Source organism: Toxorhynchites rutilus, chromosome 3, assembly GCF_029784135.1.
Source record: "Toxorhynchites rutilus septentrionalis strain SRP chromosome 3, ASM2978413v1, whole genome shotgun sequence".
Taxonomy (NCBI): domain Eukaryota; kingdom Metazoa; phylum Arthropoda; class Insecta; order Diptera; family Culicidae; genus Toxorhynchites; species Toxorhynchites rutilus.
The window spans coordinates 265,817,753-265,889,841 of NC_073746.1; the positions used below are offsets into that span (position 1 = coordinate 265,817,753).

General features: G+C 38.9%; 4 protein-coding genes across 5 annotated transcripts; 2 read left to right on the forward strand and 2 right to left on the reverse strand.

Moving 5' to 3' along the window:
- Positions 1-9,411: 9,411 nt before the first annotated feature.
- On the forward strand, positions 9,412-25,675 carry LOC129778439 (8-oxo-dGDP phosphatase NUDT18). Of its 2 annotated transcripts, XM_055785331.1 has the most exons (3): positions 9,412-9,652; positions 15,074-15,106; positions 23,498-25,675. In XM_055785331.1, exon 3 carries the CDS (start codon positions 24,112-24,114, stop codon positions 25,120-25,122), a length of 1,011 nt encoding a protein of 336 aa, XP_055641306.1. In that variant the 5' UTR covers positions 9,412-9,652; positions 15,074-15,106; positions 23,498-24,111; the 3' UTR covers positions 25,123-25,675. The 2 variants fall into 2 exon arrangements, with proteins under 2 accessions (XP_055641306.1, XP_055641305.1); XM_055785330.1 differs by lacking the exon at positions 15,074-15,106.
- A 7,360-nt stretch (positions 25,676-33,035) lies between these two features.
- On the forward strand, positions 33,036-44,439 carry LOC129776971 (cullin-5). The gene is made up of 6 exons (XM_055782963.1): positions 33,036-33,528; positions 38,442-38,774; positions 38,834-39,870; positions 43,063-43,183; positions 43,250-43,933; positions 44,002-44,439. Exons 1-6 carry the CDS (start codon positions 33,520-33,522, stop codon positions 44,137-44,139), a joined length of 2,322 nt encoding a protein of 773 aa, XP_055638938.1. The 5' UTR covers positions 33,036-33,519; the 3' UTR covers positions 44,140-44,439.
- On the reverse strand, positions 44,425-45,274 carry LOC129776972 (uncharacterized). The gene is made up of 2 exons (XM_055782964.1): positions 45,105-45,274; positions 44,425-45,055 (listed from the first exon to the last, which is right to left on the reverse strand). The coding sequence occupies exons 1-2, from the start codon at positions 45,197-45,199 to the stop codon at positions 44,449-44,451; spliced, it is 702 nt and encodes a 233-aa protein (XP_055638939.1). The 5' UTR covers positions 45,200-45,274; the 3' UTR covers positions 44,425-44,448.
- A 9,369-nt stretch (positions 45,275-54,643) lies between these two features.
- LOC129778942 (hypoxia up-regulated protein 1) lies at positions 54,644-58,637 on the reverse strand. The gene is made up of 3 exons (XM_055786132.1): positions 58,444-58,637; positions 57,933-58,278; positions 54,644-57,541 (listed from the first exon to the last, which is right to left on the reverse strand). The coding sequence occupies exons 2-3, from the start codon at positions 58,274-58,276 to the stop codon at positions 55,099-55,101; spliced, it is 2,787 nt and encodes a 928-aa protein (XP_055642107.1). The 5' UTR covers positions 58,277-58,278; positions 58,444-58,637; the 3' UTR covers positions 54,644-55,098.
- Between the last annotated feature and the right edge of the window lie 13,452 nt (positions 58,638-72,089).

Sequence of the window (72,089 nt, forward strand, 5' to 3'; positions counted from 1 at the left end):
CGTAATCCGAATTTGTCATTCCGAATGCCAGAAGCTATTTTAGACATGAAAAAAAATAAGAAGAATTACAAGTCCTTCTAGGTGATTCTAGGCTAGCTTTTTTGCTAGATTATGATTAAGGCATATTTGAAGACCTCCAAAACTTATTGAGTACATACACGTGAATTTTCAGTTAGTATCCATCTTTCCCACCCCAAGTGTCCATCTTTCCCGAATTAATCTTATTTTTTCAAAGATGCCGGATACATTCATTTTTCAAAATTTCTGGCTCACATACAAATTTTATTATAAAAAGAGACCTAGACTATCAATTTGTGGTGAGACAACTATACACCCATACTTCGCTTTACGGCCTAGATACGTTCCTCAAAACTCGGCCGCAAAGCGAAAAGCCGTATAAAGAATCAATCACTTTTCGAAAAACTTTTTTTTTCGATTTACTAAAAACTCAAACCTTGACGGCTGTGCGACACAAGTAAATGAAGTCCAATTAAGCTGATATTTTGCATATGGTAGTTTTTCGTTAGAATCAACATTTTTAAGAAAGTTCCGTTTGAAAATTCGAGATGACCATTTTCTTTGGCACTCTAATATAAAGCTACCTAGATATATCGACATCGAAAAGTTTTTTTGCCGTTATCAGCAATTCCAAATGAAATCGTCCTAAAAATGCAGATTTTAGAAAACTTGTATTTTTGATTCCAATGAAAGTGTGTATTCCGTTTGGGTTGGAGAAAATATGAGTTTTCCACAGCAATTGGGAATTTTTTGACTCAAGCGTAACTTTTGAAAAGGGCGTATCGATTTTAGTAAGAGAAATCTTTGATAATTTGTATCTCAAAAACTATGAATCGTACCGAAAAAGTGTCTTAGAAAGAGTTATAGAGTATTGATGGTTGAATATGAAAAAAATGTACACAGAGAAAAAAAATTAGTACTCTTTTTTTATTTACAAAATAAAAATTCAATTTGCAATATCCAAAATACATATTTTTTAATTTTTTTTAATTTTTTCATACAAAATAGAAATTTAAAAAATGGGCCCAAGATGGTAAAACTATTTTTGACGAACTTTGTGGAACATCGAATTTTTAGGAATTTTCGAAACTTCGAATTTTTGTATGTTAACAATCTTTTTCAGCCACAAATTATGAATCCTGATGTGATTTAAAACAAAAAAGGTTATTATCAATCTCCTTCTAAATGTAGCCATTCTCGAAATATTTAAAAAAATATTTCTAATTTATTGTCTTTTTTATAGTATGTATATTGTTTGTCGTGTTATACCGTCATGTTCATGAAATTGTATGAATTTGCTTATAATTTCCAACAACTTTTACAAATACATCATCATGGTTCTTTTTTGACTCAAGCGTAACTTTTGAAAAGGGCGTATCGATTTGAGTAAGAGAAATCTTTGATAATTTATACCTCAAAAAATATGAGTCGTACTGAAATAGTGTGTTAGAAAGAGTTATAGAGTATTGTTGGTTTAATTAAAAAAAAAATATAAATTAAAAAAATTAAAAAATATGTATTTTGGATATTGCAAATTGAATTTTTATTTTGTAAATAAAAAAAGAGTACTAATTTTTTTTCCCAGTGTACATTTCTTCATTTTTAACCATCAATACTCTATAACTCTTTCTAAGACACTATTTCGGCACGACTCATAGTGTTTGAGATATAAATTATCAAAGATTTCTTTTACTCAAATCGATACGCCCTTTTCAAAAGTTACGCTTGAGTCAAAAAATTCCCAATTGCTGTGGAAAACTCATATTTCCTCTAACGCAAACGGAATACACACTTTCATTCGAATCAAAAATACTCATGTTTTGTCATTTGTCGATTTCATTTGGAATTGCTCTTATAGAGAAACATTTTCAGTTGTAAATCGAAAACGTGCCTCAATTGAAGAGGGCCGTTGTAGCGAAATGCCGTATAAATAGCGGCCGTATAGAGAGGTATGGGTGTATATTGACGTAGGACTACGTCTTTCATTTCTATACCGGGGTGTAAAATCAAAGTTTCGAAAACGAAAGCGTTACGCCGGAGACCGAGATTTTGAGTGTTAATAGCTCCTAAACAACTGAACGAAATGGTATGATAAACACTTCATTCGAAAGATAAAATGTCTACGCGTTCTATACTTGTTACTTTCTGATCCAAAAACTTGTTTCAATAGTCTTAAATTTGCTTTCAAAATAGGCTATTGAAATCACCAATCGGTATATAAGCGAGCGCCGCTCGGAAATCCACTCAGTTCTAATTGAACAGCGATTGGAGCATGTTGTCGCTGTTGTGGTGAAGCTCTTCATTTATCATGAAAGCGCGGATGAACGGTGTCACCAAGAGCCTGTTTGTGCACATTAGGCCAGAAGGGAATCCATCAGGAGGAGAGTGATGCTACAAACGGTTCCCCGGGAAGATCTCGAAGCAGCCGCTACACACACACACATACACGCACGGAATTCTTTCCGTTTGGATCGAGAAAGATCCGGAAAATAATCTGCCAGTTCCTCTAGGAATTTAAAAATACATTCATGTGAAAGAGTTTATTTGAATGTTTTCTATCCATGTAACACTGTGACCAAATATGATTCAATCAAGTGCTATTAACAGATGGTTATCGAGTTAGCATTAACCACTGGTGGGCTTCCAGTATCGAGGAAAATGTGGAAATATCTAATCGTTACTGAAAATAATCTGCCAGTTCCTCTGGGAATTTAAAATTACATTCATATGAAAGAGTTTATTTTAATGTTTTCTATCCATGTAACACTGTGACCAAATACATTAGGTTTTGTGATTTTTCAATCAATCACAATCAACAGGATAGCTTCTGAAGATTATTCTTCCCCATCAGTAGGATATTTCCGTATCCAATATTGGATGCATAAAACCTTGTGCCTCCAACGTAACGCTCTCGTTTTCGAAGTTCTCCAAATATTCATTCATTCAGAATGAATTCAGATTCAACTTCATACAAATGATCTCTAAATCAACGATAGTCCTACGTCACCCTTGCGGTTATACCATAGATATAACCCACTTCCTGTTTTTTTGTGAAATTTACGCAAAAAAATCAACTTTTTATTAAGGTATTCGTCTTTACGACCCTTTCCCTAAATCGCATTGAAAGTTTCTTAGTAAGATATGTGAGATAAGAAATATGTCACCATTTTTTGATTGGCAGACTTATCTCACTTCTTAACTAGGCGAACCTAGCCAGAATTTTCACCTGCCCCCGGGCTTCTGAATGCCAAAGGGGGACTAGGCTCTGCGGAATGCACGTATCTGCATGCTCGTGCTGTTTTAGTCCTGACCGAGGAATTGTCGGACAATCGCGCAGGTGCTAAGGATGACCGACTTTTGGATGCCGGCCAATTCCTTCTCGATGTTCAACACCTTTAGCGCTTCCAGAAGTGTCTTCGGGATAATTCCAGTTCCAGAGAGAACGACTGGAACAATTCTTGGGACCTCCCTTAGCCCCCACAGTTCCTTGAGCTCCACGGCCAATGGTCGGTACTTGCAGATTTTGCGACCGTGGGTCTCCTCCAGATTCTGGTTCAGTGGAATAGCGACATCGATGATGGTGACTTTGCGGTCGCTCTTGTCGTAAACCATTATATCTGGGCGGTTGTGGTGGATCGAGAGGTCGGTCAGAACAGTGCGATCCCAGTACAGCTTGAAACGGTCATTTTCCAGGACAGGTGCAGGCAGGTACCGGTAGTTTGGTACGTTGTCTTCCAGTAGAGCACATTGGAGCGCCAGTTGTCGATGAACAATACGGGCCACGTTGTTGTGGCGCTCGGTGTAGGCTGCGTTGGCCAAAACGGGACAGCCTCCCATAATGTGCTCTATGTTTTCACCTGGTTGATGGCACATCCGGCAAATGTCATCAACGTCTTGATGCCAGACGTACCGCCTGCAGTTTCTCGTCGGCATTATCCTGTCCTGGATGGCTATCATGTCGGCTTCTACTACTGAAGAGAGTTCACCACGCGTTAGCCACAGATTAGATGCGGCCTTGTCGACGTGTGGCCGGTCCAGTTGATGGGGGTGGGCACCATGCACTGCCTTCTGCTTCCAAGCTGCAATCTTCTCCTCCACTGTCTGCAGATTGCAGTTGAGTTGGTACTCCGCTTGCGCCAAGTGCAGAGCGCTGTATCCTCTGTCGGCGGCGCAGACAGCCCGGTATAGCGCGTTTTGGTTGGCGCGTTCTGCGAAGTACTCGCGCAGTTGTCGTACCTGGGCAACACACAGTGCAGAAATGTCGACGATTCCAAGTCCCCCTTCTTTGCGTGGTAGTGAAACTCTCTCCAGTGCCGATTGAGGATGGTGCATTCCGGCCTCTTTGAATGCTTTCCTCATCCTCCTCTCAAGGTCCTCTAGGTTAGTTTTGCTCCATTTGACTACACCAAAACTGAAGGTCAGCAGGGGAACCGCGAATGTGTTGATCGCGCGTACCTTGTTCCCCGCGTTGAGGAAAGTCCTCAGGACACAGTTCACTCGACTCAAGAACTTGTCTCGCAGCTCCGTCTTGATGTCGGAGTGGCGAATCCCGGTGAGCTGTCGGAATCCAAGATATTTATAGGATTCGCCACGAACCATGTCTCTTATAAACTCGCCGTCATAGACCTCGTAGCCTCCGGATTCGGTAAGTTGTCCTTTCAGCAGGTGGACACAGCGACACTTGTCGAGGCCGAACTCCATACAGATGTCCCTGCTTATGTCTTCGACAACCCGGATAGCTACACCTAGACGCTGACGTGAATCAGCGTAGACCTTGAGATCGTCCATGTAAAAGGTATGGGTCACTTCTTCGTGGGCGCCGTCGCCATACCTTATTTTATAGCCATGACCGTTTCTATTGAGCGTCCTACTGAGGGGGTTCAGTGCCAGACAAAACCAAAGCGGGCTGAAAGAGTCGCCTTGGAATATCCCCCTCTTTATCTGCAGCGTTCTAGACTGCAACACATTTTCCCCATCACTGAGGTGCAGAGACGTACTCCACTGCCTCATCGCATGCTGCAGGAACCTAACGACGACGGGATCAATTTTGTAGAGCTCCAATACCCGGACGAGAAACGAGTGAGGTATGGAGTCATAAGCCTTCCTGTAATCGATGTAGGCCATACTTAGGTTCCGCTGGTTATATACCGCCTGGCCGACTATGGCTGCGTCGATGATGGCCTGGTCTTTGCAGCCATGCGTATTTTTCCTGCATCCTTTCTGCTCTTCTGCGATGATGTGATGCTGTTCGCAGTGAGCAGAAACTTTGGCGGTAATTATGCTGCTCAGTATTTTGTACAGACTCGATAGGCACGTTATCGGTCTGTACTTTGATGGGTTCAATGTCACCATTTTTTTTTTTTTTTTTTTTATTAAATCGTTTATTTTTACAGGCTCAGTTACATAAGTTTAAAGGAGCCAAACTCCTATCTGTATTGTTACAAGTATATATAAACATTTTTCATTAATTCTAGTGTTAATGAATAGAGAACCGATTACTCGCGGTTTGCTCGAGTTTAGAAGGGTGACATTTTTTTCAGGAAAAGGAAGGGATATAAGGATATGTTGACAATGTTCACACTCACATTCGCACTCACATTCATCATACTCAATTCTTAAGCCTATCTTATATCTAATACGTATTTACATTTCACCTTATTCTATTGTTAGTAAGAAGGGATTTGCTTTCTCGCGAAGGAAAAGGAAAAGGAGAATATAAGGATATAAGGACAATCACACACGAAGATCGATAACTTTTAGGAAGACATATATTTGGGACATGTAATCAAGGTCTAACCGAGCCAACACATCTCTCACCGGCACATTGGGCTGTCTTCCTCTGGCCCGAAGAGAGTTTTCTAAATTCGATCTGGCAACAAGATACACCTCGCACGACCAAACAACGTGTTCGATGTCGTGGTAACCTTGGCCACAAGCACAGATATTGCCATCGGCAAGATTAAAACGAAAGAGTAACGCGTCTAACGAACAGTGATTGGACATGAGTCGAGAGAAGGTGCGAATAAAGTCCCGACTCAAGTCCACACTTTTGAACCATGGTTTGAGGCTAACCTTAGGGATAATCGAGTGAAGCCACCGACCCAATTCATTTTCGTTCCACTTACGTTGCCAGTTAGCGATGGTATTTTTACGGACTAAAGAATAAAATTCATTGAAGGCGATTTGACGCTGATAAATATCGCCTTCAATTGCACCTACCTTTGCCAATGAGTCAGCCCTCTCATTACCCGGAATTGAGCAATGTGAAGGGACCCAGACAAAGGTAATGACATAACAGCGTCTGGTTAAAGCACTCAAAATTTCACGTATTCTCTCAAGGAAGTACGGCGAGTGCTTTTCCGGCCTCACTGAACGGATAGCTTCGACAGAGCTAAGACTATCCGTTACAATGTAATAGTGTTCAACAGGTCGTGAGGCGACGCTGTCCAGCGCCCAGTGTATTGCTGCCAATTCAGCAATATACACTGAGCAAGGATTCTGAAGACTGTGGGAGGTGCTAAAAAATTCGTTGAACACTCCAAATCCTGTGGACTCATTCATAGAGGACCCATCAGTAAAGTACATATTATCACAATTGATACGCCCATACTTTGCATTGAAGATCGTAGGAACGATCCCTGATCGATGATAATCTGGAATTCCATGGATTTTCTCCTTCATGAACAGATCAAAATGTACAGAGGAATTGATGTAGTCAGGAAAACAAACACGGTTGGGAATATACGAAGAAGGATCAACCTGCATGGAGATGAATTCATGATATGAGCTCATGAATCCAGAATGAAAATTAACCCGATCAGCTGCTCAAAATTTCCGATCACCAATGGGTTCATAACCTTACACCGAATGAAGAACCGAAGAGATAATAAATTGAAGCGATCTTTTAGTGGGAGTACGCCTGCCAAAATCTCGAGACTCATGGTATGCGTTGAGGGCATACATCCCAACGCAATACGGAGACAAAGATACTGAATTCGCTCGAGTTTAATGAGATGTGTTTTGGCAGCTGATTGAAAACAGAAACTGCCATACTCCATCACTGAGAGAATAGTTGTTCGATACAACATTATAAGATCTTCGGAATGGGCTCCCCACCAGGTGCCGGTAATTGTACGGAGAAAGTTTATTCTTTGTTGGCATTTTTTACTCAGATACCTAATATGGGCCCCCCAAGTACATTTGGAGTCGAACCATACCCCAAGATACTTGAATGACATAGCATGAGTGATCGGTTTACCCAAAAGTTGAAGCTTTGGTTTTGCTGGTCTATGCTTCCTAGGAAAAACCACCATCTCTGTTTTCTCCGTGGAGAATTCGATCCCTAGCCCAATGGCCCAGGTTGAAAAATTGTTCAAAGTATCTTGTAAGGGTTCTTGCAGGTCGGATTCGTTTGATCCTACGACAGACACTACTCCATCATCTGCAAGTTGTCTTAAGCTGCAATTTTGTGTAAGGCAATTGTCAATGTCGCTTACATAGAAGTTGTACAAAAGGGGGCTTAAACAAGAGCCCTGAGGGAGGCCCATGTAAGAGACCCGACTCACTGCCGAATCTCCGTGAGAAAAATTCAAATGTTTCTCACAAAGCAAGTTATATAACATATTATTCAATAGAGGCGGTAGACCCCGATAGTGTAATTTGTCTGACAAAACCTCTATTGAAACAGAATCAAAGGCCCCCTTTATGTCCAAGAATACTGAAGCCATTTGTTTTTTTTCGGCGTAAGCCATTTGAATTTCTGAAGAAAGCAACGCAAGACAATCATTCGTCCCCTTGCCCCTGCGGAACCCATATTGTGTATCTGAGAGTAGGCCATTCGTTTCAACCCATCGATCAAGGCGAAACAAGATCATTTTCTCCAACAATTTCCGTATACAAGACAGCATTGCTATTGGGCGGTACGAATTGAAGTCGGACGCGGGTTTTCCGGGTTTTTGAATAGCTGTAATTCTCACTTGTCTCCAATCATCTGGAACAATATTATGCTCCAGAAACCGATTGAATAAATTCAACAAGCGATGTTTCGCCACATCAGGGAGGTGTTTCAACAAGTTGAACTTAATTCTATCCGTTCCTGGAGCCGAATTGTTACAAGAAAGAAGAGCAAGAGAGAATTCTACCATCGAAAACTCGGAATCAAGATCGCACCTATCTTGTGGTATATCTCGAACAATTTTTTGCACAGGAACGGAATCGGGACAAACCTTCCCTGCAAAATTAAAAATCCATCGATGTGAATATTCTTCGCTTTCATTCGATGAAGAGCGATTTCTCATGTTTCGAGCCACTTTCCATAATTTTTTCATTGACGTTTCTCGTGACAAACCTCCCACGAAATTTCGCCAATAAGCACGTTTTTTCCCTTTGATCAAGTTTTTAAATTGATTTTCAAGGTCCAAATACGTTTGAAAATTCTCAATGGTTCCACGTTTTCGAAAAGCTTTAAATGCGTTCGATTTATCCTGATAAAGCTTGGAACATTGGCTATCCCACCATAGATTGGGAGGCCTTCGACGAATAGTGGAACCTGGGATGGGTTTCGTTTGAGCGCGAACCGCGCTGTCATAGATCAAACGAGAAAGGAAGTTATACTCCTCCAATGGAGGCAAACCATCTCTGGAATTGATGGCTAGAGCAATCGCGTCCGCATATTTTTTCCAGTCAATGTGTCTTGTGAGGTCATATGCCATGTTTATAGATTCAGAAGAATTCGACCCAATGGTGATGGAAATTTTGATTGGCAAGTGATCACTACCGTTGGGGTCCTGGATTACATTCCACTTGCAATCTAACGATAGTGAATTCGAGCAAAGCGAGAGGTCAAGAGCACTTGGGTTAGCAGGAGGTTTAGGTACACGTGTTGTTTCCCCAGTATTCAAAACGGTCATATTGAAGCTGTTACAAAGGTCATATATCAACGATGAACGATTGTCGTCGTACTGTTCCCCCCAGGCAGTTCCGTGAGAGTTGAAGTCTCCCAAGATCAATCGTGGCTCAGGAAGGAGTGAGCACATGTCAACAAGTTGTTTGCGGCTAACCGCAGCTCTCGGAGGCCAATACAAGCTGACAATACAGAGGTCTTTGCCTCTTAAATATGTCACCATAACGCTCATAAAATTGGCCGTACAGATTTACTTATTCAATGGAATAATTATTTTACCATCTCACGGTGAAAAATGAAAAAAGAAACAAAGACGTATTACCTTCTACAGATCGGGTCATTTTGTACCAGTGTGGGTTTGCGTGGAAGCGCTTTTTACAATCCACGCTTTGCGGGGGTTGTACTTGTATACGTGTGAATACGCTATGTTTTGATAAAGCATGAATGGAACATTCCGCAAAATACGATAGTGTCCGTGTCAACATTGCTTTCAAGTAATTTTCATTCATTTCAGTGCCAAAAGTGTTTTTGTTTTCCTACTTAGATGTCATAGATTTATCACAGTTGGACTCGTTCATGTCTTTGAATTACTGATAGTGCTTTTAGTGCAAATTATTGAACATATTCGCGGATCATTTAGTTAACTGTATTTTCAATAACATCGGAATCTGGATAAACTTTTTGGTAGAGATTTTTTAGCAATAGTTCCAACAAAAACCAGATATAGCCTTGGTAAGTGTGTCAATTTGTTTTTACTACAGCAGCAATAGTAGTTGAGTAATGCGTATACCTACGAGAGCTAACAGAATGCACAAAAGTGTAATTACTCCTATAAAGTGTTCCAATGGAGCATAAATTGCAAATGCATTCACGGGGTATCGATTTTCATTTTCGTTTACACACTTGACTGGCACTATGCTATAATACGATCAGTTCCTGGTTTTGTGCAGCTCATGGAATAATACTGCATCATTTACAACGCATGTGTGTATAGAAGGGTGACATTCTGCAACGAGTGCTTGTCTAACTTCATAGTTTAGAATTCTACTTTATTCTCAAAATCACAATAATTGTTAAAAAAAATTCAACATAAAATAGAAGTATGAAATTCATCAAACAATTATTCGTGAAAATATGACTTCACTCAAGGTGCACACATTACTCCAATGGGTCATGGCATAGTCGGTTTGTTTTCCTCCTGGTTTTGTATTACGATACGTAGAATTAAAATCGGAAAGCCATTTATCTGCCGTGTGATCTCCAGTAATACTATCAATTTGAAGCCGAAATGCTGAGCTAATGTTACCGATGAAATTGACTTTCACTAAAAGCTGGAATGCGTTAATTTCTTCATGCAATTTCGACCGAAAAGCTATGATCTAGCGTGGTGAGAAATGAAAACAATAAATTAACGGATCGAATCAATATAACGGCTAATAAAAACATCGCTAACGGATGAAACGGTGAAACTCAATCGTGGAAACAAAGCCTATTAGCATAAAACAGATAAGAATCATAGCGATCGTGTGATTGGAATCTCAAGGTGACTCTGGAGTGTTTGTTTTGAATCTCAATGAACAAATTGGGAACAGGTTTTCTCCTACTACTCCAACACACAAACACAGAATCAGTTTCTGAGCGAAAAGTTGCTGTTATTCCGCCACTGGCAGATGGAAAGCATTACCCGAAAAAAATTGAGAAATGTTTAAAATCTAATCAAAGTCGCCAATCATCTTACACGGTTCCTCATTGAGGAGTGAAATGAAAATGTTTAACACGGTATCAACAGTAGCTACGATGATGTAAGCTGAGTCGAGTGGATCGATGGATAGATTACATAAATATGTTTTGCTAAGCAAAAGCCCGTTCAAATGACAACCGGTCTCGTGGAGCCGCCCTTCTCCCTCCATTGCTCACCGACTATTTCAGTTTTATTTGGTTACAACGGAATTTGATGATCATCTGTGTGGAAGAATAAGCTCGTAAATTGGTCGTAAATTCTTCATTTCAGTTCCCAATACTCATTATTAAACTAATGAGCATTGTACTAATATACAACAACTTGCAAAAGATGAAAAATTGTCTGATTTTGCTAACACTTGTTCCGCCTGTTCATGCTTACGGATGGTGGTTTGTCTTGACTTTTTCTCACCTACAAAATCAATGTAGAAATGATGTCGAAAATTAAGTAAGAAAAACCTTTATCTCTTTTTTTTGTATGATGGGCACCTTACACAATCAATAGATTGAGAAAAATTGTCTTCAATATCTTGACAGCCAGGCTTTCGATATCCGACTGACTCGATATTTTGTCACCTTACACGGTCAATATATAGTCAATATGGGACAATAGAATTATGACAAGGATTGGCCGTTTCAATGAATCAATAAAAGAGAGCTGAAGGTAGTTATAAGTTGTAAAAAAATTATTGAAAATAAATATTTGATTGTATTTTTATGCTCAAAACACTTACCCTTGACCTTCTTCAGCCGTTATAAGAAGAATTTTCTAATATTTCCACTATAATCTCATCATCTATATGTATAAAATTCTCGTGTCACGATGTTCGTGGTCGAACTCCTCCGAAACGGCTCGACCGATTTTCATGAAGTTATGCACTGAAAACTTGGTAGGCATGAGAATAGGACGTAAACTATATATGATACCGCTAGGGTACCGATTATCATATCCCAGCAAACATTAAATCGCATAACAAGTGTATATATAACATCATATGCTCTAAATTTTGGTTGGCATATAATGCGCCTAACTGGCATATGCATGCAAAAGTGAAGACCATATACATACATGGCAAATGCTTACCGAATTAGTTTGGATGAATATGCAACTTTGATCGACTATAATAGCGATTATGTTGAAATTGAATTGCGATCTAATATGAATATATTCATTAATTGTAAACGCACCTAATACGACTTTTGCCATATTCATATACGATTTATTACAGACATAGAAAAAAAACAAATGGCGCAAAATATTTTCGTAAAATGTTTATTATAGCCTCACGAATCGCCATTTTTATATATGAGTATTTATATTTGTAGATATTATAATTATTCAATTTACTTGTGTTGGGAGTGGAATATAAATGGTTAAAATGGCACAGATTGATGTTTGGTGAAAACTGGTCCGATATGGGCTCGAACTCCGGTTGTCTGGATTATCATCCACACGCTATCTCGCGCGGCTATATGAAATTTAATTCAACAGCGGTTAAAACTCATACATATGATTCGATATGATATAACCTAATACATTCTATGCAGTAGTATCAGTCATTCCTGGTTGCCGATTTTATTATTCAACTATGTTCCAAAGGATCTTTGATTTCCCTATCATAGAAACCAAATATATAATATCATTGATCCAGAATAGTAAAAAATAAATGAATATCAATGAAACTATCTCAATTTTAAATTATTTTTATTACAATTTTCACTGTACAATTTGTTTTCACAATCATATCAAACTAAATTGTGATTAATATTATAATAAATATAATAGATCAATCTGGCAACCTTGCAAAGCGATCGATGAAATGTGCCAAATTCGATGTGGTATGTATTTAAGATTAGCGTTCAATGGCGTAGTTCACTTCATTTTGCTGAATGTTTCATTAGAAGGGATGTTTGACGTTGTTACTTTCATCGAACATCAGCAATTTCGAGTGCATTTCATCATTTTCGAGTGCATCAACATTTCATTGACATTTCAATATGATGTTATATGTTCTTTATTAGGATCTAATATGATTTACTGTTTCATGATTTTCTTCAGCATGCAACACGATTTACTACAGTACTGAATCGATTTGAATTATACACTTATACGATACACAAACTGCATCAGCGTAATATACGCATATGATGCGGATTAAATATATTTTACGTCAATGTACATCATAAAATTGATGTTTATTATACCGAATTGCGACTTAATTTGATAATGGTATATAAAATCGAGTTTTTACATTTTATGCGATTTCAAATATACAAGATACATACTTTGATTGATATTATATGCGATAATGATTTACTTAGCACGTGCTAAATTATACGATTTAATGTTTGCTGGGATGTTTTATACCGATTAGGGTGGTCCTATGCAAGAAAAAAATCTAAATAATTTTTTTATTTCTTTTTTTTATAAATTTGGCATAAATGTACATTTAACCTCAAAGGTTTACCTCCATTTCCTATTTTTAATCGCGATTTTAGTATTTTGGTATAAATAATATCCAAATAATCGACCCGTAGATTGTTGTTCAAAGAGAACGAATGTCATTCGACTTTGAAACGCACTGCGTATAGACGTCATTGAGCTTCGTGTTCCATTTCTGTGAAGCGTAAGTTGTTATGAATTTCCGAGTGAAATAAACACGCTTTTAAAACAAAAATTTTAAATGAACTATGGCTCTGTTGTGTGTTCTGTGTAACAGAATAACACATTCTTTACAGGTAGGGAAAATATCGGACGAAAATAGTCTCTGATAATTATTTTATATTCTTAATAATATTTTGGCTGAAATGCAAGGCGATTTATAGAAAGATAGTTGAGTTAGGGTCAAGGCTATGTCTACTAAGTATCTAAGTATTCAAACAACATCAAATAAACATTTTCATTCAAATTTCAACAATTTAAATTGCTTTCGGGTCTGCTAATGACGAAATATGGGTGATTGTTCGATATTGTTACCACAAACATAGCCTTTTTTTATAGCCTTGCATGGCAGATGGAAACTGTACAATGCATTTTCTTAAAGATTTCACCAACGAAACGACCGCAAGCCTAGGAAGATATCCAATATATCAACGAATAAAAACTGATGATGACGGACAATCATTCATAAAAATTAACAACGCAGACATTGACATGGAAAACCGTTCAGTAGTTCGCCTCAGCTGAGCAAAACATTAGATGAAGAGCAACAAATTTGCAACAACGAAATTTATTCCTTTTTTCAATTTACATTTAACGTTCAAGAGAACAAACATGTCAAATTCGTGAATGAAATAAATCGTGAATGGAATACAAGGAATTTTTTGTGTTTTTTTTTTAATTTTTGTCATCGACTTGGCGCTCTATACCTCGGTATGTCAAACACAAGTATGAAAAAAAGAGTAACGAACGTTTCAATTATGTGTAGATCTTTAAAACATTTAAACACACTTACAATACATTAGTGATTTTTTATTTTACAATCAACATATTCACTAGAAATAATTTTTATGGCAGAACAACGTTTGCCGGGTCAGCTAGTTATATTATAAAATAATGTACTAATTCTTGTTCATGATAGTGTTACTACTGACAGAAAACGTGCTATTTTCAAACATAGAATATTCCTATGATACAGAGAAATTAATTTTCATTCTAAAATTGTGTATTTTCTTTGTGAAAGCCCATCATAATACAGGGTCTTTCAGATTGAACGCTAACGCAACAAATTTTAATAACTTTTACAAAAGTGAAGAATTTAAAAACAAAACGAAAATAAACCTTATTTTAGGACATTTTCGATGTGACAAAATTCTTCATGCTCATTTCTAACATTAGGACTTCGATGCTGTTGAAAATCCGAGTTATTTCTTCTTTAAGTTCCTCCAAATTTTGTGGCTTATGAACATAGCAACGGTCTTTCACGTATCCCCAGAGGAAGTTATCGACGACGAGAAATGTTGAAATTCTTACCATAAGAGGACAAAGTTTCATTAAGGCTTCTGTTGCTCGAGTGATACGATTTCACTAAAAATACACGTTCTTGTAAATTGTACATCTTGGTACTAAAAGCCATCCGATCAGACTGAATGAGTAGTCGAATATTATCGTCCCGAAGTAGGGAATGCAGTGTTACCATCGACGGAGCGAAAAAAAAAATTAAAATGAGCAATTCGATTTTTTTGCGTGAGCGTTTAATCTTAAAGACCCTGTACTCTCTTTTCAAATACAGGCTGTTCTTTTCAGTTTGATGTTTTTTCAGTGTTACGAAAAATATCTGCAATTTTCTTTTTTGTACGTTATGGTTCACTTATTTTTACAGTCTCAGTTACAAAAGTTAGGAAGAGTCCAATTCTTAATTTTTTTTTAATGCAATTTTTTATTTACATTTTCACTTATTCTATGGTTATTAGGATGGGGAACCGATTACTCTTGGACGTCCTGAGGTTAGTATTTCATATTTCCATCATGTTTAGGAATGAACAGTGCTCCCGTGACCGATTGGTTAGCGTCACAAACTATCATGCCTGGCCCGTAATTTCTTCGTCAAAGAAACTTCTTACAACTGCGCTGTGGTCACGAGTATTCTAGAACTTGCTACTCCAGAATACATTCAAGGCGTGTTTTTCGGTATAGAAATCTGAATTAAGTACTACACCCATACCTCGCTTTACGGCCTAGATACGTTCCTGGACCGCTAAGAAAAAAGCCGTATAACGAATCAATTATTCCAATACGAATCGGTTCCAAGCTTGTTCGACGAAAAGCCGTATAAAGAGCGGCCGTATAGCGAGGCATGGGTGCTCTGATAAAAATGACGCAAGTGCCTTCCAAGAAAGAAGGAACATAAGGCGACGATGCCAGTCAGGGTTGCCAACTATGATTTGAAAAAATCAGGAAGAATGAAAATAAAAATCAGGATAATTCAGGATAGCTCATATTGGGTTGTCCGAAAAGTTAATGTCGATTTTTGGGAAAACAAAAACATCATTTTCATTCAATGCATTATAATTTAATTTCGATATCCATTTCAATATCCATAGTTCTGTTTCACAATCTTTCGTCATCTTTCTTCTTCTTCTTGGATGGCTCTAACGTTCCAGTGGAACTTTTGTCTTCTCAACGTAGCATTGCTTGCATCATTTTTATTAGTAATACTTGTTTGAGATTTCTATGCCGAATAACACGCCTTAAATGTACTCTGGAGTGGCAAGCTCTAGAATACGCGTGACCACAGTGCAAGCCGGAAAAATTTTCTTTGACGAAAAATCCCCCGGTCAGAACGGGAATCGAACCCGAACCCCCGGCATGATAGTGTGGGTCGCTAACCACTCGGCCACGGGAGCACCATCTTCGTCATCTTTCACACAGCTTAAATATTCTATCCTCTAGAACATGTTTGCTTCCTTTGCTATTCCTACATTAATAACTCTGGAGATACATCTACATTCACATTATCCAAAATAAAGCAATGTTGTTCCTCAAACTTAATCTCGTTGTAGTTCCATAAAATCGTCAGACAATCTGGTTTCATGAAATTTTCTAGCATTGTTTTGGGAAGCCATGACATAATTTAGGGTAGAGATAAAAAAAGTGCAAAGTTTAACTTAATGTAGGATATATACATGAGCGAGCCGGAGAACTATCATGACAGAAAACTTTGGCATGGAAACCAATATATTTATTACGAATAATGTAAAGAGCTTGAGCTTGAGCTTGAGCTTGGGTAGACTGTACAATTCGTAGTTGCTCTCCGTGATTGACCTGAACCAACCAAATTGCACAAAGAACACACAGAATGACGCTTGGGACTAGCAAATCATTCTCGTTGTGCAATTTTCGGTGATTCGAGCTTTAAATGGTCAATAACGACGCCGGCCACGTCCTTACAGTCACCAGGGGAAGGGAAGGAATGTTAGTATGATATTCGCCGCCCGAAGGCCAGAAAGGGTCGCCTCTATAGCGTGGTTCCCTAGCGTTTATCATGGAAGGGATATTTGTTAGTGGGATAGGTTAAAAATCAGGATTCACTGCGGTAAGTGATGTGATTCTGTAAACGCGGCCCACCTTTTAAAACCTGTTAAAAATGTAAAAATATTATAGAAATAATTGAACTGGCTATATATTTTATTACGCACGTACTGTTCGAAACTCTTAAAATCTGTCGTACTGTATTGCATTCAATCGTGACGACGAAGAATTAACTGTGGGAAACTTGAAAAAGTAACCGAGAATAATCATCTAAACCTAATTGGACCAGTGATATATTATATATATTAATCATCGAGCGTACTCTTTATCGAATTCCAATCGTGATGGTAAAGAGATATACTTTAGAAGCCTGAGAAGGCCACCGAGAGAACTCCTATAAAACCAATAAGACCGAAAATATATATTGTTATTCATTGTCCGTATTGTATATCAAACTCCAATTGCGCAATTTTATCTTAGAGATCCTTAGAAGGTAACCGAAAGAACTCCTATAAAACTAATGTGAGCGGAAATTCAAATCGTTATTCGTCGTGCGTATTCTTTATTGAACTCCAATTGCGACGATGGAGAGTTATTTTTAGAAAAACTGAGATGGTATCCGAAAGATTTACTCTAAAACAGTTCGGACCGGTGATATATTCCGTAATTCATCGGACGTACTTTTCATTGAACTCTATTCACGACGGCGCAATTGAATTCAAGAAATAAAGATATAAACTAGAACTAAATACTTAAATACATAATGAATTAAAGTAGTAAAAAAATGAAGAACAATTGAAGCACACGAACAACAAAACAACAAAACAAAAAGCGCTATGACAGAACAACAAAAATTCAATTTTGACATATTTATACACATATGGAGTTTCATTGCAATGATATTTTCTTATAATGTATATCGGTGATCTGGAATCGAAATCAAAAAATTCAATTAAAACGCTGAGAAACGAATGGCCGTTATAAAGCGATGTACATAGCCAACTACCAGAGAAATGCCATTATTTCATACACAAAATTACACAAATTAAAAACAAATAGCACAATAATAATTGCTTCTGAATGAAAATATTGTAATTTGGTTGATCATGAGAAGAAATGAGTGACACATAGAGACAGTTTTTCGTGCCTTCAGAAGATATTTGAAAAAAAAAAATCCCGGGTCTTCTTCCAGATCGCAAACACTCTGATAGCTTCAAGGTTTTCACCAACACATATGAAGATTTATTACGAATAATGTAAAGAGTACAAAAATCAGGAAAAATCAGGATCATTTCAGAAAAATCAGAATAAATTGAGTGTTCATCAGGATATCAGGGAGCGTGCTAAAAAGTCTGGGAAATCCTGAAAAATCAGGAAGGTTGGCATCTCTGGTGACAGTGGATACGGCTATGTGTGAAAGTATCGCATTATTCGAATTTGTCTACTTCGAGCGGACCAAATTGTTTGTTTGTTTTAATCAGTTATCGTACAATCAAATTTTCGTAAGAACTTTTATCCAATGTCCCCGTACCATAAGGAGATTACTAATGAAGATCGATAGCTTTGACGAAAAAATAGATTTGGATACAAATTATTAAAATGTCTGAAAATTATTTTATCTGCAAGCAAATCTTCGTGATATAGAAGCCAGAAGTCAGTACTATCATCCACCTACGATAACTATCTATCCAGGCCAGCGTTAAGCACGTGAGATAGGAGAGAGGCGGCAAATTAATGCGATGTATGTCGACTCCGCGAAAGCTCTTGACATAGTCCTACACTTCCTAGTATCGTAAATGAAGTACATGGATTTCCCTGACTGTATAACGAAGTGGATTTCATCGTGGATGCACAGCACATGTCGTCGTCAATGCAGCTAGATCACACAGTTTCAATATCACGTCTGGCATACCACAAGGAAGCGTTCTGGGTCCAATGCTGCTCAACATATTAATGAACGATTTGTACTCACTGCTTTCATCGTTCAAGCTCACTTTCGCGGATGGACTTGGAATATACCGGGTGATTTCATCTCCTTTGGAGTACGAATTCAGTAATATCCATATTCTGAAAATCATGTACTGCTCGTAGTAGCATTCTTGAGTACAAATTTCTCTTTTTTGCATTAAAACAATTTCCATGGAACGACCCACTAAATCTTCCCTCTTATGCCGACCCTTGCAACAACGATATACAATACAACGATATTAAGTTTTGATGTACTGCAAGGAAATATCGACTGCTCTGAACTTCTAACTCAAGTTTCTCTAAATATTTCTCCTCGCCGAATCTGAAGATGTCGGGAAATAGGTTGACGAATGGTTTTCGTCGAAACAATAAAGTTTTATTGGTAAAGAATCCACAATTTTTACTTGTCATGTTGTGTTATGAATATATTTCACTAATCTGCTTCACAAGCTTTGATTTAAGAATAAATTGACTACATTGTCGTTTCAATCTCTGTGTATATACCTTTTGAACTGTTATAACACATAACCTCATCTCACAAACATTGTTCATTAAAATCTCATGATGATGGTTCAAGTGGATTTTTTAAGTTGCGGGTCACTTTCAAATCCCACGAATTGTGATATTACTTTTAAATTAATCCAAAATAATATATGCTTAGTTTATAGTTAGTCCAAAGTACTCAAAAATTTGTCTTCAATTTATCTTTGTTTGTTTTTTACTTTTCATTTATGGAGATCTATAAAGTAACACAAAACAATGAAGAAACATGTAATCAAAATTGCCAGATGCAGATTGACAAAAAATGAAATTACATAATTTCCCAACATGCGCCGATGGCGCAAACATCAATTAGCGCTGAAGAATGTGTGGTAAAATGTGAAAAACACTATCCGCACAACGTATCGATAGAGGAAAATTATGCATCCAAAAATTTGTATCTCATCCAAAACTGTATGGCCATAAGATCTCTCGGACGTTCAACCTAAGGATTATTACATTAATGTGAGTTTAAATTAAAGCTTTCCAGCACTCTCGATTTTATCACTGAGAATTTGTGTGTAACTTTCAGTCAGCGGCGTAGTGAGGGTAGACAGCGACCCCTGGCAAACTATGAAAATGGCGCCCCAAAAAATACCACTCTTTCGATTTTTTCACTAGGTTAGAGATTGTGATATTTTGAGAATACCACTCACTAATATCAATGTGCAGTTTGAGCAGTTTATTCATATTTAGAAGGCAAGATATATCATTACTAGCTTTGTTCATTCTTTAGTCAAATATTTGTATTGCGTGCCTTAGCTGAACCAAAATGATCCACCATTGCACCTAAATCAAGGTCTGCTAGCGATTCTTTCTCAACACTTCTACCTCTGATACAAGTTCCTCTGTATCAACTTCTGAAGAATACTGTGTTGTGGAGTTTCCAGTTTTTTTCGTTTTCCGTGGTCGAGTTTAATACACTTATCATTTGGATACTGAATGACATAATCAGATGCTTCCTTCTTCATCTCCACAGGGTACGAAATAAATTAGATTGTTAATCTTTGCTTGTTCACATTTTTTCTGCCCGCTATATTGGCACCATTGTTATAAGATTGTCCACGAAAGTCAGCTATATTTTGTTGTAAAGATTTATTGTTGGAATTGTTGATTTTCACAATGATTTTCATTTTGAATTTGCGTTGACAGCATGCAATATCTTACTGGTAGATACGTAGTCATGGGATTTGGGCATGTATTAGTAAGATTATAGGATTTAACTTACTTTCAAATTCCATTTTACCAAAGATCCAATGGTTCTATCTTGTTGCGATTTTTTTAAACCGTAACAGTGTATAAACTCTCCCTCGCTCTCTGAGAAACGTGTTGATAATCGATATGAATGAGTTCAAAAAATATAAATGGTCGCCTCTGACTAACCCGAACGGTACGCGTTCCGTGCCATTTTAACTATTGGTGTAAACCAGACTAGCTGTCTCTTTCATTCAAATACAAAAATGGGTCAGCTTAGCCACGGTGCGCGGGAGGGAGAATGAGCCTCCATTAACACATACATTATCTAGATTCTAGAAGTATGCGTCCTTATAATGCAGCTTAAGGTGAAGCTGGAAGGAAACATCCCCCCCTCCCTACTCATGATGGATGTTTTTTAATCAATTGAAATATGAAATACAATACAGCGAAAAATTATTATTGAAAACTCTTGGATTTTGGCACCCCAAAGCGTCAGCGCCCCCGGCAAATGCCGGTTTTGCCACCTGCAATTGCATTTGTAAACCCGAAATCTACCAGGTGTGAGTGATGACATTGTCAGGTTGATGTATAAGATGTTGCTAGTAGGATTGTATAAATTCCTCCAATTTTATATATGCCTTTTTTTCATTTGACATTAGTCCTCAAAAATATGTTAATGTGATTCTGCCAAAAAAAAACAAGTAACCTGGTTGTTCAGCGTATTAAAAATGTCGACTTTCGTACCGAATGAAGAGCACGATAAAAATTGGAAGAAAAACTGAATGTGTTCTGAACAGCAATTGGCCATTGTTTGAGAGACTTGAAAAAGATGCAGAAGCGAAAGGCAAATACTGAAATGCTTCCTCAACGGCATCAAAGAGAGTCGGTTATGCATCGGATTGTCACTGGTGACGAAAAATGAGTCTATTTTGAGAACCCTAAGTGCAAAAAATCATGGCTTTCACCTGGTGAAGCCGGTTTATCCACTTCAAAGCCAAATCGTTTCGGTTGAAAGACGATGCACTGTTTGTGATAGTAAAGTGATGTTACAGTCTGACAACGCACCGGTGCACAGCGCTAAAGCCGTGGTGGATGCCATAATATATGTTAACTGGGAAACGTTATCGCATCTGTCATATTCTCCAGACCGGCCCTGTCAGATTAGCATCTTTTTGTTGAATGCGCAATGCACTTGCAGAGCAGCACTTGGCCGGATATTAAGATGTCGAGAAATGGGTCGGCGAATGATTTGGAGTTTTCTTCGTCGAAAAAAATAAACGACTATTTCAACTCGCACACCTGGTATAAGAGAAACTTCGCAACGATTTCTGATATTTATGTATTGGAAAACACGCGATTAATGGGGCATACCGAATATTTGGAAGTACATGTCACTTGTAGCAGAATATACGTTTAGTAGTTCATTTATGAAATAATTATGGAAATACGCCAGTATTGCGTTCACATAATGATTACAACCAAACATTTTAAAATTCAAATGTTTTCAAACAATATAGTTTCATGCATGATGTGTATAAGTTTTTGAAAAGTGTGTTTTGTTTTCATTTTGGAGCTTACAGAAACACATAAAATTGGAGTGATAGGGTTAGATCGTCTTTGAATAGGACATACGTGAGGTACTTTCTGACAAAAATAGCGGCTTAGATTAGAACCGTTAATCACTAAAACTGGTAACTGTCAGTAAATATGGAATAAAAAAAATAAATGGTTTGTTTTTGCATGTGTCTACTTTCTAGTCGAATTTCTCACTAAAATAGTCAGAAATTAGACAAATCTTTGGGAGCGGGGGCCGACATTGATATTGTGCAAATTCTCTTAATGCGGACTGAATGAAAAGCGCAGCAAAAACAATCCGGGTCACAACATGTTATCTAAAATACTGTTTGTTGATAATATGTTAAAATCCTTAACCCTTTCGCTACGAACCTCGTCTATAGACGACACCAGGGTGATACTGCACATCGATCACACCAGCGCGATATGCATACTTTTCAGCGCAGTGCTCCGTTCAGCGGTAGCACACCGATTGAGCACAAAGTCGTAGTGAAAGGGTTAATAGTTCCGTTTCATACTGTGATACCAATAGTTCCCATTCAGATTCATATACAGTTGATTTAAGCTGTCATATTCGCTCGAAATAACTTGTTAAAGAATTAGTGGATGGTTATCTTCTGAACCTGTCAAGTAAGCGATCGATCGTGAGTTCAAATCTCAGGGCCCTCATTGACCATCTTTGTGTTGTTACAGAATAACTACGGCCACGCAACAATCATCAGCGATGGAGATCGATCCACGGTCGAAATAAGATCGATTCATCCATACAACTGCTCTGCTCTGCAAGAAACATCGGGCTGCTGTTCTATAAATAACTCAACAATGATCAATCAACTGTCTCCGTTGTCCGGTCTAACTGGATAATGAAAGAACAGATAGAAAACTCTTACGCCTAAATGGCTACTGTGTAAAAATGTGTACCATATGCAATGGTATAGAAGGGAATATTCTAACGCCGAAAAATGGCAACTGTGTAATGTGCTAATTTAGATATGATAAACATGTGACATGTACACGATTAAAATTTGGCTCTGTTACAGCTAAAATGCTAATGAGCCTAAAATAAACAAAAGGGATATAAAAAAAACCTGTCAAGTATTACAACCTTCATAAAGGGTTATCCGCGATGCTTGGAATGAACATCGATTTACCGCCCAAAAAATCGTTAAAGAAGTTTCATCTAGATTCTTTTAGTTTTGTACCGTTGTTCATATTCATTATTCATATTCTAGTTTATTTTTATTTTATACAGGTGTTTATATTCATTTACTGAAGTTTTTTTTATCATTAACTTTATTGTTTATCATGCTACGTATTTTATAGCAACGATTGTTGCTAACAATGGTATGAGCTGTGTTTTTTACTCTCCAAGCCATGGCATTATTTTATTAATCTCTCCAATCTTAATCTAAATAATAAAATTTGAACAATTTATAGAACAGTAAATAGCAATCTCCTTAATTTGTGCAGCTTGTATAGCGTTCCTCACTATTTTTGTCATCAATAAGCGTATTTCAAACACGCAAACAATAACTTCTGAAAACATGCGAATAATTTTTTTTTATCTCTTTTCTTTTCAACAAAAGCACATCGCAGAGGTGACAGAACTGAGCGCAATCTTCAGTTTGATAACACGAAAGGATATTCCATAGACTCGCGGTTCTGTTCGATGCCGGAAATGCTGTGAATTGGGACCATAAGTATTCCATTCATACCCAAACCGGCGAAAATTTTATGATGTTTCTGGTGTAACAAATAGACCGTATGCTGTCGGGAGAAGGTGAATGAATCTCGCATGCGATCACGCGTTGATGGAGAAATAACATAACTAAAGAACACCATCGCTGCTCGATCCACGAAACACAAACCGAAAAAGAAATATTTGAAAAACAGAGTAAAGTGTATGGACTCTCTAGTGACAAGGCAAACGGTTACACCAATGGGGGGAGAGTCTGAGAGCCTCATGACCTGTTTCTCCTCCACACTCTCCACGGGCTCCAAAAGACGGTGGTAAAGCCATGCGCGATCGTGGAGTCGCGCTTTAGTCTCGTTTTGAAATTCCACCGACCAACAGCGGTGAATAGCCAGAAAGAGGGAGGAACAACGCCACAGGCAAAAATCCCATTCGAGTAGCGCGTGTATCTTATTATGCAAATATGATCGTTTGATGTGAAATTTGAAGAAAACTGAAGCTTTTGAGATGGAGACTAATTTGATTCGTGTTCTGGAAGGACAGTATCTCGATGAGTTGACAAGTGAATTGTGTGACTTCTCACTAGAAGAACAAAATGCTGCCACGGAAGCGCAAGGTGTGAAACCTTTAGCTGCTTCAGATTACGTACCAGTTGTGGGTAAAACAGTGACCTACGTGGTGGCTTGTGTGATTGTGAATGACAAAAACGAAGTGCTGATGATGCAAGAAGCCAAGGAGTCCTGTGCTGGCAAGTGGTATCTGCCGGCTGGTCGGATGGAACCTGGTGAAACAATAGTTGAATCTGCAGTAAGGGAAGTACTGGAAGAAACTGGAATGAAGGCTGAAATCACAACTCTACTTGCTGTGGAATCAGCGGGTGGTACGTGGTTCCGATTTGTTCTAAGTGGTAGAGTTACAGGAGGAGAACTAAAAACGCCTTCGCAGGCAGATCAAGAATCGATTCAAGCAAAATGGATCGAAAACCTTAACGAGCTCAACTTGCGTGCGAATGATATTCTGCCAATTATAGATTTAGCACGCAACCATAAGCGACGCCTTCCCAAAGACCCCAATTGGCACAGAGATATTCTTCCGGCCAAAAAACCGCACTACAAAAACTATCTACGGGTAGTTGTTGCAATAAAGAACAAAAGTACCAATCAAGTATTTGTGTTACTCAGTGAGAAAACAGCATACCATTTTCCTACAGTGGAAATTCATCCTGGCCGTAGTATTCATTCCACATTGAAGAAGTTCATGATCGAACTGTTTGGGGCCGATCTACCACAGCATAGACCACACGGAGTTTTGAGCGTCGAGCACCACACCACCGGTTCCCAGGCGAACCCGACAGACGGTATTTGTGTCACGTTGCTGGTCGTCTGTCGGCCCTCGATCGAGAGCGTGTCTCTTATAGGCAAGTGTATTTGGCACGAGCTGAATAAGGAACTCAGCGCCCGCCTGGCGATGTCTGTCGCCGCGAAGAATTCCACGCTATTGCTGCATGTTGTACGATAATGGAATCAGCAATTTTTCCAACGTTTCGCGACACGCCTTTCCACAATTTCTTTCTTTCTCAAACCTGATCGATGGTACTCGCCCAAAAATAATCAACCATTGCATGTATCCTAAGTTTTATCGCTATATTGATTATAGAAACCAAACAAAACAGCAAGAAACACTCAATACTAGATGTTAGTCGGTGACATAGGAAGTATACCCAGGCAGTCTAAAAGTGTTTTGTCTTTACGCGATCGGAATCTCAATGATGTAATGTCTTTCACTCGGAAGGAGAAAAACAGTATAAAAAATGGTCATGGGAAAAATGCATACCAAATCCGAAAAAGCGAGGTGTAGAATTATGGTGCTTTTTCCAAGGGAAAGTGAATCTGTGAATTGGAGAAAAACAGAGGAAACAAGCGAATCTGTGTTCCAATTAATGAATTGAGAAGGAACGAATGGAAATAATTTAACATTTTCTAATTAATAAACTACAGCTAAGTGACTGACCCACAACTACAGATGAACAACGATTTCTGATGCAAAGTTTAATAAACTGTTATAAAACATCTATAGTGACGTATTCGTTTGTGGAAAAGAAATGCCTTATTTAATTATTTTGCTACTCCCATTACTCTGTGATGCTGATATTCAATATTTATAATTTTCTATGTTAGGATTTTTGATTCATTAGGTTACCAATTTCCTGCGGTATATTCGAGAAAAATAATAAATGCTAAATTCAAGCATAAACAATAAGTTGATTTGTCGTACTGGAGATGTTGAATTTTATTACAAGTAAAAACAAATTTCGCAAAAATTAATTGCATTTTTTTTGCCGAAAAAAAAACAGCGGAAACTCGTAGTTTGCATGTGGATGTTTATGAAGAAAATGCTTCATTAAATATAAATATTTAATTTTTTTTTTATTTTCATTAATGCTACATCCCTATCCCTGGTCATTATGCACAATGCTACAGTGCGTGTGGCAACTCTCGGTGGAGACAACAATGGGCCTGATTACGAATGTCACTTCACGGTGAAAACGGAATAAAATGTATACACATTGCATACAATTCATTTCGTTTTCACCGTGAAGTGACATTCGTGATCAGGCCCAATACCTCTTATCCATATCCCTAACCTGACCCGTCCCACAAAAATTGTTGCTCCTCTAACCTCGAGTAAACCGCGATTAATCGGTCGAAACCTACTAAACATAGAAGTTGAAATTCTGTATAAACAAATCATGATTTAGTGGCTCCGCAAAGCTTATGCGATTGAGCCTTACAAATAAATGAATAGAAAAAAAATACTACATCCCATGAAGAGATTGGATCTTATTCACAACATTGTTCCGCCAATCGACCCGGTCTATAGCCGTAGTTCTTCAACTCCCGGTCGCACCGATTCTTGCCAAGTCCTGCTCCGCCTGCTCCAACCACCTTACTCACTGAGCTCCTTCTCTTCTTATTCCCACCGAATTCGATGCGAACACCGTCTTCGCAGGGCTGCTGTCCGGCAATCTTGCAACATACCCTGCCCATCGCACTCGTCCAGCCTTGGCGACTTTCTGGATGCTGGGTTCGTCGTACAGTTGCACCAGTTTGTGGTTCATCCGCCTTCTCCATACTCCATTCGAAAACTCCAAGTGCTTGTGAGTCCTCTTCGAGCATTGTCCATGCTTCGTGCCCATAAAGATCAACCGGTCGAATCAATGATTTGTACATGGTACATTTCATACGAGGTCTGTGTTAGTTGGACCTTAAGGATTTGGGGAGCTCATAGCAGGTGCGACTACTGTTGACTATGCGTCTTCGAATTTCAGGCTGTTGTTGCTGTCAGTTGTTATCAACGAGCCAAGGTAGACAAAGTCCTTTACCACCTAGAGCTCGTCGCCACAACACTACTAACAAGAAGAGTTCTGTTACGATCAGTCCCTCCTGTTAGCATGTATTTATTCTCAGACGCATTGATCCCAAGCTCAATCAGCTCTACTTCGTGTTCCAGTCGAATATACACGTCCGCTACCGTTGCATGTGGTCTTCCGATTATGTCCATGTTGTCGAAGAAGCAAATAATTTGACTACACTAGATTAGAAACTAGACAAAATCGTGCCCCGCATGTTGAAACTCGTTCTCCGTTCGGCGGATATTCCAGCGTCACGTTGAAAAGCAGACAGGAGGGTCCATTGCCTTATCCCCTGTGAGTCTCAAACGATTCCAACAGATCGCCTGAGATCCTCACACTGCATCACACAACGTTTATTGTTCTCTGAATCAGTCTTGTCAGCTTTTGAGAAAATCCATGTTTGAAGTCGACGAAGATGTGGTGCATAAGTATCTGATACTCGCAGCACTTTTAGAGGAACTGCCGCAGTGTAAAAATCTGGTCCGTCTTCGAGCAACCGGGCATGAATCCGGCCTGATAACTTCCCACAAATTTGTATACTATTGGCGATAGACGGCGGAAAAGGATCTGAGACAAAACTTTGTAAACTTTGTGTGGCCTGGGTGCGGGGCCATCATTACAAGCTGCTTTGTGGTTCTTTAGCTGGTTAATGGCCTCTTTAACTTTAACTTTAGTGCGCAGACAGGAGACCAATACAGCATTGACGAGAAATACACCGGTGCAGTGATTAACGACGATATACCTCTTGCGATGGGTAAAGTTAAAGAGGCCATTAACCAGTTAAATATATATATACCTTGGATAAGATCAGACAATAGGGGGTCTTTTACGGACCAAATTTCTGTCAGTCGCTCATTAGCTGATTTTGATAAATCGATAAAATAAATTGCGTTGGATTTTTATTGAATTGAAAAAAAGAGGGAATTTAATGAATATTACGATATTTGGTTAAGGAAATGTAAAGGAATTATATACAACCCAGCAAACATTAAATCACATAACAAGCGTATATATAACATCATATGCCCTAAAATTTGGTTGGCATATAATGCGCCTAACTGGCATATGCATGCAAAAGTGGAGGCCATATACATACATGGCAAATGCTTACCGAATTTGTTTGGATGAATATGCAACTTTGACCGGCTATAATAGCGATTATGTTGAATTGAATTGCGATCTAATATGAATATATTCATGAATTGTCAAAGCACCAAATACGACTTTTGCCATACTCATATACGATTTATTACAGACATAGAAAAAAAACAAGTGAGGCCAAATATTATCGTGAAATGTTTATTATAGCCTCACGAATCGCCATTTTTATATATGAGTATTTATGTTTGTAGAAATAATAATTGTTTGAATGACTTGTGTTGGGCGTGGAATATGAATGTTTAAAATGGCATAGATTAATGTTTAGTGAAAACTGCTCCGATGTGGGTTCGAACTCCGGTCGTCTGGATTATCATCCACCAGCTATCTCGCGCAGCTATCTGAAATTTAATTCAACAGCGGTTGAAACTTTCGAGTGCATCAAAATTTCATTGAAATTTCAATATGATGTTATATGTTCTTTATTAGTATCTAATATGATTTAATGTTTCATGATTTTCTTCAGCATGCAACACGATTTACTACAGTACTGAATCGATTTAAATTATACGCTTATACGACACACAAACTGCATCAGCGTAATATACGCATATGATGCGGATTAAATATATTTTACGACAATGTACATCATAAAATTGATGTTTATTATACCGAATTGCGACTTAATTTGATAATGGTATATAAAATCGAGTTTTTGCATTTTATGCGATTTCAAATATACACGACACATACTTTGATTGATATTATATGCGATTATGATTTATTCGGCTTTCTTGTAAGACTTGACACGTTCAAAATTATACGATTTAATGTTTGCTGGGTAAGAACAAATGGAAAGTCTCATCATTCACTATGCGAATGGGAGAGTTGTTAGCTCCAGCTCGTAAATATGAAAAATAGATGGTTGATGCAATCTAGGTTGTGTTTTGCTGACTACCAATCTCTTGTTACCCTGCTGACATGTTCTTTCCCGCTGACTTATTTTGATGATTTAACCATATAGAATAACGATTTTTTTTCTGTTGTGTCGAGGAAAGTTTTCGCTTCATCGACGGTGTACTCATAGTCGAATTCAATATTCATGGCATCCACATTCTCGCTTAAATTAGATGAAGCTGATATTCGATATGATGTCGATGCTGCTTCACTGTCCATCAATTTTTGGGATGAATATTCTTCTTGCCGCTTTGATAACAAGTCCATCAATCCAACAAGATATTCTTGTGTAACGGCTGTATACAAAGCATTCGGTACTATGGAATGTATTGCGAAAGAGTCACAATTTTCAAGTTGTTGCTGAATTGCAATGGAATTGAGTGCCGTTACTTTGCTCGAATCAACGAGAAAAGACTCTCCAGACAGTCTTGGACAAGTTGTTCTGGATATCATTATGGGCATTTAAAATACTTTTTTTATTCTTTTAATACATAATTTTGAGATTGTCTAATTGAAGATATGCAATAATCATTAGATTCGCACCAACCAAATGTCACGATTCATAAAAACAGAAATTAAAAAAATTTTATAATATTTGGCAACTCTGGTATCTTCATGTCATGGCTTCCTTACCTTTACCTTTAATTCAACATACCGAGATACCACTCAGCGTTCCATTAGAGGCGATTATGACCTGTAATTAGTCATTCACGATGACAGTGGCGCGATATCGACGTGTGGTGCTGACATTCAATCTGGGTCATATTTTGGGTCTCAAACTCGATGTTTTCAATACTGTCCAATTAAGGTGAAGGTGGAAGCTAGCCACAAATGGCTGCCATAATTGCACTCATTTCTTTCAACTCCCTCCCTCACCCCTCACCCGAAAATCAATAATTTTGCGAAACAGTGTAAAGAAAATGATCGCTTTCGCACACTTCCCATCAAGTTAATATCAGCCAAACTCTAATCGATTACTCACAAGATATTAAATTTTCATCTGCTGTCGCACTGTATAGTGAAAAACGTCGGAAAACTCGAGCTAGTACTCTGAAAGTTAAACTTTCATTTTTATCTTCGACAATGGTTTTGTTTGTATTGGTGAAAGCATCGTTATTTTCTCGACACTGATGCCAGACAACATCATCGAAACAGCTATAAAAACCACTCAATAAAATGTTATTCCTGAGTCATAGCGTTTCATGTCATGAAAATCAATAGAATAAAATTGTGTTGATATCAATACAATTATTATTTCTACGTTTAATGGGTCTATAATGTAAGTTTTAGCAACTTCAAAATTGGGTGAGAAAATTGTATTGCAGAACTCGGAACACTGCCACGGCTGCCTATGCTTTCAAAAACAGTAAACGGAAAAGTATTACATTCAATCGAAATGCCCCGGCCAACGAAGAGCGTTAAGGCTCTCCAACGTGAATATGTGAAAACAATACGATCAACGAAGGAGTACATTAAGGAATTATCAACATCGAGTTACTATGCGGAAGAACTTGTTAATACCAAAAGGGCCCCAATTCGCATGTGTTATAAATTTGCTCATGTTACGCTCGCGTATAATCCGAATTTTACTTCATATGCAAATGCACCTTCTATATATATTTATATTTGCAATTGTTCATCGGAACATATCGTTCATACATTTTACTTTAGTATTGAATTGTTATTTTTTTCAAATTTATTCAAAGACTCGTGTCAATGTAGCACCACACAGTCTGATAATTGAATTGATCTATTTACGTGTGCTTTGCTCTTCTCTCACAAACACTATAACCCCATTTTTACACGTGGGTTTACCTATACTACTACAATGGCTAGCTTCCACCTTCCCCTTAAGGGCGGAAATGTCCCATTATTTGTGTCGCATTACAGGTCGGTCTATCCATTTAGCTAGATGTCAAATTAGGGGTAACTTACTGCACTTGTCAACTTAGTGACCAAACGGCCTTCTACCCAAGGCGCCTAGAAGTATATCCTATGGTGAGGCCGTTTCGTCACTAAGTTGGTTAGTGGAGCGGTATATGAAAACAGTACGGAAGAAAGCAGAAGGGGAATTATTTGCTTGAAGCGTGAAAGAGACAGACTGATCAGGAGCGAGCTGCGGCACTAGCGTATTGTGTTTTGTTTACAAACAAAACACAGTAGACTTCCAAGGTGGCTGAAGAGTGCTTTTAGCAAGTTGGCCCACCTTACGATATACTTCTACCATACACTTAGAAAAATCCTCGGTCGAAAACTACCAAATACATTTGGTAATGCAAAATTAGTAGAATGTACAATTTTTTTGTACATATTGTCAACAAACCCGCATCCCTACCAGAGATTAGTATATTTTACTCGATAACATTAGTAAGCTTAGATATTGTCATATCTGAAAACTGGTGAGAAAAGCGCGTATTAACCATTTTCATTGTTCCCATAAGGCAATTCTGATACGTGTATTTTCGGCGAGAAAATGTAGCCGATATTGGCCTTCCGAATCATGGTTCTGCTTGACGTATGTGTTTATTAGGGTGCTCAAAAAGAGTCAAATATTTGGCTTCGGTCAAACAGTGTATTGACCGAAGCCAAATATTTGACTCTTTTTGACAGATAAAATTTGGTCAACGTGTACTGATCAAATACATTCTACACAAAACACGACAAGCAAATATTCAATTATTGGATGCCTAAAATATTTTTTCAGTCTGTTCTTCGAACCTGTCGGTACATGGTTAGGTTACCTTGGATATTTCAGTTGATTTTTTTTCATGTTCGGTGTTTGATATTGTTTACTACTGTTTAAAATTGAAGAGTGACAAACAAAATAGTGTTTGTACAAATATCAAATCAAACCTTATCTGTCAAAAACTATCAAATATTTGACCTCCGGGCAAACAGTGTACGGCCACCTTTAGTACTGTCGAAAATGACTATAGATTGGTAGTATTTACCAAAAAAAATCGTTATATTTACTAATTATTTCTCTCAGTGTAAATTTATCTTGGTCTTCTGGCTACCCTGCTGTCACCCAATGAATTGAATTGGAACCGAGATGAAAAATAAAAGGTGGGAAGATTCACGTGTTTTGCTTGTGTTAAACTTTGATTGTATTAGTAGCCAGGAAGATAAGAAGTTCACATATCAGGCATAACAGTCAGTTACTCAAATGGTACAAAATTTAATGTGTCAACGAATAACGTTGAAAGAGGATATACAGAAAATAATTACATATTTCCAAAAAATATTTTTCGCGTTACATTCATCATTTGAAAAATAAACAGAACATGTCACGAACCAAAATGTTTTATTTTTGTTATTTCTTCTTATATCAGAATTAGTATTCTAATTTTTACTATATTTGGATTTTAGAGCATCTTCATGGTAGTTTATCTCTTGTTAGCAATTGTAATTCCTTTTTCCACAATTAGGGTGCTGAACACTTCATTCGTCTAAAACTAGGACGGAAGCAGAAAACTTTTCGTCTCAATTTAGGTCATATCGAATCTATTCAATTTATTTTTCAAGTGCATTTTACGCGGAAAAAAAACTTGCTACTTTTTTCTCATGCGCTGTAAAATGTTTTCCGCCAAAGGAAAAAACGATTTTGTAACTCTGACTTTGTTCATTTACGTTTTTGGTCGATGTAACGAGAAGTAAAATAAGATTGAAATAAAGTTTAGAACACCTCAACAATACTGAAATTACAGTTTCTGCTAAAATTTCAGTTGGGCCCCTATGATTTTGAACGCTAGCATTGATTTAAGAAAAAATACTAATTTGTTCATTTCATCTGCTTATTTTTACTTTTAATAACAACACTTTTCCTATGTAGTGGACTATTATAAGAAAAGTAACATACATAAACAAAATCTGTGACGTCACAGATTTCAAAAATCTTCCCACCTTTCATTTTCCATCTCGAATTGGAACTACCGATATCACAACCTCTTGGTAGCTCTAGGTATATCTGTCATCTGAAAATTTAGAAAGTTATGAAAAAAATTGCTCTCTCCCCCAGTCACCCGATAGTTATTGAACAGTGTAAATTGGTGATACTTTTAATAAGAACGCGACGATTATGAGACCTAATAAACAAATATAGGTGTACATCGACGATGTATCCTTGAACTAACAGTTTGAAACACAGCTTGTGGGTTTTCAATCAGTCTCTGTTGTCGTTTACTACGCCATCGTCTCGTTTTCTATTGTCTCGAAGCAGACGTCGATTAATTTCAAACAAGCGAACAATGTTTGTTAAATAAAATCTCACCCATTGCTTCGAAAAATATAATTGCTGTTGGAAGTTTGGAACGAAATTGGAACGCATCGTCGTGGAAGACAGCGAGGCACGCACAAGAACCAGGACTGAGGCGATTATTCGCCAAATCTCGCTTTTACCTACCTCGCAGGCTTTAGGTAGCAGCGATAAGAAACGAGCCAACGAAACAATGCTGAAGGTATGTAAATGAGCTGAGCTGCGACATTATCGGAGTGAAGGTCCTTGGAAGTAGTCCGAACATCGTCGAGTAGTGTTTGTTTTACTTTTGATTCATTCGTAATTCGATTAAAAGTTTACGAACATGCAGTGAAACATATTTCATTGATTTCACAATGAAGCAAGCTCTATTTGTTATTATTTCTCTGAGAAAATCTGTTGGATGGTGTTTTATGCGATGGATTAAAAATGTTTTGTTTCCATTTACACCCATAACCAGAATTCAGAGAAATGCAGTATCATTATTACTCCTGTCGGCATTCGATATTGCCTAACCATATTGATTTTTTTTCCATACTTCAAGCATGGAATGTTGTTTTTTATCATGTTTACACTTGCATACGAAAAACGATGAAAACATGAAAAACTTTATGGGGGACAGTATATGTTTAAGGAATATGGAAAAAATCCGTCAAAATATTATAAAAAATGCATGAACGGAACTCCGTCTCATTGATACATCTGCATATGCGCTTGCTGCTTTCCACTCTACCGATTCTGTTGATTGCCTCGTTAATTTTTTTTTTACAATTTGCATGACTATTATTTTATCACTATACGCTTTTGAACGAAATTATGCTTGAAAAACCAGCAAAACCCACAAGTCACCATTGTCATCTTGTCGAGATATGTTTGTCAGACGCCAAGCGTAAATTCCAATTATTGACGATACATGACATGATGTATTCTGTTGTAACGACAACAGCAGTTTTTTTTTTGTTTTAGGAAAACATCAGAAGCAACATTTTTAACGTCACCTCTGTTTTTTCATTTATTAATTAACGGTAGGACTATAGCGTAGGACGGAATCTGTCTTGAATCTGCTAATCCATGTGCCGAGATCCAAGGGAACTGTCTAGGATGTGGTGGGATGAGCAATTGGCATTGCCAGTCTCCAAGACAAGCCACAAAAACCCGGATACAGTTCTTCTAAGCGAATTGACTTCGCTATAAGCGTCTTTCCCCAGTTCTGGTGGTATTCGGGACGTAAAAAACAGTATCACGATGATCCTTCTACGAGATAGTGGTGTTGGTCGCAGACCTTGCAAACCGCACTACAAAAACACCACGCAAAAAACGATACACAAGTCAATTTGAACCGGACTAATCGGAATAACCATGCGATGAAAACGGAAACTCACGACGAGGAATTGTCGAGCTCTTAATTCTATCGGAAGTACTCGTGTGCTTTCCAAACTATTGAAGAATCGCAAGTTTGACATCGTAGCGCTGCAGGAAGTGTTTTGAAGGGAATCTACAAAACGTACGTTTCACACAAACGAGGTACAGGTACAGTTTTCATTGTGATGAGCAATGATGAGATTGAAAACGACTTAAGACTCATCGATTTCGTCACCTCTAAGATTATGACCGTACGCAGTACCTTCTTCCAGCGCAAATTTCTCCACCAATACACCTGGAGGTCACCAAATCAAACAGAATCTCAGATCGACATGTTCTGATATATGGTCGGCATTTCTCGAACATAACTGACGTCAGAGCCTATCGAGGCGATAACATCGATACGGACAATCGATACTCCCAAAACTCTCCGTTCTGAACAACATTCGATACCGGTGCAATCTTACGCGACTGAAACAAGCAAATGTCGCCGAAAACTTCGCGCATTCGTTCGAAGCTGCGCTGCCGGAAGAGGACGGAATTCACGAAGTTCCTCTTGAGGACTGTTGGAGCATGATTAAAACAGCCATAAAGCGGTGTAGCGGGGAACACACTAGGACACCTGGAACGAAGACGAAGTGGTTCGATGATGAGTGTCAGCAAGTTTTACACGAGAAGACCGCTGCGCAGAAGCTAATGCTGCGTCAAGCTACCCGTCAGAACGTGGAACAATACAGACAGAAGCGATGGCAGCAAACCAAACTCTTCAGGAAAAAGAAGAACCGCCAGGAAGGGGAGTGTGAAGAACTCGAACAGCTGCACCGTTCTCAAGAGACGCGAAAGTTCTATTGGAAACTCAATGCATCCCGAAAAGGCTTCGCGCCACGAGCGGAAATGTGTCGAAAACAGGAGTCAAACAGTTTAAGAACAACAAATAAACTAGGACAGATAGCATCGGAGTGGAAGTTATCAAGAAGAGACGGAAAAAGTTGGTTGATTGTCTGCATCGATTGGTTGACAGAATTTGAGAAACTGAACAGCTACTGGGGAAGTGGAAAGATGGGGTTATTCGTCCCATCTTCAAAAAAGGCGACAAACTAGACTGAAAACTTTCGTGCGATCATCTGAATACCGCCTACTTTCCCAAAACATATTCCGTAGGGTACTGTAGGGTTCATTATAAAATATTTTCTTTCATATTTACACAATTTCTGCAAGTGTTGATCCTTGGTTTGGACGGACATGCTGACTTGACAGATGAAGAGACGATGGAGATGGAGAAAATGGAAATCTGAATGAACGGCCGTAAATGATGTTTGGAATGGAAAAGTGATGGACAATTGACAGCTATAAACACTACACTGAACCTTGCGACAGATCCTTCAAAAATGGCGCATATGATTTAATAATACAAAAAGGACTAAAACGGCTTCCCCGGAAGCTGACAAGACTGATTAAGGCTACGAGGGATAGAATACAGTGCTGTATGCGAATACCGGGTGGATTATCTGATTCATACGAGCCCCGCAGGGGACTTCACCATGGTGGTCTCACTTACCTGCTATTCAACATTGCACTAGAGGGTGTTATCAGACGGTTCTGCAGAACATTTTTCTCGTAATTTATTTATGTATTTCGGTCATCAAATGTAGTGTTGATTTGTAGACTTGATTGAGGTGGTAGCTGAACATTACACCAGACTTAAGCACGAAGTAGAGAGAGTTGAACTGAGAATCAATGTATCTAAAACTAAATACATTCTGCCTTCCGGATCCAAGCAGGAGAGGGCTCGGTTAGGTAGTAGTGCAGTGACCGACGGCGATGAGTTCGAGGTAGTGGACCAATTTAACGGTAACGTCTGACAATGATACCAGCCGCGAGATCAGGAGACGTATCATCAATGGGAGTCGTATCCATTGATAATGCTCCACAAACACATGAGATCAAATAGACATAGCAATCGTGCAAAATGGTCCCTGTACAAAACGCTCATAAGAGCGGTTATCTTCTATGGAGTCGCTGACTAAGCTCGAAGAGAACCTGCGAGCATTCGGAGTAAAGATGGGCGAGAGCTCACGAGTCGCTCATTTGAGCCGGTTCTTCAGAACGAGCATACGATCCACGGTTATTTACAAATGAACCACGGTTCAAAAAAGAGCCGCGGTTCAAAAGAGTCTCGGCTCAAAAAGAGCTGCGGTTCAAGGAAAAGTCGCTTTTTGAATCTCTAATTCGGAGTCTTTGAACGACGTGTGTTAAAACCCATCTTCGGTGGTGTACAAGAAGCGCCACACCTAACATGTCAGGAGTTCGAGTTCGATTCCGGTTCTGGCCGAGGGAATTTTTGGTCGAAGAAATTTCCTCTGACTTGCACTGTGGTCACGTATATTCTAAAGCTTGCCACTCAAAAGGCATCAAGCCGTGTTGTTTGGCATAGAAATCTCAACTAAATACTAATAAAAATGACGTAAGTAATACTACGTTGAGACGGCGAAGTTCCTCTAGGAACGTTAGTGCCATTTAAGAAGAAGAAGAAGAGATTATCCTAGAGAAGTTTTCGGTGTATTTAATTAATTTTGTGTAAATATTTAATTATGGTATTTTTGATGTCAAACATGCTCCGTTTCTGGATGACCAATTCTCGAAAGTGCCGAGAAAACAATAAAAATCGTTGGGTGCGACCGCCATGTGAGTATTGTTTCCATTGCCCAGTTGCTGAACGCCAAACAAAAATCGTTTGGAACCACTTGACAAAAAGGATGGATACAAAAAAGTTAAACGAGATTGTGCAAAAATTCTCATAGATTAAATATCTGCGAAACGCTGTTACAATCGAGTAGATCAATTTCTCAACTTGATAGAGACTTATGATGATATTAGGTCACTCTCGACCAAGGTCCAACATTTTCGAAAACGAAACATGAAAATTGACTCTCCTCTCAGTCGCTTCGCTTCGAGTAGGACAACTGCGGCATTCGCCGTCAATATGACTGGTTCATCCGTCATCCTCGCTCTTAACGCTCGACAATTCATTTCTGGTTAATTCAATTCTAGCAAATGGTTATTCTAATTGACGTGTCTAATAATTAAATACAAATTTCCCTCTTCATTCAACCTGACTTCAATCCACCACTACTGATCCATCCTGACATGTATCTCGTTGCTCGCATACCCAATCTTCATTTAACAACCATATAAAGTGAAACGAAAACTCAATTTCTGATGCAAAAAAGAGAAAAACGAATTCAGTCTGGGGGAATCACTTCAATATGCCGTGAAATCCATTTGACGGTGAGGAATGCAATGAGCACGAAGTGGCGTAGAGAAGAAAGCTACAAAAAAGACTGTTGATTCATGTTGACAAAGGAACTGCTGGAAGAAGCAGAAACTCATTTCCAATTGAATGCGAAGGACGATGGCTTCAAAGTCCCCTGACTATCTTCAGTTGAATACGACTTGCCGAGCCCTGCTCTCAACGATGTCAATCGAAAACGTTCGTGATCAAGAAGCGATAAACTGGCGCAAGGTGTGGCCTAGCTAAGATTGATAATCAGGAAGGGTTTGCTGTGCGTTTGTTTGAACTGACAGGAACCGTTTACTATGAACTGCTTCTCTATTCGAATCTGTACTGTAGTATAATATTTATTCTGTTGTTCAACGTAATTATTTCGATTTTTTGCTGTAAAATTAACTTAAATTCAATGTGCATCGATAAACAGACAGTAAATAGAGATCTTCTATTCTATTCGTTCACAGAATACACAGCCATCATTCGAGGAGAAATGGCCCCAGATGCGGCCAATTGTGCTCAAACTGCTGAAGCAGGAACCGGTTACACATTGCGAATGGCAGGAGCTGTTCTACGCAGTTCATCTCGTTTGTATGTGGGATGACAAAGGACCTAGCAAGATCCACGATTGTTTGCAGGAAGACGTTGTAGCGTTTATAAAGCAAGCACAGAGCCGAGTGTTGGCACAGCGGGAGGAACAGGCTCTGCTGAAAGCTTACATTGTTGAATGGAGGAAGTTTTTCACGCAGAGTAGCTATCTGCCGATGCCGTTTTGGCAGCTAGAGAATGCACTGCACCAGGTAGATTCACTATTTGGGAAGAAATTGACACAAATAATGCTCAAAATGATACATTCTAGGCGAAAAATCAAAACATACCCAACTCATCGAAGAAATCACATCCCTCGGACGATAGCATCGTGCGTAAACTGATGCTGGACTCGTGGAATCAGAGCATCTTCATGAATATCAAACACAGGCTGCAGGATTCTGCTATGAAACTTGTGCATGCGGAACGGAACGGAGAAGCTTTCGATTCTCAACTGGTGATCGGAGTACGCGAGAGTTACGTGAATCTCTGTTCGAATACCGAAGATAAGCTGGAAATCTACCGGGAAAACTTTGAGGCAGCTTATCTACAGGCGACATCGGCGTTCTATCGTCTGAGAGCGAGTGAACAATTGCAGACCGATGGGGTGAAAATCTACATGCAATACGCCGATGCAAAGCTGCGTGAAGAGGAATCTCGGGCGGAGCGATATCTTGAACCGGGAAGTATCACAGCACTTGCCCAGTGTTGCGTTACTGCTCTCATCGGAGACCATGTGCCAACTCTGCTAGCTGAATGTGCCCCTTTGATAGAATCCCGCGAAACCGATCGGCTCCAGATGATGTTCCGATTGCTTGATCGTGTCTCCGGTGGAGTCGAGCCAATGCTTCGTGACCTCGAAAACCACATCGTGCAAGCCGGTCTAGCGGATATGTTTGCAGCCGCCGATGTAATTACCCAAGATTCGGAGAAATACGTGGAGCGACTGTTGGAACTGTTCCGTCGGTTCAGCGATTTGGTGAAGGAGGCCTTCAATGACGATCCGCGGTTTCTGACAGCACGTGACAAAGCGTTTAAAAACGTCGTTAATGACATAACGGTATTCAAACTAGAGCTACCGACATCCGCCACTGCGATGGCCCGTGGAATCAAATCTGCCACACCCGAATCCAAGTGTCCCGAGCTGCTGGCCAACTATTGTGATATGTTGCTACGACGAACGCCTTTCAGTAAACGTCTCACTACGGATGAGATTGAATCCCGCCTAAAAGATGTCCTTTTGGTGCTCAAATATGTAAGCAATAAAGATGTCTTCATGCGTTATCATAAAGCCCATCTCACAAGAAGGTAAGTACAATCATCTACAGTGACCTGCAACGAGAAAAAAAACCACTTGAACCATCATATTATGAGACTTAACCGGGTAGTACACTATGGAAACATAAAAAAAAAATTTAAAAAATCTGGCCTAAAATGTTCTCTAGGATGTCTATTTTACTGTAGTTTTTGTCTCAGGTTTGTGCTCCATTCCAAAGTTACAATCCATTTAGTGGACCTAAGTCTTTGCGCAAAGCGCGGATCCAAAATTTAAAACGCGTTTTTCTCGAGACTAACTGGTGTGAGTTCTACCTAGGTCCTCGGTCGGTCGAAATCGGCCCACTAGAAATCGCGAAAATCACATACTTTTCATGATGTTCTATGTGTACTACCCCCTTAAACGAACAAAGTTTGTGTGATGAGGGTATGTTTTTGTATTACACTGGATTCTTTTCCATGCGATTCTCTCGAAATTACGCGAATTTCATGAAAATACGCAATCTGCCTCTTGTCGCCTCGTTGGGGAGAGAAATGCTGCGGAAGTGGTTGTGACGAGCGCGCTGATGAAGGGGTAATCTTTTGTTACACGATTTGCTCGAAATGACGCGATTTTTTTTTTGCGCGCTCGCATCAGTCGCGTAATAACAAAAAACAGCGTATAACGATCAATAAGGCGCATACACAGAGATTGAAACAACAATGTAATCAATTTATTATTGAATCAAAGCTTGTGAATCAAATTAGTGAAATGTATCCATAACACGACATGACAAGAAAAAAAAATCCGATTCAAAAATTCATCACAAAAAAACGATGTAATGATGCAAACTTCTTCAAAAAAAAAAAAAACTTGAAATCTTCTGTATGGAATATGATCACAGTGAGCCTCAATCACATTCTGAAGATATTTGGAAATATTCTCCACCAAATTCTTCAGATGTTGTGCGTTGATCTTCTTCCAGGATTGCTGTGAAGTACGTATTCTAGTTCATTACGCTAGTTCTATCCACCTCCAGCTCCAGAATAGCCCACAGATTTTCAACAGGGTTCAAGCAGGCCATTTCAAAACTTTCATCCGCTTAAACTTGAAAAAGCCTTCGTTTTTTGGCAGTATGCTTAGGATCATTGTCCTGTTGTGAAACGAAGTCTTTGCTTACACCGGTTTTTGCAACGAATTCACGAAGATTTTCATTGATGGTGTCAATGTAGGAGTCAGCAGCTATTATGCTGTTGATTTGAAGATAAAATGTCTACGCGTTATATGCTTCTTACTTATTGATCCAAAAACGTGTTTCAATAGCTTTAAAAATGCTTTTAAACCAGGGTATTGAAATCACACGAATCTGTATATAAGCAGGTGCCCGCTCGGAAATTCACTCAATTATGATTGCGCAGCGGTTGATGTAGGATCGATGGAATCTGTGTGTTTCACACAGACTACAAAACCAACGAGCCTGGGGAAATCGGCATTGCAAAATAGATTCAAGGTACGGGTACTTTCGTACTCCAATGCATTTTTGCAGACCCGAATGGGGAAACTCAACACAGATATCTGGGGGTCTCCGTAGCCACATTGGTTGCGCGTTCGCTTAGTAAGCGATCGATCGTGAGTTCAAAACTCAGGGCCCTCATTGACCATCTTTGTGTTGTCACAGAATAACTAAATCCACGCAACAATCAACATCGATGGAGATCGATCCACGGTCGAAATAAGATCGATTCATCCATACAACTGCTCTGCCCTGCAAGACACATCGGGCTGCTGTTCTATTAATTAATAACTCAACAATGATCATATCAACTGTCTCCGCTGTCCGGTGGTCTAACTGGATAATGGAAGAACAGAAGGAATACTCTTACGCCTGAATGGCTACTGCGTAAATGTACCATATACAATGGTATAGAAGGGAATACTCTTATGCCGAAAAATGGCAACTGTGTAATGTGCTAATTATAGATATGATAAACATGTGACATGTACACGATTAAAATTCGGCTCTGTTACAGCTAAAATGCTAATGAGTCTAAAATAAACAAACACATCAACTCCATCGAGCCACCGCAGCGAATGAGGAACCGTAAACAGCCGTCTCCTTCATTCCGTCGGCATTCCGTCCCAGATCATGGAAATGGGTTTCTTAACTTGGTATATAGTACTCACTTTATATCCGCTCTGCTTGGCCAACATGTACGGCTATACATAAAAGTTCAATGGATTCAGATCCGGGGAGCTGGGAGAGCTTATCTTATCGATAAAATCAGTCAAATTCTCCCGACGCCACGCTTGGACGATATTCGCCGTTTGGGCCGGTGCGCCGCCCTGTTGAAAGACGTAATGATCCTTCCCGTAGAGCCCGCGAAGTGCCGGAGCCATTACCTTCTCCAGAACATCGATCTTATAGTACGTGGCGTTGATTTTCACGTTTTTCTCGAAAAACATCAGTGGGGCCTTCCCACGCCTGGATACGATCCCAAACAATCACTGACGCGGCGCTCTGGAACCGCCGAATGTTTATGTGGGACAGGGGATGCTGGCCAACGTTGGCGACCACAGCCGATCATTTTGGACATTGTACAGTTGTTGCAAGACAAAGAGTTTCTCATCAGAAAACACGAACTCCTGACCTGCGTGCCGCGAAAGTATAAGTTTGGCTCTGTCCAGCCTCTTCGTTGTAGCCTTCGTTACCCCGCGAACCTTCCGTTTTTTGTACGGCTTGTATCCCAGGTCCTTTGCATGATGGTGTGGACAGCCTCGATCGACACATCCATGTCAGCTGCGGTCTTCCGGATCGAGCGGTTCATTTTCCGACGAACCCGTTCCCTCATCACCTTAATGGCTGCTGGCGTCCTCGCCGAATGCGGTCGCCCGGATCTCGCACGGTCCTTGGCCGAGCCCGTCTCCCGGTACCGACGGATGGTGCGTCAATGTTTTGTTACAAGATATGAAATTTGAAAACTATGAAAAAGTGGTTTTTTTCTATGTTATGTCAAAAGTTACCAAATTTGCATAAAATTTGAAAAATTGCGTATCAAATTGTAATTATTCAATGCTGTTCAATAACGGTTGATATGAACTTTCGTTTGAGAGGTTACCTTAAATATCATCCATATATTTCTAATCATTCAGCTATTGAAAAGTTAGGTGAATATAGGTGGTTTTTTTCGTGGAGGGTCACTGCACAGTCGAAGTGATACAGTTATACATGTTTTGTCTCCCTGCAGACTGATTCTTGACTCTAGTGCCGATAGCGAAAAGGAAGAAGATATGGTCGAATGGCTTCGAGAGGTCGGTATGCCAGCCGATTACGTCAACAAGCTAGCCCGTATGTTCCAAGACATTAAGGTGAGTTAAGCATCACATTTCACCTCTAAGACCAATCCAAACTAACGTGGTTTCCATCATGCGCAGGTCAGTGAAGATCTAAATACTCAATTCCGGGCTCAAACCACTCGACATGATGCCATCAACATTAAGATACTGAATGCCGGAGCATGGGCACGTGGATCGGAACGTGTGTCCGTCAGCTTGCCTCTGGAGCTGGAGGATTACATTCCAGAGGTGGAGGAGTTCTACAAGAAGAAACATTCCGGCCGGAAGTTGCTGTGGTATCATCATATGAGCAACGGAACGATTACTTTTGCGAACAATTCTGGTCGATTTGATCTGGACGTAACCACCTTCCAAATGGCAGTTCTGTTTGCCTGGAACCAACGTCCCAACGAGAAGGTTTCCTACGAAAACCTTCGATTAGCGACAGAGCTTCCGGATCCAGAGTTACGTAGAACGCTCTGGTCGTTAGTTGCATTCCCGAAGCTAAAACGACAGCTGCTGTTACACGATCCAGCCATAGCGAATCCGAAAGATTTTACCGAGAACACACTATTCTGGATTAATCAAGATTTCGCATTGATAAAAAATGGAAAACCACAGCGGCGGGGTAAAGTCAACCTTGTCGGGAGACTGCAGCTGAGCACTGAGCGATCCCAGCACGAAGACAATCAGTCGATCGTTCAACTGCGAATATTGCGCACTCAAGAAGCCATCATTAAGATTATGAAAATGCGCAAGCGATTAAGCAATGCGGCGCTACAGGTAACATTGTTTCTCACACACCCCACTGTAACACCAATTTTACAAACTTATTTTATTCCTTCTCATAGGCTGAACTAGTGGACATTTTGAAAAACATGTTCCTACCTTCGAAGAAAATGATCAAAGAACAGCTGGAGTGGCTAATAGAGCACAAATATATGCGACGAGACGATGACGACATCAACACGTTTATCTACATGGCTTAAAGCTGGACGGAGGATTAATGAAAATCGAGCCTACAAATAATGGCGGGTCGCCAGATATTGTGATTAGACGTCATTTTCCAGTATAACCGTTCTGAATTACTGACAACAAATGTGGCGGTGTCTACTGGCGGTATACAAAGAAACACGATGCCAGTGTAAAATTGTATATTGCAACCTGAAGAATTGATTCCCGCGCCCTAATTTTAGTGTTGATAATTTGAATTTGATAACTAGCGGAGGATAATGATATTAAGCTTGTGATGGCACCATAAAATAAATGATACGTTTAGAAACAAACAACCTATATTTTTAGAGGTATAGATTAGAACTAATTCTATTTTTCAGCGAGTAGCTATTATCGCAATCGATAGACAGGGATTTCATCAGTTCGAGTACCGGTTTTGTCGATACAGAGTCTAGAATGGGCGAATCCATGTAACACGCATATACAGAAGCTTCCAACTGCTTAAACTTTCGATAACAAAGAACCCCCGCCGAAATACCAGTGATGACATTAGGTGCTTCAAGTTCCTGATACCGGGTCATTTGACCATTAATGCGTCGTATGAAACAAACTTCCTCAGCATCGGTAATCGGTGTTCCTTTATGCATTACTTTTGGATGGAAAGCAATGGCTACGACCTGTTCGGCAATATCCAACCACATCGCAAGTTTGTCAGTAATCAGGCTGAATAAATTCAGATCTTTCTCCTCGGAAGAACAAACAAGCAGTCCTGACTGCGAATCATAGTAAATATTCACTGCGCCATGGTTGAGTCGACATATCGGGAGACCTCCTTTCAGCACGGCTGTGGCAACAAAATCTGATATCCCTTGACCTTCAAGAACAAGTAGTAGCTTGACCTGGTCCAGTTTCTCTTCGGTGCCATCTTCATTTAACCATTCCCACTGCAAACTAAACTCAAAGTTAATTTACGGTATTGAGCAAACGGAAAATGACTTACGGTTCCAGAGGAGACCGATCTTCATCGTTTTCATCGTATTCATCCCAGAAAGCTCGCGTCGAAGGCTCGATTATTTCTCCAAAATTGAGACTCATCGTGACACAATTCAATTCCAAGATTCAAATAGCAAACAAAACAATCAGATTCAAACGCAGCGTATGACAGACTGGAGAAAAGTGATGCCAGATTATCCGCATGGCAAAAGTATAGTATCGACATCTGGTTGTGACATCCGTGTTTTTGTGGAAAATTATTCCGGTGGCTGCTATTGGCGATCTAACGTACAAATCTACACCTAGGCGGCGCTGCGTTAAAAGGGATGATGGTTTAAATTTTGCCATGTGAGCTTATGGAAGGTTTGTAGTTCTTTCCATAAATTACAATGTTATAATCATAAAAGATTATTTGATTGCGATGAGTTTATAAGAAATTTAATTCTGCGCAATTTTATATAAATATCATGTTATTTATTTACCTCTTTCAGTAGTGAAAACTATAAAAATGTTGACAATGGTTGAATTAAAGAAGGAAATTCGAGAGCACAATCAAACACAAGTAGAAAAATGTACGATTCCTGCATGTGAGAACTACCTTGAAAAGCCCGGAAGTAAACTATACGTGATTTGTTTTTGAGTTTTAGGTTACATTAGCATCATTTTCTTAGTTCAAAAACAAAATCCAGATGTCTCACCGATCGTTTACGTTTTGCGTTAGATCGCCAATGCCGGCATTTTGTCGATGCTAATTGACGAATTTACGTTGGATTTACAACCAGATGGTGCAGCGAGTAAAATGAGGATGTTTTGTTTTTTTGGTATGAAATTCGTTCAAATTTTCTAGACAAATCAGAATTTATCTTCAAATTTCCCGGTTTCATGTATTCTTTCCGCGCTGGAAAGGTTAGAAAATCATCATTTTACAATGTGCTATGTATATTACGAGGATTGGCTTGTTATAAGTATTGTAACATTATTTTTTTTTCAACTAAGTAAACGATGAATAGGGTGTTTTGCGCTAAAAATACTCCAAATCCTTCTCGTATCTACCCTTACATAATCAATGATATCAGCCAATTTGATATGATATCGATTTCATCGCAATTATCCATAGTATCAATAACCGGTATGCATTATCAAACTTAAAATTTTCGAAGATTATCTATGACTTTGGTCAAATCGCGTGTTGAGACCATCATAAATATACAAAACTCCAACTTTCTTACCATATACTGACGGCATTCAATGGCTGAAATGAATCTAAATTGAAATAAAATGAATAATCACCACCGAATCTTGCTTTTCAGTGCGTAAAATAAACAAACACCCTCACTTTTGTGGTTCTGAGCTCTAATGTAGATGTCGCATGAGTTGATTCAGCTTTGCGTAAATTCGTCAATTGACGACCGGTTATTGATACTATGGATAATTGCGATGAAATCGATATCATATCAAATTGGCTGATATCATTGATTCATTCGCTATCCAACTCTTGACGAGTAAAGTTCAGTGTCGTTATTGTGCGTTGCCACTTTTACTATTGTGCGATTGGTATAGTGTACGAGTGAAGGTCATTGCTGTCCGCTTTCGAATTGACCTTTTGTGAAGTGGAACAAAGGAAGCAGCGCTCTTGCAGCTTGCAGCCCTTGGCGGCTGTTGAACATCGGCATAACGGGATCGCCATCGTGTGGCTGTCGTTAACGGGAATTATCATCACGTGACCGTGTGAGCTATTCTTGCGCTATTGTGTTGATCCATAGCGCGTAGCCTCTGTCTCTCCCTGGTTAGGGCAGTAGAGCGCAGTATCGGAACAACTTTTATATTAAGGTACACATATTTAATATTAATATTATTATTCAACTCATTTGTTCATTGTTATATTATTATCATTTAATATTATTATCATAATTTATTTTTGTTTTGTTATTTTTTTTTCTCGAGATTATTGTTAAAATCAATAATATATTAGAAATAAGACAGAAATTTTTGTAAAATGGAGGATAGTGGAGGATCTCCAGAGATGGAGATCTCCGATAATGAATCCCATTTAAGATCTGGGAAAAAACATAAACGAGTCCCTCAAAAAGAAGATAATTCTTCTGGGGACGAATCTGTTCATCCTTCCAAGCCCCCCTCTAAGAAAATAGCAAGCCTCCCTTTTGAACCCACTGTTACTTCCACTCCCCCTCTCCCATCATCGATTTCGCTTCCCCCTTCTGATGTTTCCGATCCAACCCAATCCTCGTCCTCGTCCTCGTCTTCTCCCTCTGTTGTTTCCGCTCCACGTGTCAGAGTTTATCCAGAAGATGCACCTGGAACTGGCCCGTGGGTTGTTTTCCTCCGGCCAAAACCAAAAGGAAAAAGCCTTAACGTGATTCAGATCATGAAAGATCTGGCCAGATACTCTTCTGTATCTGAAATTCGCAGGGTTAGACCGAACAAATTGCGGGTTGTCGTAAATGAACGGAAACACGCAAACGAGATTGTTGCTGACCAACACTTCACTCTCGAATATAGAACATTTATACCCTCCCATAACGTAGAAATTGAGGGGGTGATAACTGAAACGGGTCTGACGAGCGAACAAATAAAAAAAGAAGGAAAAGGCAAGTTCAAGAAGCTTCCCTCAATGGAAGTAAAGATCTTGGACTGTCGCCAACTCGGGAAACTCTCCCATGATGGGGACCAAACTAAATTTACGCCGTCAGACTCGTTTCGAGTCACCTTTGCTGGTGCCGCCCTCCCTGACTACGTTATGGTGGACAAATTGAGACTACCTGTGCGACTCTTCGTGCCAAAGCCCATGACTTGCAACAAATGCAAGTCAGTTGGTCACACTTCAGATTATTGTGCCAACAAGGAGCGCTGTGCCACTTGCGGAGAGCAACATGAGGGGAAATCCTGCAGTGCGACTGAGCATAAGTGTCCATATTGCGGAGGATCCCCACACGCGCTCTCAGCTTGTGAAACTTACAAGAGTCGCTGGGAGAAACAGAAGCGCTCTTTAAAGGAACGCTCGAAGCGCACTTTTGCGGAAATTTTAAAGGGCGCTTCTCCACTGGCCCAACAAGAACAACTAATCTCAACACACAATACCTTTTCCACGTTGCCAGTTGATGAAATGGAAGCGGACACAGCTAGCGGGGGCACACCGTTTATTTTCAAAGGGAATCCCCGGCGCAAAAATGTGACCACTCCCAAAGTTCAAGAACAAGTCCCCCCGGTGATACCCCCAGTTAGCTTGCCTAAAAAATCGAGTGCAGCGGACAAGCAAAATCAGGTTCCTCCTGGCTTCCGTGGGAATAGTTCACCTTCGAACGACCCAGCACTCGAGGGGACATCAAAAACCTCAACTGTCCCTATTTTTCCGTCCAGCTCAACTTCTCAATCGGGATTTATAAAGTTGTCTGACCTTTTGGATCAAATCTTCAAGTGTTTTAATGTTTCCGACTCCATCAGAACCATTGTCATCTCAATGCTTCCAGTATTAAAGACAATTTTGCAACAATTGATGCAAACATGGCCCCTCCTTGCAATGATTATCTCTCTTGATGTCTAATTTAAATAGAGAGGTCGGAGATATCACTGTTTTACAGTGGAATTGTCGTAGTCTTATCCCTAAATTGGATACATTCAATTTTTTAATTCATAACTTCAATTGTGATGTTTTTGCTCTGTCCGAAACTTGGCTTTCTTCGCGAGATGATATCTCTTTCCACGATTTTAATATTATACGCTTGGACCGCGATGACAGATACGGAGGGGTACTATTGGGGATCAATAAGTGCCACTCATTTTTTCGAATTGACCTTCCACCTATTGGAGGGATCGAAGCTGTTGCTTGTCATGCAAACATCAGAGGCAAAGACCTCTGTATAGTCAGCTTGTATTGGCCTCCGAGAGCTGCGGTTAGCCGCAAACAACTTGATGACATGTGCTCACTCCTTCCTGAGCCACGATTGATCTTGGGAGACTTCAACTCTCACGGAACTGCCTGGGGGGAACAGTACGACGACAATCGTTCACTGTTGATATATGATCTTTGTAACAGCTTCAATATGACACTTTTGAACACTGGGGAAACAACACGTGTACCTAAACCTCCTGCTAACCCAAGTGCTCTTGACCTCTCGCTTTGCTCGAATTCACTATCGTTAGATTGCAAGTGGAATGTAATCCAGGACCCCAACGGTAGTGATCACTTGCCAATCAAAATTTCCATCACCATTGGGTCGAATTCTTCTGAATCTATAAACATGGCATATGACCTCACAAGACACATTGACTGGAAAAAATATGCGGACGCGATTGCTCTAGCCATCAATTCCAGAGATGGTTTACCTCCATTGGAGGAGTATAACTTCCTTTCTCGTTTGATCTATGACAGCGCAGTTCGCGCTCAAACGAAACCCATTCCAGGTTCCACCATTTCCCGAAGGCCTCCCAATCTATGGTGGGATAGCCAATGTTCCAAGCTTTATGTAGAAAAATCGAATGCATTTAAAGCTTTTCGGAAACGTGGAACCCCTGAAAATTTTCAGACGTATTTGGACCTTGAAAATCAATTTAAAAACTTGATCAAAGGGAAAAACGTGCTTATTGGCGAAATTTCGTGGGAGGTTTGTCACGAGAAACGTCAATGAAAAAAATATGGAAAGTGGCTCGAAACATGAGAAATCGCTCTTCAACGAATGAAAGCGAAGAATATTCACATCGATGGATTTTGAATTTTGCACGGAAGGTTTGTCCTGATTCCGCTCCTGTGCAAAAAATTGTTCGAGATATACCACAAGATAGGTGCGATCTTGATTCCGAGTTTTCGATGGTAGAATTCTCTCTTGCTCTCCTTTCATGTAACAATTCTGCTCCGGGATCGGATAGAATTAAGTTCAACTTGCTGAAAAATCTCCCTGATGTGGCGAAACATCGCTTGTTGAACTTATTCAATTGGTTTCTGGAGCATAATATTGTTCCAGATGATTGGAGACAAGTACGAGTTATAGCTATTCAGAAACCCGGAAAACCCGCGTCCGACTTCAATTCGTACCACCCAATAGCAATGCTGTCTTGTATACGGAAATTGTTGGAGAAAATGATCTTGTTTCGCCTTGATCGATGGGTTGAAACGAATGGCCTACTCTCAGATACACAATATGGGTTCCGCAGGGGCAAGGAGACGAATGATTGTCTTGCGTTGCTTTCTTCAGAAATTCAAATGGCTTACGCCGAAAAAAAACAAATGGCTTCAGTATTCTTGGACATAAAGGGGGCCTTTGATTCTGTTTCAATAGAGGTTTTGTCAGACAAATTACACTCTCGGGGTCTGCCGCCTCTATTGAATAATATGTTATATAACTTGCTTTGTGAGAAACATTTGAACTTTTCTCACGGAGATTCGGCAGTAAGTCGGGTCTCTTACATGGGCCTCCCCCAGGGCTCATGTTTAAGCCCCCTTTTGTACAACTTCTATGTAAGCGAGTATGGCAGTTTCTGTTTTCAATCAGCTGCCAAAACACACCTCATTAAACTCGAGCGAATTCAGTATCTTTGTCTCCGTATTGCGTTGGGATGTATGCCCTCAACGCATACCATGAGTCTCGAGGTTTTGGCAGGCGTACTCCCACTAAAAGATCGCTTCAATTTATTATCTCTTCGGTTCCTCATCCGGTGTAAGGTTATGAATCCATTGGTGATCGGAAATTTTGAGCAATTGATCGAGCTAAATTTTCATTCTGGATTCATGAGTTCATATCATGAATTCACCTCTATGCAGGTTGTTCCTCCTTCGTATATTCCCAACCGTGTTTGTTTTCCTGACTACATCAATTCCTCTGTACATTTCGATCTGTTCATGAAGGAGAAAATCCATGAAAATCCAGATTATCTTAGATTGGGGTTCGTTCCTACAATCTTCAATGCAAAGTATGGGCGTATCAATTGTGATAATATATACTTTACTGATGGGTCCTCTATGAATGAGTCCACAGGATTTGGAGTGTTCAACGAATTTTTTAGCACCTCACACAGTCTTCAGAATCCTTTCTCAGTGTATATTGCTGAATTGGCAGCAATTCATTGGGCGCTGGACAGCGTCGCCTCACGACCTGTTGAACACTATTACATTGTAACGGATAGTCTTAGCTCTGTCGAAGCTATCCGTTCAGTGAGGCCGGAAAAGCACTCGCCGTACTTCCTTGAGAGAATACGAGAAATTTTGAGTGCTTTATCCAGACGCTGTTATGTCATTACCTTTGTCTGGGTCCCTTCACATTGCTCAATTCCGGGTAATGAGAGGGCTGACTCATTGGCAAAGGTAGGTGCAATTGAAGGCGATATATATCAGCGCCAAATCGCCTTCAATGAATTTTATTCTTTAGTTCGCAAAAATACCATCGCTAACTGGCAAAGCAAGTGGAATGAAGATGAATTGGGCCGGTGGTTTCACTCGATTATCCCAAAGGTTAGCCTCAAACCGTGGTTCAAAAGTCTGGACTTGAGTCGGGACTTTATTCGCACCTTCTCCCGACTCATGTCCAATCACTGTTCGTTAGATGCACTACTCTTCCGTTTCAATCTTGCCAGCAGCAATCTCTGCGTTTGTGGCCAAGGTTATCACGACATCGAGCACGTTGTTTGGTCGTGCGAGGTGTATCTGGTCGCCAGATCGAATTTAGAAAACTCCCGTCGGGCCCGAGGAAGACAGCCCAATGTGCCGGTGAGAGATGTGTTGGCTCGGTTAGACCTTGATTACATGTCCCATATATATGTTTTCCTTAAAGCTATAGATCTTCGTGTGTGATTGCCCCTACATCCTTATACCCTCCTTTCCTTCCTTTGCTGGTAATTCGTCCCCTTGCTATAAATAGTAGAATAAGTTGAAATGTAAATAAACTATAGATATACGAATAGATTTAAGAATTGAGTGCTCATCAACATTGTTACAATTTCCTTATATCCCATCCTTCTCCTAAAAATATGTCACCCTTCTAAACTCGAGTACACCGCGAGTAATCGGTTTTCCACCTTACTAACCATAGATGTAAGAAAATTGTTTATATATATATATATATATATAGTTTTAAAAATATATTTAAGAATTCGGCTCCTTTAAACTTAAGTAACTGAGCCTGTAAAAATAAACGAATTAATAAAAAAAAAACATTGATTATGTAGGGGCCGATACGAGAAGGATTTGCAGTATTTTTAGCGCAAAACACTCTATTCATCGTTTACTTAGTTGAAAAATAATAAAGTTATGATACTTATACCAAGCCATTCCTCGTGATACACATAGCATATTGTAAAATGATGATTTTCTAACCTTTTCAGTGTGGCAAAAGAATACATGAAACCGGGAAATTTGAAGATAAATTCTGATTTTTCTAGAAAACTTGAACGAATTTCATATAAAAAAAACAAAACATCCTCATTTTATTCGCTGCGCCATCTGGTGTAATTTCAACATAAATTCGTCAATTGATTTTGTTTTTGAGATTCGTCAATTGACAATGAATAGAAAGTTTTGCGCTAAAAATACTGTAAATCCTTCTCGTATCGACCCCTACATAACCAATGATATCAGCCAATTTGATATGATATCATTTTCATCGCAATTATCCATAGTATCAATAACCGGTATGCATTATGAAACTTAAAATTTTCGAAGATTATCTATGACTTTGTTCAAATCGCGTGTTAAAACCATCGTAAATATACAAAACTCCAACTTTCTTACCATTACCGATGACATTCAATGGCTGAAATGAATCTAAATTGAAAAAAAAAATTAATAATCACCACCGAATCTAGCTTTTCAGTGCGTAAAATGAACAAACACCCTGGGCCTGATTCTCGAATACACTTCACGGTGGAAACGAAGGCCATGATTCTCGAATACACTTCACGGTGGAAACGAAGGCCCTGATTCTCGAATACACTTCACGGTGGAAACGAAATGAACGGCACGCCATTGAACTACGTTTTACGAGTTAGTGAAGTGTCAAAGATAATGATGAGTTTTCAGGCAGAATGAGCACTTTTCAAATAAATAATCATTAATGAAAATTATCTTCTTCGTATCAAACTGGTATTCAATGTGAGTGGAAAACTTTGTTTTCTTCATGTGGTATAATAATCCCATATAAAAATCTCATCTGTAGATAATTTGATATTATAATGATAAATTTAGGGCCTGATTCCCGAATACACTTCACGGTGGAAACGAAATAAACGGCACGCCATTGAACTACGTTTTACGCGTTAGTGAAGTGTCGAAGATAATGATGAGTTTTCAGGCAGAATGAGCACTTCTCAAATAAAAAATCATTAATGAAAATTGACTTCTTCGTATCAAACTGGTATTCAATGTGAGTGGAAAACTTTGTTTTCTTCATATGATATAATAATCTCACACAAAAATTTCATCTGAAGATAATTTGATATTATAATGATAAATTTAGTGGGAAACTAATCTCGCATCCAGATGTCGACACCGTACCGTTGTCATCGCGAATGCGTTTCATACCGTTTCCACCGTGAAGTGTATTCGTAGTGTATTCGAGAATCAGGCCCGAAATAAACGGCACGCCATTGAACTATGTTTTACGAGTTAGTGAAGTGTCGAAGATAATAATGAGTTTTCAGGCAGAATGAGCACTTTTCAAATAAAAAATCATTAATGAAAATTAAATTCTTCGTATCAAACTGGTATTCAATGTGAGTGGAAAACTTTGTTTTCTTCATGTGATATAATAATCTCATACAAAAATTTTATCTGAAGATAATTTGCTATTATAATGATAAGTTCAGTGGGAAACTAATCTCGTATCAAGATGTCGACACCGTACCGTTGTCATCGCGGATACGTTTCATTCCGTTTCCACCGTGAAGTGTATTCGAGAATCAGGCCCTCAGTGTTCATGTTGAAATACCTTTTTCCATGCCTGCACCACATTTTAATCTTTTATTGCGATATCCGTGGTAACGTTCCCGGACTCCTGCCAGAAGTCGTTGTCGTCCAGCGTCAAGTCTCGTCATTTATTGGGACCCTGACGACACCAACCCTTTTCAGCCGCTCAGACATACCCGGGCTCGACTGACACTTCCACATAAAAATTTCCGTTTTGGTCGGTTGCTAGGACTTCCCGACTCAAGACGCGCGACGATGAGGCCATCTCCCACCTGATCTTCTGCTACACTTTACGATCGCGCAGCCGGAACCAGGCTTCCGTTCGCCGCACTTGCCTTCCTCCAGAAGGGAGAGGATGTTGTAAATTCCGAATCGGCTTTTTTTCCGGCGGACACGAAGTGCCTCACGATGTCCAACTTGTTCGCTCTGGAGTGGAGCTGGCAGTACGAATAAAGCTTCGAGCGTAGTTGCAAATCAACTGATCAGGGGGTCTAAACATTTCTTGTAGAAAGCATACCAGAATTTAAGAAGATGTTGACTCAGTTGACGGGCTTTACAACTATCGATGAGCGAAACGTCTTGTCATCATAGAATCGTAATGGCTTGATTCGGATACAGAAAGTAGACATAGCACATAGGAATCACACTTTTAATATTACTTACTCGGTTGTTCTAACTCAATAATCATCGCATCAGGTTGCTTCTCAGTCGTTTATTTTTATCATACTAACATATTTTTCGTTCCACTTTCTTCCAACTCGACTCCACGTTCTTCCTGTATTTTAGTAACCCACCGAGTGGCAATCATTTAGCGACAATGTATCAAGGAGCTGTTCGTCTCATATATCTATTTTCATACGAATAGAAAACATTGTTCCTACGGAATGGTCAATCACTAGGCCTTATCCTTTGCTGCCCCAATGCTATATCCAGAGCTTTTCAAATTTTAAACAATCCATATCCCAGCTACGGAGAAGATGCAAAACGTGGAACTCAGGATGGGAATTGGTCACGTAAAATAAATACCTAAACTAAAACGAACCGGGCTATAGAGATGAATTCATTTGTGCTACTAATAATGCTGTTTTGTCTACAGTTCTGTATGCTGTTCAGTGTTATTACTCTCCGTTTTACTGGGTTCGATCATCTCTTCGACTGTCTGTTCTTCGCTTGAATTTTCGCTGCTATCATTCGGCGTTTCTTCAGCCGCTTGCTCAACCGGTTCCGCATTATCGGTTGCTTCTTCTGAGCTTTGTTCTTCTCCCCCAGCCTCAGTATCGTTCTTATCCGGTTTCGGTGGAGCAGTTGGTTTAACCTTCGGCCGCCACAGTTTCAATTTGTTAACTAAATACTTTACTTCACGATCTAGCATTGCCATTTTATCCGTAATATCTTTCACTGTCAACCTGACGGGTGCATTCTTGGGAAGTTTTTTCTGCTCTGCCACTTCCGTTCCTTGCCACTCAATGGTTTCCCTGATAATACGATCCAACGTGTCGATTTCGACCTGCGTGAAGACATCCTTCACTGGATTCCCCTCCTTGGTAAAATTTTTCGCCTTGTCCAGGAAACCCTCGGCTCCCGTGATCATCTGTTTCAGCGCACCCAAAGCTTCCGGTCGTTCTTTATGTTCCCAGTGGCGGGCGTAAACCTGATTGGCGACGGCGCGTAACTCTTCCAGCTTATTCTCGTATGTCTCGGCATCAGCATCGGCGCCGTCCTCATACAACCAATCCGAGATCTTCAGGCAGGACGCCCGAATCGAGTCAGATTCTTCCTGAGTAGCGCAGGAGGCGTACTCTTCCTCGTCCAGCTTAACTTGGGCATCGATGACAAAACTTTCCAATGCATTTAGTGCCGTTTCACGGCGCTTCTTGGCTTGATCAATTTCGTTGAGCAGTTTGATTTTTTTGAGTGAATTTTCGAATTCGGTTTCGTCCAGCGGATTAACGTAAACCAACTCTACCTTGAACGGGATGGGTTCTTTGATTGTCACCAGTTTTGGCTTGGTTGCATTTTCCGGCTTCGTATCGTTAGATGAGATGCTTTCTTCGGTTTTGTTACTGTCAACCGGCTTTGTCTCTTTCGTGCCATCCTCTTTAGGAACTTCGTCGGTTGTAGGTTTATCCTCACTGGAATCTCCCGAAAATAGTTTGCTGATTGTGTTACCCAGCTTCTGTAGTGTGCTTTCGTCATCACCATTCACCGTTTTCTCCAGAACTAATTCCACATTTGCCAGTTGGAACAGACCAGAGTCATCCAGCGCGAAATGCGCTTTGATTCCCTTCGACTCTACGTTTTCAGCTTTGTTTGCATCCAACTTTTTCGATACTTCCGTTAGGCTGACTCTGGTTATGTTCAACGAACCCATATTTGCGGTTTCCTCCTTTCCTAAGACGGTCTCTAAATCAGCGTAGTCTACGGAGAATTCGAAGTCGTCGGTATGTTTGTTAAAAGTGATTACCTTTTTCTGGGGGTAGGAATTCATTGCGTTGAATAGTGTTCTTCTAACGAGCCGAGTATTGCCACTTTCACCTTCCCGTTCGAAGACAACTTGAATTGGGAACAATACTGCATCCTTGACTACGAATTTCTTCACCTTGAAGCCGGTTGCGAGATCCGCCGCACGATATACTGCGCCCATACAAGCCGCCTCATCAGCATTTATATTTTTCGCCAATTCTTGTTTGATGTAGGCTTTCAAAACATCTTGTATTTTAGGAACACGCGTGTTACCACCAAACAGTATAACTTGATTAATGATATCCATCGAAAGACCCGAGGAAGAGAGTGCTCGCTCGAGTGGAGCTGTTACCCGTTCGTATAAATCCTTGCAGAGAAGTTCGAACTGTTCACGGGTCACTAGCAGGCGGAAATCTTGTTCATCGAGCAAACCTTCAACCTGTGCGTAGTATTCGGTATTGGCGCTAAGTATATTCTTCAGACGCCCGGCTTCCTTGAACAATTTTGCCATTGCTCTCGGGTTAGTGAACACGTCAGTTTTGGTTTTGCCCATTTTGTTGAACTCTTCACCGAGAAAGTCTCGCAGACGAACCTGCATCTCAAGTCCTCCCAGTGTCCGATCGTAGGCAACTCCAAGCACTTGAACTACCGGTAAAATCTCGCGAGTCACCTTGTCCTTGACAAGCTGGTAGCTAATAACCGATGCCGTAGTCTTGTAGGCGCCCATATCGTAAAATACGAAATATTGAGCCGTTTCATTGAACTCCTTCCGTCTGAAGATGCCGTAGTTTAGTGCCACGGCAGCATAATCGTTAATCAGCTGCAGAACCTTCAGATTGGCAAGTTTAGCAGCCGAGAGCAGCGCCTGCCTTTCAGCCTGTCCGAAAAAAGCGGGAACCACGATAACAGATTCTGTTATAGTTTGACCAGTGGAATCCTCAGCATACTCTTTGGCCACTTGTAGAATTTGTGCCATCAACTCCTCGATGGTGTATTGTTCCTCGCCAATCTTGAATACCACGGTTTTACGCTTTGGATCCGCCACGATATCGTAGTGTGGAAAACGTTTCCTGGAAGAGAACAGATATATTTATTGATATTACTTTCTATTGTTATCGATAAAATACAATTTTCATCAAAGCATCATGAATCAGAATCAACATTTCCGTGTTGATTGAAGATAATAAGCAATTGCCGAAAAAAAGAAATTCGACGGAACAGGTGGAAATTATATCCCATTTCGCTTTGTGCTTTGGATAGCACCATTTAATTTGTATAATTAGTTTTCGAACAGATGGTTGAAAGCGGAAACTACAAACACATGTTGTATAATAAACGAACAGATATTTCTATTTCATTATTCAAGTGAAACAAAAACTAAATTATTGAATGTAGCCCAATTCTGATTGCTATACACGCGTCATACAATTAGTGTGGCTATGCTGACGAAATCACACTTACCTGTACAGTTCCACCATCGGGTTGTCAATCGTTTTGCCTAGCAAATCGATCAGGTAGGCAAAACTGTTCGCAGGAAAACGAACCCCAATCGTTTGGGCATCCTCTCCGACCACTCTATCGCTGCCGCGGAATGCGATCGCTGATGGCGTTTTTCGTTTGGATTCCTTGTTCAGGGCAATCTCCATCGGAACACCCGGTGATACGACACCCACTTTCATCCATTCACTGCCCAGATCCACCGACATGACGGCAGCGCCTGCACTTAGCTGCAGGAAGCATATCAACATCGCGGCTAGAATCCATATGGAACAATATCCACCGAGACAGCTCCACCTAGGCAGCATTTCTGCAGAAAATAAAAACAGCATTAGCAGTAGTCCTACTTACTGCTAGAAAACCCCTTTGAGGTTAACTATCCATTCACCTAGACTAGTTAGAGAATGCAACTTTCACTATCTCGATTCGGCTTTGGAAAAATCAATTTCTTTGCGGCAATAACATCATAACTTACCAGTATGCTAATGGCTCGACACTCAGAAGTTTCCGGCGAAAAAAAATTGGAAAACTACTGTACCTGATCCAACTTTGCCAAAAATTCTTTAATATGTATACAACGTATAGCGACTGCACAATGAATGGAACTGAAATGTTGGTCACCGATGGACTCTACTGACGTGTTTCTTTTCCACTGCCAGACCGAGTCAGTCCGGTCGAGATCTGTCGAAGCAAACGATGTTGTGCGCCTCTAGCGGAATATTGTTGCAACCAAGATAAGTGAAGTGGAAGGCAAGGCGCGTAGAAGTATATCCTAAGGTGGGCCAACTTGCTAAAACCACTCTTCAGCCATCTTGGAAATCTACTGTGTTTTGTTTGTAAACAAAACACAATACGCTAGAGCCGAAGCTCGCTCCTGATCAGTCTGTCTCTTTCACGCTTCAAGGAAATAATTCCCCTTCTGCTTTCTTCCGTACTGTTTTCATATACCGCTCCCCTAACCAACTTAGTGACGAAACGGCCTCACCTAGTACCATAGACCCGTCTTGGTGGAAGGTAAAACGTAATGTCAAAATTGCCGTTCGGACGTATCCCGTAAGTTTTAACTTATTTACATTGATGGTATCCAATCAACACTAAACATTGACTACAGTTTCGCCGGCACGGTTGATTGCCGTTATGAACCAGTACAAAACACAAAGCTGCAAATTATACGCCAGTGGCGGTACCACGATCAAAGCATTCCTTGAATCACATTAGCCGAACCAGCTGGCGGAAGCATATGCATAAAGGTTACTAGGTAACAATTTTCAACGACAACTGTTTATTTATTATACTGCTTCAAATACCTTCGACGAAATCAAATGTAACCATATCAACGTAAGTAATAACATAAACAAATCCAAACTTTTCGTCTTGCCGTTCCTCATACGTCTTTTCTAAATAGTGTAAATTACGAGCCACCTGTTAACCACCTTGGTTGCAACCGAACGTCAATGTTGTCAACAATGATGTCAGATGCAAGGCGCCTAGAAGTATATTCTAAGGTGAAGCCGTTTCGTCAATAAGTAGGTTAGGGGAGCGGTATATGAAAACAGTACGGAAGAAAGCAGATGAGGAATCATTTGCCTGTAGCGTGAAACAGACAGACTGATCACGAATGAGCTTCGGCACTAGACTTCCAATATGGTTGAAGAATGGTTTTAGCAAGTTGGCCCACTTTAGGATATACTTCTAGCCGCCTTGGGTCAGATGTGAAAACCAAGATGTGAGATTAAAAGGTGGCTCGTAAGTTAGGGTACATATACACTGTTTGGCGGAAGCCAAATATTTGACCACAGCAGTGGAACTCCATACAATTTACTCACTAAAAAGTGTCCACATTTTCATCGCTTGTTTACGTGAAGAATATTTTTATTTTCAGGCACACTTGTTTTGAGAGTGTATGGATTTCTAGCTGTCTTGACGCAAGGTGTTTAATGAAGAATGATAAGATGGGAAGGTTTATATAAACATGTTTATAATTACATAAGTTTATTCAAATATTGATATTGCCCTTCTTTAACTATTCAGTACAATTTTATCAAAATTTGGAAGAGAAATTAATGTTTTAATAATGTTTTTTTTCAATTTTTTTTTTGAGATGGTTATTAAAAATCCATACTTACCTTTGCATTATTATTTATCTCCCATTATTTGTTAATTTTTGCTGCTTTTCGTTCTTTGACCTATCATTTGACAAAAGGTTTAAAATTGCGACAAGATAGAAATTTGGTGTGAAAGAGCGAATTGTGGAAAATTTTGTAAGCTTTATAATTAAAATTTCTCTGTAGTATTTATTTTCTGAGTTTGTTTGAATGACCGATTGAATTTGATTTATAGAAGATTAAGATTTCATTTGATATGTCGATTTTTGAAATCGACTCAATGGTTGAAAAGTTATGACGTTTTGGAAGAAATCTTACTTAATCAGCAAATGGACCCAGTGGCATGTGCTGTACACAAAAGTCGTCTCCATTCACATGAATATTATATTTCTTTTCCAATTCTTAACTTTCAAACTTATTTCAAGGATCATGTTGATCATATCTTTCTATTAATCCGCAAACATGCCTAGTAGTAACTTAAAAAACCAAACTCATAAACGACAAAAAGAGTCGTCGTTTGTATAATTTTATATATTTATTACAGTTTCACAGTACACATTCGCTTATTGGCGCTTTTTTAGTTGGAGTGCTTTTTAATTGGTGGTTCGCTAGTTGGAGCACGTGCCAATCAAAAAGCAGTCATCATAATTGTATGTCAGTTTTACTCTGTTGTTCCAATGCCATTTTTATTGAAGGGCCTGTTACACTTAAGAAATTAAGGCACAGTATTGCAGTATTAGATTTTCGTGAAATTGGTAGCATGTTTTCGTTATGTTAAAACATCGAACCTGTATTATTTTTTTTGGGTGATTCGATTTTTTCACTTTTCCCAAAAATGACTTTTATCAAAAACTCATAACTTTTGAACCACTAAGCCGATTCAGATGATCGACACATCAAATTGAATTAAAATTAAAATATTTTTTTGGAAAAATATCAAACTTGCAAGAAATTTGAATTTTGTTTTCGTAATTATTGATTGTATCCATTTTTCATTGTTTACATGGTTTTGGGACCAATTTTCAATATTTTTTCTTGAAAACTGAGGATTTTTTACACATTTATATTTTTTACTCAAAACCAGATGTGTTCTTTTTTCTTTTTTGAGTTATAATTTTAACCGAGATGATCGATATATCAAATTAAAGCCAATGAGCTAAAATTTTTTGGAAAACTGTTGCACACTAACACATTAAAAAATCAGAGATGTGTTCTTTTTTGTTCTTGACCTATGATTTTTCAAAGTTAACATGTTTTTAAGCTTCCTTCGACCATCCTATGCGACTAGACTATATATAGGTATATGCGAATAGAATTCGCTTTTTTCAAGTGTGAAATTATTGACTTCAATTAACTATGTCGATTATCTGAATCGGTTCAGTAGATCAAAAGTTATGATTTTTTGAAAAACGTAATTTTTGGAAAAAGGAGAAAAATGATTTTTCAAACCATCGGTTGAATTTGAAAAATCATAATTTAAAAACGAAAAAGAACACATTTTGGATAAGTCTAGTATTTTTTCAAAAAAGACTAGCTAAATGGCCAATTTTATGTGTCGATCATCTGTTCAGTAATTCAAAACATATGAATTTTTGAAAAAAGTTATTTATGGAAAAAAGAGAAAAAACTAGATTTTTCGAATCTCTCTATAATGGAATGGGATCTAATATTTTGCGATAAGGAACAAAACTACCAATTTACACGAAAATCTGAGAACCACTATATCGGTTTGGCATGGAATATATATAACACTAAAAAAATATAGTTTGGCGTCAATTTCCCCGGCAATTAAAAAGCTGATTAGGGGCTGTCCACATACCACGTGGACAACATTAGGGGAGGGGGTAGGAGTTACGAAAATGTCCACGCTTGTCCACGGCCAGGGGGGAGGAGGTTTAGATAATGTCCACGTGGAATCGGTAAATATTTATTCTATAATTTATTCCAATCAGTAATAGAGACCCATGGATTCCGTCAGCACAAAGACTCCCAAAGACACAAAAAATGTTGGAATCTTTGTAGTATGGAAAATCACGACGTAAGTGCGGGTTCCGATTCAGCTTGATGACAAAACTGCTTCGTTTCTATTTTTCGAAATCTCTACAGGTTTTCCGAAAACTGAAACGAACAAAAAAAAAATCTTCCATATTTGCAGTGGCAAATTTGCAGTTTCCATATTTGCAGTAGTGTAGATTCAAAGAACATATCCGATGTTTGATGTAAAAATGGAAAACAAACTACAAAATATCAATAATCGCAAGTATCTAATCTCTCTCTAGAGATGCAAAACGAGTTCATTGAAATCCTGATGGGTCATGTAAAGTTGGAAATAGTTTTGTATGATAATAGATCGTCGAAACAATATGGGATTATGTTCGACAGTACTCCTGGTTGCATCGCGTAATTTTCGAATATTTGAAATTGTCCCACACGTCAAGATTGAAAATGGTATGGTCTATGTAAAACAATTTTTGTTTAGATGGGGAATTAGACTGCTGATTTGGGTAACGACCTCCTTCATCAACTGTGGTTTTTTGCGTCTTCTTCAAGATCCACTTGACGAGAACCCACTATCTCTCTATGGAGCTCTGAGGTTTTGTGACGATTGTAATCTTCGATCACCACAATCACGTTCGTTACGGCATACAATTCCATCGCCTTTAATTCACGATTCAGCCGAAAAGACTATTCAACGATTACGGGTTTGCTGCTGAAAGGAAAATTCGTCATCAGATAAACAAGCTAGGCGGAAGAACTAGATTAAAAATGACTAAAAAAAAAAGGCGTGAATGCTGGAGAACTTTGTCGTTTTCATCGGAAATACAAGAGCGGTCAAAGTCGTCCAAAGAAGTAGCCGAAATTTTTGAAGCAATTCAAGCTCGCATGTTATTAATATCTGACAGTGAACTAAAAACGTCGATTCTGCAACTGGAAAATTAATTTCAGAAAGTGAGTTTTTGTAAGAGGTACCAATATTCCGTAGGTATTTGAATGCCCCTGAACTCACGTGGACGATACCAATCATTGGACTAGTAAAAATCACAATGATATCTTTCAAGATACGCTATCTATAGTGTTAAAAAACACAAAAAAAAACTTGATAACAAGGGTTGACTGGAGGGATGACAACCAAGACATCCGTCTCGGGTGTCATCCGGTCACGCTACACCACTGCGTAGGTGGACGGACCGTATCTCTGGAGATCTATTTCTTGCAATGATGTTTTTTTTATTGATATTTAGTAATTTCATAATATAATTCTATTAGGTTGTATGAAAAGTTCATGTTGCTACTGATGACAATCAAATCGAGACATTTATCACGATTAATCCTCGGTACACGAAACATGTATTAGTAGATTTGCTACAGTTCACTAAAACCACCGTTCATGAATACCTGATGAAGCATGGGTAAGAAAAGCGCTTTAGTGTATGGACTACCTATTAACCCATATTCTGGATTCCGATCGGATTTAACATATCGTAATCCGAACGAGATCATTTGCATACTGCAATCCAAGGTTGCATTATTTCTACAACCCGATGGGATTTGACTCGATCAGATTAAAGAATGCGACATGGTGCTAATTTCAAATCTAATCGGATTCCGGAACGCATCTCAATGTGCAATTCGTTTCATAAACGCAACGCAAAAATATATTTGTAGCGAATTATGAAGGGCAAATCAATCACAATTATGTTGAGTTAAAGGAATCTTGCGAATTGAACTCCAAAGCAGGGTTTCGCCTGAAGGAAGTCATGGTCTGGGTCTGGTGGGACTGGAAGCAAATCTGTGTTATGAGCTTTTACCAAGCCACTAATCTCGATGAATTCCAACTAGGATTGGGCGCTCTTGGATCGATGTTCAGAAGATCGATCTTTTTTTCTCTTATTTCCGATTTTTTGGGTCAATTCTTTGTACTCAAAAAATGACGAAAATCGATCTTTTTTTCGATTTTTCCGATCTTTTTGATTGTAGTTTTTTTTGTAGATTAGTTTTTCATTGAACATTGATTTCAATCTCATCCAAGACCACCTGACAAATTTCATAAATATTTAAAATTTCAAGGTCGTAAATTTATGATATGGCTGTTTTGTAAGTTTGGTCATTACAAAACAAGTGATCACAAATTATATTAACACCATCAGATTAACACATTGCGATCCGCTCACGAGTTTTCTCGTGTTTCGCGTTTCGTCTGTTACGGATGGATCACGAAATAACCCGTGTTTTCTACCCTTGAAGGTTAAATCCTTGGTTTGCCAAGAATCTAACAAGGCCTACTACCGATGGCTCATCTTCGTCTCATCTACATCGAAGGAAACGATCTCATTCGTGGAATCTGAACAAATGAAGCGTTCAAGTTTGCCTCAAAACGCGCGGTCCTTAATATGTTAACAAGGCTAGCAGTGAAAATTGTGAAGAAAACGGATGACATCGGGTCTAGCTGAAGCGTTCTTTTCTAGACCTGAGATTAATACAGTAAACATTCACTAACTATGCGAAAAGGGAAAACCAGTTATCGGCATTCGCGTTTTAATTGGTCCGGCATGTTAAACGTCAAATAAAATCGAGGGGAACTTCAATAAATTGTTTGATTCGCGTTGATCATGAAATTGGATAAACATAAAGATTCCAATGGAAGTTTCGCACTGAGTGCGACAACAGGTATGAAATGTAATTTGAGGAAATCATTTTTCTGTAATTTAATGAACGTTTTTGTTATGCGAAAATAATGTCAATTTTCATAACATTTCAAATTACATTCGAATGCCCCTCACAGCAAATCTTCCATTTGAATATGGCGTCGATTGTTTACGAAATTCTGCTTTTTAACTGGTCCAAGGACCAGCGAATATATATGTAATATGGATTATATGAATAAAACATGGAATAGAAAGTAGAAATAAAAAAAAATAAGTTGAAATAAAATTTAAGCGAAAAAATAGAATTTTCTTGATTTTTTTCCCAAAAACTGTAGGAATGTCCACGTGGACAACAGAGGAAGGGGTATAAGAAATGTTCACGCTTATCATGCTTTTTCGTGCGTTTTCTGTCCACGTGGTATGTGGACAGCCCCTTACTAGAAACTTATGTTATATATATATATATATATATATATAACGCGTAGTCATATATATATATATATATATATATATATATATATATATATATATATATATATATATATATATATATATATATATATATATATTTCTTGCCACAAATCGTTGCCACTTTTTTCTCTCATGTTCCACTTCTCTTCTCTGATTTGACCCTTTTTTGACAGATACAATTTGTTCAACATGTACTGATAAAGTGTTTTCGACATAAGACACAGTCAAGACAAGCATATATTTTGCATATATGCCTAAAATATTGTTTAGATCTGTTTTGCGAACCGGTCGATGCATGGCTTGGTTACCTTAAATATTTCAAATGTCAAATTTCTAGTAAAAATCACAATGATATCTTTCAAGATACGCTATCTATAGTGTTAAAAAACACAAAAAAAAACTTGATAACAAGGGTTGACTGGAGGGATGACAACCAAGACATCCGTCTCGGGTGTCATCCGGTCACGCTACACCACTGCGTAGGTGGACGGACCGTATCTCTGGAGATCTATTTCTTGCAATGATGTTTTTTTTATTGATATTTAGTAATTTCATAATATAATTCTATTAGGTTGTATGAAAAGTTCATGTTGCTACTGATGACAATCAAATCGAGACATTTATCACGATTAATCCTCGGTACACGAAACATGTATTAGTAGATTTGCTACAGTTCACTAAAACCACCGTTCATGAATACCTGATGAAGCATGGGTAAGAAAAGCGCTTTAGTGTATGGACTACCTATTAACCCATATTCTGGATTCCGATCGGATTTAACATATCGTAATCCGAACGAGATCATTTGCATACTGCAATCCAAGGTTGCATTATTTCTACAACCCGATGGGATTTGACTCGATCAGATTAAAGAATGCGACATGGTGCTAATTTCAAATCTAATCGGATTCCGGAACGCATCTCAATGTGCAATTCGTTTCATAAACGCAACGCAAAAATATATTTGTAGCGAATTATGAAGGGCAAATCAATCACAATTATGTTGAGTTAAAGGAATCTTGCGAATTGAACTCCAAAGCAGGGTTTCGCCTGAAGGAAGTCATGGTCTGGGTCTGGTGGGACTGGAAGCAAATCTGTGTTATGAGCTTTTACCAAGCCACTAATCTCGATGAATTCCAACTAGGATTGGGCGCTCTTGGATCGATGTTCAGAAGATCGATCTTTTTTTCTCTTATTTCCGATTTTTTGGGTCAATTCTTTGTACTCAAAAAATGACGAAAATCGATCTTTTTTTCGATTTTTCCGATCTTTTTGATTGTAGTTTTTTTTGTAGATTAGTTTTTCATTGAACATTGATTTCAATCTCATCCAAGACCACCTGACAAATTTCATAAATATTTAAAATTTCAAGGTCGTAAATTTATGATATGGCTGTTTTGTAAGTTTGGTCATTACAAAACAAGTGATCACAAATTATATTAACACCATCAGATTAACACATTGCGATCCGCTCACGAGTTTTCTCGTGTTTCGCGTTTCGTCTGTTACGGATGGATCACGAAATAACCCGTGTTTTCTACCCTTGAAGGTTAAATCCTTGGTTTGCCAAGAATCTAACAAGGCCTACTACCGATGGCTCATCTTCGTCTCATCTACATCGAAGGAAACGATCTCATTCGTGGAATCTGAACAAATGAAGCGTTCAAGTTTGCCTCAAAACGCGCGGTCCTTAATATGTTAACAAGGCTAGCAGTGAAAATTGTGAAGAAAACGGATGACATCGGGTCTAGCTGAAGCGTTCTTTTCTAGACCTGAGATTAATACAGTAAACATTCACTAACTATGCGAAAAGGGAAAACCAGTTATCGGCATTCGCGTTTTAATTGGTCCGGCATGTTAAACGTCAAATAAAATCGAGGGGAACTTCAATAAATTGTTTGATTCGCGTTGATCATGAAATTGGATAAACATAAAGATTCCAATGGAAGTTTCGCACTGAGTGCGACAACAGGTATGAAATGTAATTTGAGGAAATCATTTTTCTGTAATTTAATGAACGTTTTTGTTATGCGAAAATAATGTCAATTTTCATAACATTTCAAATTACATTCGAATGCCCCTCACAGCAAATCTTCCATTTGAATATGGCGTCGATTGTTTACGAAATTCTGCTTTTTAACTGGTCCAAGGACCAGCGAATATATATGTAATATGGATTATATGAATAAAACATGGAATAGAAAGTAGAAATAAAAAAAAATAAGTTGAAATAAAATTTAAGCGAAAAAATAGAATTTTCTTGATTTTTTTCCCAAAAACTGTAGGAATGTCCACGTGGACAACAGAGGAAGGGGTATAAGAAATGTTCACGCTTATCATGCTTTTTCGTGCGTTTTCTGTCCACGTGGTATGTGGACAGCCCCTTACTAGAAACTTATGTTATATATATATATATATATAACGCGTAGTCATATATATATATATATATATATATATATATATATATATATATATATATATATATATATATATATATATATATATATATATATTTCTTGCCACAAATCGTTGCCACTTTTTTCTCTCATGTTCCACTTCTCTTCTCTGATTTGACCCTTTTTTGACAGATACAATTTGTTCAACATGTACTGATAAAGTGTTTTCGACATAAGACACAGTCAAGACAAGCATATATTTTGCATATATGCCTAAAATATTGTTTAGATCTGTTTTGCGAACCGGTCGATGCATGGCTTGGTTACCTTAAATATTTCAAATGTCAAATTTCTTTCATATATATATATATATATATATATATATATATATATATATATATAATATTAAATAATGTCAAATTTCTTCCATATTCGGTGTTTTACATTGTTTGCCACTGTTGATAGTTGAAGAGTGGCACTGAAAAAAGTGTTTGTACAAATTTCATTTTATCTGTCAATTTATCTGTCAAAAAGTATCAAATATTTGACCTCCAGACAAACAGTGTACGATCACCTTAATGTTTAACATTGACGAATCTACGTTAGGGTACTCATACACTGTTTGACCAAAACCAAATATTTGACTCTTTTTGACAGATAAAATTTGATCAACGTCCAGCGTTTGGATGACGCTTACGCCGAGCTGTGGAAATTGACTGCAAAGTTGTGGCGGTTCTTCTGGGGTATGGCTGATGAGGAAAATTGGATCAAGGAGTAGGAACAGATCATGTCTACGATCGTGTCAGATGCTGCGGTTATGGAACCTCTTCAATTATCATAGCTGCAGTGGCCAGAGCTACTGTTGTTCGCATTGACGGCATTGAGCTTCGTTTACGAGTTAAGGCGAGCGTCAAAGATGATAATTGATTTTCAGGCGGAATGAACACGTTTTGACGATGACGATGAAGGACTACGTCTTTCATTTCTATACCGGGGTGTAAAATAAAAGTTTCGAAAACGAAAGCGTTACGCCGGAGACCGAGATTTTGAGCGTTAATAGCTCCTAAACAACTGAACGAAATGGTATGATAAACACTTCATTCGAAAGATAAAATGTCTACGCGTTATATACTTGTTTCTTTTTGATCCAAAATTCATCTAAAATCATCCAAAAGCCATTCAGCATCGAGAAGATTCCGGAAAGATGTCATCGTTGCTGAAAAATAATCTCCCAGTTCTCCTTGGAATTGAAAATTACATTCAAGTGCAATTAGCAGGAAAGCTTCTGAAGATTATTCTTCCCCATCAGTAGGATGTTTTCGTATCGTGAAAATCATAAAATTTTCAATCGATTATTGCTCAGTCGCTGAAAGTTTCAAACTCAGAGAGTTCATTCGCCGCTAGTTTGCCTTCCAAATTGCCATCGTAAACTAGAGTACCAGTATCGAAAATTGGTTCCGTTTGATGCATCGGAGCAGCTGCCACACACACCCATTTTACATAGATTTTGTTATGACTTCATTTATACAAATTATTTATTTCCAGATTTGCACATAGGGTCACCAATCAAACCATCCGGCATTCACTCATTTCAGGTCCACATAACACCAAACCGGTTCTTTTCAGGACCACTTCACAACTTTGAAAGAGTTTAATTTAAGTTGTCTAAATATATATGATAATTTCATACACATACTCATCCGCTCACAGATTTACAAGAAGAACTTTCACCAATCTTGCAATTTATTCATTCATCCATTCATTGAGAATTGATTCAGATGCAACTTCAAACAATTGATCACTAAATCAACGATAGTTCTACATCACCCTTGCGGTTATATCACAGATATAACCCACTTTCTGTTTTTTTTAATTAAAATTATGAATGAAAATTAACTTCTCCGTATCAAACTAGTATTCTATTTAAATTAAAAACACTTTTGTTGCAGTTAGTGAAAAGAAATCATACGAAAGTTGATGTTGAAGACAATTTTACATTATAATGAAAAATTTCAATATTTCAAATATTTCAAATTTCAAATGTTGGAAATGTGTAGATTAAATAAGAGTCAGGAATTCGTGTTTCAATTAATCAAATAACATGAAGTAGAACTTTTCATTGAAATTTTAACATTTTGAAACAGACTTCGTGTTTTCTAATCTAATAGAGATTACACTATAGAGTTTGAGACCCAAATTATGGCCTCAAATAAAAAGTCGCCCCCAGACGCCGATACTGTACCAGCCATGAAGCTATTTTCATCTATAAATATTTTCTTTACAAAATTACAGTAGATGCACACAAAATAGTATCCAAATCGACAAACAGTGTACATAACCGTGTTTGTCATTCATTCCAAATAGCTGTATTTCGCCAAATAGTTTTATGTCAAATTTTTGACAAAAACAAATACGTGTAATTATGGTTGTAAAATTTTTTTGTCAAACATCAAATTTGTACTGGATGTTGACCAAATTTTTTCTGTCAAAAAGTGTCAATTATTTGACCTCCGGTCAAACAGTGTACGGCTACCTTAACATAACGACTTCGATGCTGTTGAATATCCGAGTTATTTCTTCTTTAAGTTCCTCCAAATTTTGTGGCTTATTAACATAGTAACGGTCCTTCACGTACCCCCCGAGGAAGAAATCGACCGCGGAAAATGTTGGAATTGTTACCATAAGAGGACAAAGTTTCACTAAGGCTTCGGTTGCTCGAGTAATGCGATTTCACTAAAAATACACGTTCTCGTAAATTGTACATCTTGACACTAAAAACCATCCGATCAGACTGAACGAGTAGCCGAATATTATCGCTCCGAAGTGGGGAATGCAGTGTTACTATCGACGGAGCGAAAACAAATATTTTGGGATCAATCAAAAATTGCATAACCCGAATGTTTTAATCTTTGAACATTTTAAATTCAGTGAAACATGGGAACGAAACTTCTTGAAGAGAATTGGCATCCGGTGCCTGAAGGTTTCGGAGGAGAAACTATCTAGTTAAGCCTCAAGCGTGGAAGCCTTCAAACTGTTTTTTATCTTACGTGCGAGAGCGTAAGACGGACAGTGGGGGTATAACGGACAGGGGGTTGATTTGTATAGTTGCATTATGAATTTCAAATTTCCATTGAGGGAACCCCTTCTACATGCTATTCTATAACATTTAAACCATCCTATGACAATGAATACTGATCGAAAGTGGAATAGGGAAATAAAAACCAAAAATCGAACATGATTCCGCGTGTGGATGTAATTTTTGCGGCTTCGATATTAAGCATTTTGAGTGGTTCAATTGCGAAATTTAATTCGCTGATGGTTATATTTCGGTTCGTGAGTAGACAGAGAAGCGATATTAGGTATGTACGGAAAATTAAACTCATTCGTAAGTGGTAAATTTAAATTATTGAAATAATTGCACTGGTGGGGTTGAAATGGACAGTCACCTCCACGATCACATCCAATGCATGATGGAAACTGAAGGGAAGAATATTCAACTCTTTTTGATATTGCTTTCTCTGTTTGTCTTATTTCAGTTACTGGACACATAAACACTGAGAGAGAGCGAAATTATTCCACTCGCGAGCGATAAACTTCTACGCTTCGTATCATAGTCATAGTCAACTGAGGATAGCCAGCTGACTATCTGACTGACTATATCCGTATTCAGTTAGTAATGACTTTTGGCTTCTTCACGCAATTTCTCCGTCAAAACGACTAAACAGTCAGTCGGGCGTTTTGTTGCTATCTTCCTCTACCGACTCGACTATTGTGCGATTCACATAGAACGTTACGGAGAAGAACGTCTACGTTCCGTCAACGTCTCCACCAATTCACACATGCAGTCAATACTTCCACCAGCCCGTCACGTCAAATGTCAAACGAATGGTTTATTTAATGTATTCATGGTGTCGCCATCTACAACAATTTTAAATTGCAATGCCCTCTTTCGAATCAGCATGCCTAGAATCAGTCCTAAATTTTGAAAAATTCAATGAAAATCATTAAATTAAAATGCTTGAACCCCTTAGTCCGACCCTTATTCAACAATAATAATAAATAGAATAATTCTCTCAACTAGTCGCGAATGATTTTCACTCCGAAATTTGGAGCTAAGAGATATATTGGCATAAAAAGTACAGTAAGTTACTTATAATGCGATATGCTGAGGCACCACTCAGTGTCGCACTGGAGTCGATTTTGACCAGTAATTGGACATTAGCGACTGGTGGCGACTTTCGATGTGGGGCCATAATTTGGGCCCCGAACTCAATATTTACAAAAATGTCCAATTAAAGGTAAACATGTCTAATTAAACATGTTGCATCACAGATCTGTTCAATCAGCTTAATGTTGATTTAGATGTAAATTACTGTACAACCAAATCAAAACAAAAGCCGAGACACAAAGTCCAGACAAAAACCAAACGAGCCGTCCGTCTCCGTCAATTATTCTTTTCTACAAATCCTGCCGGTCGTTTTCGTTGAACGTATGCTGCCGGGT

Bases quoted from the DNA above. Each gene is read 5' to 3' on its own strand.
- LOC129776972 (XM_055782964.1), bottom strand. From the start codon at position 45,199: ATGAGTCTCAATTTTGGAGAAATAATCGAGCCTTCGACGCGAGCTTTC. The intron at 45,056-45,104 runs GTAAGTCATTTT...CTTTGAGTTTAG, and splicing joins GATCGGTCTCCTCTGGAACC to TTTGCAGTGGGAATGGTTAA.
- LOC129778942 (XM_055786132.1), bottom strand. From the start codon at position 58,276: ATGCTGCCTAGGTGGAGCTGTCTCGGTGGATATTGTTCCATATGGATT. The intron at 57,542-57,932 runs GTAAGTGTGATT...GTTCTCTTCCAG, and splicing joins CCGATGGTGGAACTGTACAG to GAAACGTTTTCCACACTACG.
- LOC129778439 (XM_055785331.1), top strand. From the start codon at position 24,112: ATGGAGACTAATTTGATTCGTGTTCTGGAAGGACAGTATCTCGATGAG.
- LOC129776971 (XM_055782963.1), top strand. The intron at 39,871-43,062 runs GTAAGTACAATC...GTCTCCCTGCAG, and splicing joins AAAGCCCATCTCACAAGAAG to ACTGATTCTTGACTCTAGTG. The intron at 43,184-43,249 runs GTGAGTTAAGCA...CATCATGCGCAG, and splicing joins GTATGTTCCAAGACATTAAG to GTCAGTGAAGATCTAAATAC.